At 42.4% G+C, this 72,089-nt stretch overlaps 1 protein-coding gene and 1 pseudogene across 3 annotated transcripts; one reads left to right on the top strand and one right to left on the bottom strand.

Moving 5' to 3' along the window:
* Positions 1 to 17,213: 17,213 nt before the first annotated feature.
* Positions 17,214 to 43,940, bottom strand: CNR1 (cannabinoid receptor 1). 3 transcript variants are annotated; one of them, XM_075554788.1, is made up of 2 exons: positions 43,648 to 43,940; positions 17,214 to 23,135 (listed from the first exon to the last, which is right to left on the bottom strand). In XM_075554788.1, exon 2 carries the CDS (start codon positions 23,070 to 23,072, stop codon positions 21,654 to 21,656), a length of 1,419 nt encoding a protein of 472 aa, XP_075410903.1. In that variant the 5' UTR covers positions 23,073 to 23,135; positions 43,648 to 43,940; the 3' UTR covers positions 17,214 to 21,653. The 3 variants fall into 3 exon arrangements, with proteins under 3 accessions (XP_075410903.1, XP_075410902.1, XP_075410901.1); XM_075554787.1 differs by having other exon boundaries at positions 43,704 to 43,940; XM_075554786.1 differs by lacking the exon at positions 43,648 to 43,940 and adding an exon at positions 42,933 to 43,526.
* An 8-nt stretch (positions 43,941 to 43,948) lies between these two features.
* LOC142452413 (large ribosomal subunit protein uL4 pseudogene) lies at positions 43,949 to 61,047 on the top strand (annotated as a pseudogene).
* The last annotated feature ends 11,042 nt before the right edge of the window (positions 61,048 to 72,089 follow it).

The raw sequence follows: 72,089 nt of genomic DNA, 5'->3' as shown, positions 1-72,089 counted from the left end.
TGCCCTTGCTCTGCATGAAGACCAAAACCAAGGGTTCTGATTCCAAGTGTGTTTCTTCTATTCCCTGATTAAAAGCTTGCACAATTCAGTCAGAATTTTTTTGTTGGTTTATGGATTTCTATTCAACAGACAGCTGTGGTTTCAAACCTGTCACCCATGGTGGGAAACCAGCCCCAAACCCCATGAAGGCTATACATTAATTGATAGTGGAGAAGTGACCTCTGCCATCATGCATTTATGACCGCGTGCTTTGGAATGGTCAGGAGGGTTCTTGTTCAAAGTGATTATTCTTATCAAGTCCCATGAGCTCTGAAGTCATTTGTAGAGGTGTTAGGATAGAGAAGTTGGCACGAGGTGTCCTAGTATGAAGCAGTATTTGTTCTCTGCATTTTTGTATCCAATGGGACTAATGCTAAGAGAGAAGTGGGGGTAGGTCATTGACCCCACTGATGAGGGCAATGGGTGGTTGACAGAAGATAAACTGTAATTTCTCCCATTAGAAATTAATTCTGAGAGAGGTGGTGGTGGTGGTAAAGGGGATTTGATATCAAAGAGCTCAAGAAGGAAGAAAATGTTTGAAACTGATTGCAGTAGCAACTGTACAATACTGCTGGGTATAATTGAACTCTGGAATGGTCGGATATCTGGGTTATCTCCTAATAAAATGGTTTGCGGGAAAATTAATTAATTCTGATTGGCAGGTTTCTTTATTAGATGGCAAACACCCTGCTGGCACATGAAATATATATCATTTATATGTCAGTGTAAATTCTTTTTAGTAACAGCTTTCATTGTAAATAGTGATGGAACAAGTAGCATTTGTATGCTCCTGTTTCAACAATGCATCCTGGACTGTTACGACAGTGTACAGAATACATCTTCCCAGTGGTATGACACTCACCTTTGTGATCCCTTTAGTGGAAAGGAGCCCTGGTGGCGCAGTGGTTACAAGTGGGCTGTGATCCTCCAGGTCAGCAGTTCAAAACCACCAGCCACTCTGCAAGAGAAAGATGCGACTTTCTACTCCTGTCAAGAGTTATAGTCTTGGAAATCCACAGGGACAATTCTACCCTCTCCTATAGGGTGGCCGTGAGTTGGCATTGACTCGATGTCAGTGAGCTGGGAAGGCATGTGTTGAACAGTTATGTGCCCCGCTGCTATTTGAGAGGTTGGTAGTTTAAACCCACCAGAGACTGTAGGAAGAAAGAGCTGGCCATTGGTTTCCATAAAGTCTAGGAAACTCTATGGGACAGGTCTGCTTTGTTACACGGGGTCCCTATGAGTCAGAAACAACTGAGCAGCACCTAACACCAACAGTAAGGGACTTCTGAGGGGGAGACTTCGGCTCCCTGGTAGTTGGAAGCATAGACCTGGAGTCCCATTCTGACAGGCCACCGACGGAGTCCAGGACACCACTGTGGGCTTTGTCCTCAGGTCCAATGCATCACCTGCCCCGCTCCCTCCCCAAACCCTTCTTTGGACCATTGCACCAAAGAGTCTGCTTTGTGTTGTCTTTGACCTCTCTGTGCCTTGCTTTCTTCAACCCAGAAATAATGACTCTGTCTCCTCACAACGCTTAAAAGAATCAAGTGCGCTGTGCTCTGCAAACCCTCCAGAGAAGGAGCCGGCCCCTATGGGGACCGAGGGGTGTTCTCACTGCTGTAGTGGACAGAGAAAGAAAGCAAAACCCCAGAAGCGGCTGCTGTCTAGTCAGTCTTACATATGGCCAAGTCCTGTTCTGACGCAGGGTCACCAAGAGCCGGAATGGACTGGTCTCTGCAGTTTGTGGGGAACCAGCCCGAGGAAGTTGATCGTGACGTAGACCTTTCTGGGGAGCACAGGGAGAGGTTCCAAGAGGCTCCGGGAGGCAAGGAGCCGAGTCTGCCTGGCTCCTAGTGGGTGGGGAGCAAATCATGGCTAAATTGAAGTCAAGGCCCTCTGGCTTACTTTGGCCTTGTTTACAGTCTTCTCCTGGTTATTTAGGAGATAATTAGGCAGGCTGCAGAAAGCCTCCACTCTGGTCCCGAATGCCTGCCCTCAGATTTCTGTCCACAGACAGGGGGTTGAGAGAAGGCACCAGGCTGAAGTCAGCCCCCTCCCACTTGTCAGCGTCAACAGCAAATTTGGAAGAGGACAGAATGTCTCGTAGTGGATTGCTGAGGCATTTGGGGAGTTCGTTCCTAATGGATTTCATTACCCACTTTGTGTCCATCTGTTATGATGATTGAGAGACGTGTTGGCACCATGGCTTCACACTTGGCTGCTCACCAAAAGGTCAGCAGCTCAAGGCCACCCGCAGCTCAGGGGGAAAAGAGACCTGGAGAGCGGCTCCCATAGAGATGACCCCCTGGGACGGGACCTTCTCAGACCATTCTGCTCTGTCACAGCAGGTCATGAAGAGTTGGAACGGACTCAATGGCAGACAAGGACCGTGATGGCCATTGCAAATTGTGGAGCTCTGCTTGTAACCCTAATACAACGTCAAATTTGCAGAGGGGCCCGATGCCCCGCAGACCCGAGCATACCCATCCATCGGCTCACAGAACCTAAGTTACAGAACACAGGAATGTGTGAGAAATGCCTGTGTGGGGCTCGAGAACCCTCTTCCCAGAGAACAAACAGATCTACTTCTGACAAGTTCTTGTAAACTGGATATAGAAACACTTAGTTACATTTTAAATCCACCAGAGGGATTGACAGCTCACAGCACATCCTGCTAGGAGCTCGTTTTGCAGGTGTAAAGTATTTTCGGGAGGGAATAATTCCCTCCCTGTTTATCTTTTTGTGTGTGTGGTGAATTTGCATTTTAATACATCAGGTTATCTTAAAACACCTGTATCGCTAATTCTGCTGAGATGCCTGTCATTGAATAATGGTGGGCTCGTTCTCTTTAGGGGACATTAAAATCGGCCCGGCTGTTTCTAATTTCAAAGCTGAGAAGTACTTCTTGTCAATGGGACTGAAAGTTTTCGAGGGGCCACACCTGATCAGGTTCCTGCACTTCTGGAACACACACTGTTCTTATAGAGTCCAAAAGCAAGTGGGCCGATCCAGGCAGTCAGCTTCAGCATTTACACTTTGTATAATGTTAAAACGTGTGTATCTTTAGGTAAGAAAGGCCTGTTTGTTTTCTTACATTTCTAAATCTAATATCTTTTCAAATACTTCAGTCATTTCCTTAAAGATGTTTCATTTAGATCCAAAGCACTGGAATGAGTTTATTTTCATCTTTTTTTAACGTTTCATACTATGGATGCTGCATTTTTACGCTCCCACCTCAGATAATTGGTTTGACTTGGTCAGCTTTTGTCCAGAGTTCCAGAGTTCCAGCACCAACCTAGAATGCCACAAAAAACAGGCCAGTTAAAAAAAATGTTTATGAAACACAGTAAATCTGTTCTGCCTATTGTTCGGGTTTCTATTGGCCTACTGCCTGACATCCATTAGGTGCACTGTGACTATTTTAGCCCTGAACACGAGGGAAAGAGCTTGCTTTCTGATGGGGTTGAAGCACTTACTGCCAGAGAGGGTAATAATGAAAACAGTGACACTGTCCCTGGATTCATTCTCTGGATCCAAGAGAAGTCATCTTTTAGCTAATGATTATTTCCCCCAAACATGCTTAGTAGTCGTTAGCAGCAGACTTCAAAGCTTTGGGTTGTCCTTCAACCTTAAGAATGCTAAGCATACACCTGCATAGGTTAGCAACCTAAACAACGAGATTGAGGAGGAGCAACCGCAAATGAACACCAATGGAAATCGATTCCCTGGTAAGCACTACATTTTAACCCTGGTATCACTGAGGGTCCTGGTGCCATAATGGGATATGAGTTGGGCTATTGACCTCAAGGTAAGAGAAAAATGAAGTTTTCTGCTTCCATGGAGATGTACTGCTTCAGAAACCCAAAGAGGCAGTTCTACCCTATCCTATCTGGTCACTGTGTGTTCAAATCAATTTGATGGCATTGGAGTTATGTGTTTCTGTTCTTGGGAAATACAAACACTGTGTTTGTGCTTGTGCTTGAGGTTTAAATCCATGTAGAAACACCTCGATCGAAAGGTCTGATCATTGACTTTTGAAAAAAGAAGCTATTGAAAACCCTCTGGTGCACTGTCAGCAAGTTGGTGATCATGTTTTAGTTTGTGCTGTGTTTTTGGTTGTTCTTTTGTTTCTGCTTGTTTCTAGCGAGAACCACAAAAGGTAGTCTGCTCATATGCTTACTAAGCTGCAAAGAGCTTTCTTTGCAGACATCTCATGAGGCCACCCTGTTTTCATAATCAGCTTCTAAGAATCAATATTTCTTTTCCTCTTTGCTGGGACATAATGTGATTAGAACAAAGAACTCTTATGTTTGGGGACTATCAGAATTGTTGCTAAACAAAGTACCATCCCATAGGCCTCACCTCGCCTCCTTCCCTTCCACTTGGAGGTAGGCTGGAAAGTGGGGTTTGACTACACTAAACCAGAGGGGGGCCCGTGTTCTAGGAGAAGCAGCTTCACATGGGTACCCATCTTTGGAGGACTGTTAGGGAGGGACAACGTATGCCAAGATCCTATTTGAACCATGCTTTCTGTTAGGACCACATGTTCCATTACAATCAGTTCTCTGGAAAGGCAGTCCCAGGGAGGCAGTGGCACTTTGTAATAAGTGTTGCCCACTATGAACCCTTCCAAAGGATGCATGGATCCTTTTATTCAGGCAACAATGCTAAAATGCACATGGGGCTTCCCGTTGTTAAGAAGCGAGGGTATTTGCTCAGTTTCCCACTCTAATTCTTCAGTCAGAGGAAAGGGATTAACGTGAAAATATTCACATTGGATGATTTGCTAAATTAATTGCTCATAGTCTCCCAGATTAGGGAAGACTGGGATTGAGCCAGACAAGCAATAAGAGGTTACTGAACAGTTGAAAGGGGTTTTCTTCTTTCCTGAAATAATCAGAAGACACGAATGAAGAGCAAGGTGGAAGAATCCTTGTGAGGTTTATAAGCGCAAGAAACAGCTTCTGTACTTGACGCGACCGCACCCATGACAAAAACCCTCCGCCTAGAAAGTCACAAATTTTCTATGTAAATTTTGTAATAAACTCGTTAGAAAAGCTATGGCAAATACTTGGAATATGAAATTAATTTGGAAAAGGGTTAATGCCAACATATTTTAAAGCTTGGTTCCTCTCCTCCAAGCGTAATTCAAACACGTCTTCAGTTCTTTCTTTCCTTTGGCAACTCAAACTCCTCCTTGAAAACCAGTCTCTGTTCTTTGATGTGGAGGAAATCATTGCAATTGGGTCAGCGGTAGGGTTGGGTGGTTTTGGACAGTTTAAAAAGATTCTCCCTCTCGGTCTTTATCTACTTGCTCCCTAAAGGATTTGTGTCCCTTCAGGCAAACCAGGTGGCAGCAGCAGCAGCAGCAATAATCTTATTTACAAAGGGGGCAGAAGGGCAGGGGGTTAGAGGCCCCAAGAGCCAGTGTTCAATACGGTCCCTGTCATCCTAAGATCTGAGGGTTAGCCCCAGCGCAGGTGAATAATGACTAGAGGCTCCTGTGACTGATGACTCTCTGTTTGGATAGCTAATTGATGTCCCTTCAGTTTCTAGTGAATAATGCCCTTTCTAGTAGTGACAGTAATGTCATCATGAAGGAAAGTAAGTGACCAGCTAATGAGGAAACAGCATCTAGAAACCCCACCCCCATCCTGGGTGTGCTGCTGGGCCAATCGGGAAGCGCTGCTTAAACACACATATAGGAAGCTTTATACAAACCGCATTGCATTGACAGAATGGGAGGTTTAACCCTGGCCTTTTTAATGACAATTTCGACTGTACTCAGGCTTCTGTAAAGTGCAGTGTACATGCATCAAAAAGTGTATGTCTCCTTACCTGGACATCCAGATGCCTGCTCATCCTCATCCTCCTCACTCTCCACTAAGTACCATCTCAGTCATATGAAACTTTATATCATTCCCTGAATATCCCAGGTTCACTTAGCCATCCCACTTGATTCTCCCCATTCTTATCCCTACCATATCTTTTATCTTCCATTTTCCCTTTTCTCTTGTGCTGGCTAACTTCTACCTGGTCTTCAATACTCAGTTCAGGTACCACCTCTTCGTCCTTAATGAGGTGACCTTTGCCCAGACCAGTTTTCCTTATCCACCTCTGGTGTGGTAGTTAAATAATCTGGTGTCAATTTGGGAATTGAGAGGATTAAGAGTGAAGGGGTGGAGTCTAGTCTAGTCACTTGGATGGATCATAGCCAATGAGGCCTCTGTGTGGGTGTGGCTTTCTCCTGAGAATTCTGGGAAATCTGTTTTTACCTCCTCGGAGGCGAGAGATACTCTCTGCTCATTTCCCTAGGAGTCATTGCAGCTGACAAGACACATGGAACTACTCTAGTGCTCTCACCTGGAGAAGCCACATGGCCCTACCCTGATGCAACCAGAGCTCTGACGTCGGAGAAGCCATGTAGAGACCCCAGCGCTGAGATGCTTACAGCACCATTGGATCCAAAGACTTTCTACCTCACTGTGATCTTCCTGCATTCAGCATCATTGCATGTGTTTCATGAGTCTGAAGAGGACTTTACAGATTGGTATCAGACATATGGGCTAATATTGGACTTATGGGCTTGGACTGGCCAGGGTTGGGATCCTTTCTTAATGTACAATTACCCTTTATGTAAAACTCTCTTACATACATATGTGTTTCTATGGATTTGTTTCTCTAGTCTACCCAGACTAACACATCTGGCTTGCAGTGATCACAATACAATGAGATTATTAACAAACAATACAGTGCTTGTTTATATGCTCACATGATTTGCCATGTTTCTCAAATTGAACTGAGCAAATATATCCTACAGTTTGCTAAGTGGAAATTGATGTGTAGATGGCTTAGTGTTTAGGTAAACAAGTCTGAACTCTCACATCTATTAGCTGTATAACCTTGGACACAAAGATGCATCTCATAATATGTGCAACAGACACAAACTATTACTCAAAAAATTGTTATTGGTAGGTGCTGTTGAGTTCATTCCAACTCATATCGATCCTATGTACATCAGAATGAAACACCACCTGGTCTTGCACCCCCTCACCTCATAATTGTTATGTTTGAGTCCATTGCAGCCACTGTGTCAATCAATCCATCCATCTTGTTGATCGCCTTCCTCTTTTTTACTGCCCCTCCATGTTTCCAAGTATGCTGTCCTTCAAGTCTCACCATCATTACCTCTAAGAAGCATTCTGGTTGTACTTCTTCCAAGATAGATTTGTTTATTCTTCTGAAGTCAATACTTTTCACCAATACCATAGGTCAAATGCATCAATTTTTCTCTTCCTTATTCAATTTCCAACTTTTACATGTATATGAAACCATTGAACACATCACGGATTAGGCTAAGTGTACGTTAGTGCTCAAAGTGACATCTTAGTTTTTCAACACTTTAAAGAGGTCTTATGCAGTAGATCTACAATGTATGCATCATTTGATCTCTTGAATCCTGCTTCCCTGAGCATTGATTGTGGATCCATGTTACATATTGGTCCAGTTGTGAGGATTTTTGTTTTCTTTACACTGAGTTGTAATCCACGCTGAAGGCTGAATCTTCATCAGCAAGTGCTTCAAGTCCTCCTCACTTTCAGCAAGTAAGGTTGTGCATCTGCATACTGCAAATTGTTAATATGTCTTCCTCCCATCCTGATTCCACATTCTTTTTCATATAATTCAGCTTCTATGATTATTTGCTCAGCATTCATATTGAGTAAACATGGTAACCTTTCCTGATTTTAAAGCAGGAATTATTCCTCTGTCCTGTTCACAAAACTGCCTCTTGATCCATGTATGGGTTCCACATGAGTGTCATTTGGTGTTCTGGAATCCCCAAGGCAAGTCATAATTTGTTATGATCCACTTATTTGAATGTGTTTTCAAAGTCAATAAAACAAAAGTAAACATCTTTCTGGTATTTTCTGTTTTCAGCCAAGATCCATCTGACGTCAACAATGATATCCCTCACTCTTTGTCCTCTTCTGAATCCAGCCTGAACCAAAATGTTACTTACAGGTGATATCAATGATAGTGTTCTATAATTTGTTCATTCTGCTATGTCACGTTTCTTTGAAATGAGGACAAATATGGATCTCTTCCAATCAGTTGACCAAGTAGCTGGCTTCCAAGTTTCTTGGCATAGCCCAGTGAGTGTTTCCAATACCTCATCAGCTTGCTGAAACATTTAAATTGGTATTCCATCAATTCCTGGAGACTTATTTTTGGCTAATGCTTTTTTGAGCGCCTTCATTACCATTGGTTCTTTCTCTTAGACTACCTCCTGGACTAGAGGAATGTGACGAGTTCTTCTTGGTACAGTGATTCTCGTGCTCTTGACATCTTCTTTCGATGCTTCTTGTATCATGCAATGTTTACAGGTTTTTTCAATATTGAAACTTAAGGTTTGGATCTTTTTCTTGCATTCTTTCACTTTAAGACATGCTGAGCATGTTCTTTACTTTTGGTTTTCTAACTCTAGGTCTTTGCACATTTCATTATAAAACTTTACTTTGTCTTCCCCTCGAACTGCCCTTTGAAATTTTCTGTTCAGCTTTTGGATTTAGTCTTTTCTTCCATTTGCCTGAGCTACTCTATAGTTAGGAGAAAGTTTCAGAGTCTCTTCTGACATTTACTTGGATCATTTCTTACTTTGAGTCTTTTTAATGACCTTTTGCTTCCTTCATGTATGATATTCTTGAATCCACAGTTCATAAGGTCCTCTATCATCAGTGTTTAGTGCATCAAATCTGTTCTTGAGATGTTCTCAAAATTCAGGCAAAATAATCTCAAGGTTGTGATTTGGCTCTTATGGACTTATTTTCATGTTGTTCGGCTTCAACCTGAATGTACATATAAGCAATTGATAGTTTGTTCCTGGCCTGGCTTAGATGGCGATATTTAGTTTTTTCATCATCTCTTCCCACATATATAGTCTATTTGATTTCTGTATATTCAATCTGGAGAAGTCTATGTGTATTGCCACTCTTTGTGTTGTCGGAAAATATTATTTGTGATAAGTCATCGGTCTTGCAAAATCTGATCATGTGAACTCCAGCTTCTTTCATAAATTTAGAATTAGCAATTTCGCTGACATACAATGAGCATATCTCACATTTCTATAGTTCAAACACATTCTTCGGAGTTGTGCAACCATCACGACAGTCAATTCCAGCACACTTCTTCCTTGTCCTTGCTAGCTCCTCAATTTGTGCCAGCCTCCCCTCTCCCATGTCCCTTTAAATCTTTTTATCCAGTTGTTGTTTCTATCAGTGTATCTAATCTTGGTTTTATATCAAGAAAAATCATTTAAAAGTCAAGGTAGACCAGACCAAATCCTGGGATACATATAGTAGCCAACTAAAAAGGATTGGGAGCGGGGGTAGAAAAAAAACAAAGAAATACGTAGGGGGGGAACAGGGCACTAACCCATCCAAGGGAAGGGCATTGTTTATATCTCCACAGGGAAAGAAGGACCAGGTGTAAATGCAATATACTAGCATGAAGCAGGGCACCAGTGGAGAGGTCAGAGGGGCTGGCCCCAATCCAAACAATGTGGACAGCTGCCCCTCCCCCCAGAAGAATTTACTTCAGAGGACAGCACTGGAGCTACAGCTGGGGGAGAGGGACATGTCTGATCAGAGCACAGGGGAGCAAATGAAGGGAGAGGATGAGAGAGTGGAGCACATTCTGGCTCACCAATCCTTGAGGACGATATCCTTGCTCAGAGCAGCCAATGCACAGAGAGTACCATATGACCGGCACCACTGTTAGACACGACATTCCTCACTGACCCATAACCCTACTGGAGACACAGTGTGGGACTTGCGCCTGATCTGGCCCTACCACACCGAGGCAAAACACTAAGGGTATGCAACTGAACAGCAAGGGGAACAGAGCAAGGAAGTCCCAAGGGTGTACCAAAAATAGACTTTGGGTCCAGGGTGTGGCACCCCATCAGACTCGACTGGAAAATGCTCCTAAAAGTCAACAAACAGACCTTGAATTATTTACAGGCTTTTCTTTTTTTGTCATTAGTTTTATTTTGTTGTCTTGTTGCTTTGTTTTGCTCTGTCTTCTTTTTGTGCATATTAATATCTCTGCAGGTCAATCTAGATAAGAGAGGCTGGATAAACCATCTGGAGGAGAAAACAATGGGACCAATGATTCCGGGGGTGGAGGGGGGCACATAGGAGATAGGGAAGTGGGATAAAGGAAGAGGTGTTAACAAACCCAGGGACAAGGAAACAACAAGTGATCCAAAATTGGTGGTGAGGAGGGTGTAAGAGGGCTGGTAGGGCTTGATCAAGGGTAATGTAACTGAGAAGAATTACTGAAACCCAAATGAAGGCTAAGCAAGATAGTGGTACAAGAGGAAAGTAAAGGAAATAGAGGAAATAACTAGGAGGTTAAGGGCATCTATAGACGTCTAAATACAGGTATGTACATAAGTAAATATATTTATAAATGATGGGGAAATAAATCTATGTGCATATATTTATAGGTTTAGTATTAAAGTAGCAGATGGTCATTGGGCCTCCACTCAATTACTCCCTTAATTTAAGAACACTTCCATGATGCTCCCCTTCCAGACATGATCGCTGAAGACAAATGGGGCATAAGCAAATGTGGTGAAGAAAGATAATGGTATCTGGCTATCAAAAGATATAGCATCTGGGGTCTTCAAGACTCAAAGGTAAACAAGCGGCCATCTAGCTTAGGAGCAACAAAGCCCACATGGAAGATCGCCAGCCTGTGTGATCACGAGGTGTAGAAGTGATCAGGTGTCAGGCATCAAAAAACAAAAGATCATATCATTGTGAATTAGCAGAAGTGTGGAGTGGAGAACTAAAGCCCATCTGTAGGCAACTGGACATCCCTTACAGAAGGGTTATGGGGAGGAGAAGAGCCATTCAGGGTGCAGTGCAATAATGACAAAACATACAACTTTTATCTCGTTCTTTAATGCTTCCTCACTCCCCACCCCCACCCCCCACTATCATGATCCCAATTCTACCTAACAAATCCGGATAGATCAGAAGATGTACACTGGTACAGATAGAAACTGGAAACACAGGGAATCCAGGACAGATAAACTCTTCAGAACCAGTGATGAGAGTGGTGATACTGGGAGGGTGGGGTACAAAGGGGAACTGATTACAAGGATCTACATATAACCCCCTCCCTTGGAGATGTCAGAGTAACACATGACAAAATAATAATTTATAAATTATCAAGGGTTCTTTGGTGGGGGTAAGGAAGGAGGGGGAAATGAGGAGCTGATATCAAGGGCTCAAGTAGAAAGCAAATGTTTTGTGAATGATGAGGGCAACAAATGTACAAATGTGCTTGACACAATATGAGCCCCCAATAAATTAATTAAAAAATAAGTCAAAGTAGAATATAAACACACAGCTCAACAACAATAGCACAGTGAAAAACCTCGATAGATAGTAAGCCAAAAATATCAAAAGCCAGAGCAAGTATATGTTAAGAGGGAGGTCATTGACATGTGGTCCCATTTTTTTACCTCACTATAATAATAGGAATCCACCCTGCAACAACATACTCTGTGTTGGTATGATAATGAGAATTTCCCATCTAGAGTCCATCCTTAGAAGGGGTTCACCTGTGGCTTCATCCAAATAGGGACCCTGCAAATCCAACTCTTGCTCTTTCCTACTTGTTCCCAACTTTTGTATCTAAGGGCCAGTAACTATCAATTCATTTGATTGCATGCTTGATCAATTTCAGACTGAAGATATTGGTGAAATTCTTTTATTTCTGTATCACTAGCTTTAGTTGTTGGCCCAGAAATTTCAGGAATAGTTGCATTGACTGGGTTTCCTTACATAGGAGTAGACGTTATCCTGTCACAGATCACACTGTGCTTCAAGATTGAGCTTGAAATGGACTATTCTTAACAATGACTGCAGCACCATTCCTCTTGATTGCATCATTTTTGACAGAGTAAGCCAGAAGAGTTTCTGAATCAAAGCGGCCAATACCAGTGCATTTCAGCTAACTAATGTCCCCAAAATTGATCTTGATGTATCCCATTTCTGTTTTTTCAACTTCTAATTTTCCTAGATTCAGACATTCCAAGTTCCAATGATTAATAGATGTTTGCAGCTGTTTCTTCTCAGGCTGAATTGCGCCTCCTTAGAAAATGAAGGTCCACCAGCATTCCTCTCGCACACTTGAGTCCACTTGCATCATTGTAAACGACTGTGCTTCGAGAAGACAGCGCTTCCTCAGTCATACTTTGAGTGCCATCCTACCTGAGGGACCCATGTTCAGGCACCATCCCTGACGATGCTCTACTTCTTTTCATTGGTTTTCAGTAGCTGGCACTCTTTGGATGCAACTTGTAGGCTTTTCAGTGGCTAATTCCTCTGAAATGGACAGCCTACTCCTTCTTCCTAGCCTGTTCTTAGTCTGGAAGCTTTGCTGAAACTTGCTTATTTTGGGTGGCCCTGCTGGTACTTGAAATACTAATGGCATAGCTTCCTGCATCACAGCAACACACCAGCCGCCACAGTATGTATGACAAACAGAGACAAGTGGTGGTAGGACAAGTAAATGCTTACTGACTTGCCTGTTGAAAATTAGTACCTTACATTTCATTGACTGGTTGTTTGTTTGTTTAATCCCCTTAGATACCTTGTGCTACTTACAAGTTGCAAGTGTTGTGGCAACAGTTGTATAGGAAGTGGCCAAAGGACTGGAAAAAATGGTTGTGCATGGGATCAGAAATATACTTGTAACATCCAATCAGGAGATAGAATATATCAAATTTCCCCTCAGCCGCTATTTCACTTACTCAAGGTGAGTAATGATTCATAACAGGCAAATTATTTATTTTGACACCTAGAACACATTTGATAAAGCTTTAGAATTGCTTCTGGCTGGAGGATGACTGAAAGAAAACACTACCTGTGCTGCCAGCTAGTGTGTATGATGAGCGGATTGAGTTTAGAGCCCTAGGATTGGGTCTGAGCTCTACAGAGGCTTACTGAACACATTACCAGCTCTCCGTGAGAACTTGAATCAGATGTTGGACCTTTTCTAACCTACCTATGAGAAGATGTACTGTAAACCCTTAGAACTTTGAGTATTGTTTGTTCTATGTCCCGTCCTGCGGGAACTTCAGCGTGGATCCTGGAGGAGAGAGTGGGAATTGGGGGGACAAGAGACACGGAGAATGGAGACAAGACAATATCCTGATCAAGTTTCGTTTATTGAACAAAGGGTTACAGCTTATATGGGCTAGCAATGGGGGAAACACCGTCGCACATGCAAATTAGGCTACTTTAGCAACAGGCCAATCAGGGAGTTCAGGGGAGCACGCCCTGCCCATGAGTCGGTAAAGGCTTACAGTCTTCAACCAGGTACGCAGAGTGGCATGTTCATGCAAATCAAGCACGGGCGAGGACAATCTTTTACCCAATCAAGGGGAAGCAGGCCACAGGTGCTTGATCTAAAGAACATCACACCTTGTTTGCTCACGCTTTACAGCTGCAGTGCTCTGTCACATAGGCTGGGGTAGAAGAATACCCAGAGCTCAGGCTAATGAATTCCAAGTAATGGCCGGGCCTCATGGCTCCGGACAGTTCTAGGCATAGAGATGGTCTTCATCTTTGTTGTTTCCAAGCACATGGAAATGTGTTTTTGAATGATGAATGAATCATTGGAGGCAATGTGGTTTAAATGAAAATAACATGGGTTTTGGAGTTGGGAAGGCCTAGCCATGTAGTATGTACTTTGTTGAGCTCTTTCCCCTTAATATGTGAAATAATGTGCACACAAATGCAGATACACTATATATATATATATATATATATATATATAGTGCTTCAAAGGGTTCATGAAAAGGATTCCATTGCTTTTCTTTTTTTAAAAATCATTTTATTAGGGGCTCATACAACTCTTTTTACAATCCGTACATGCATCATTTGTGTCTAGCACATTCATACATATGTTGCCATCATCATTCTCAAAACACCTGCTTTCTACTTGAGTCCTTGGTATCAGCTCCTCATTTTCCTCTCCCTCCCCCTGAACCCTTGATAATTTATAAATAATTATTATTTTATCATATCTTACACCATCCAACGTTTCTTCACCCAGTTCTCCACTGTCCGTCCTCCAGGGAGGAGGTTATATGTAGACCTTGTCATCTCCCTCACCCTCCCTCCATCTTCCGTTATGGCCACTCTCATCACTGTTCCTGAGGGGCTCATCTGTCCTGGATTCCCCGCATTTCCAGTTCCCATCCGTGCCAGTGTACATCTCCCGGTGTAGCTGGTTATATAAGATAGGATTGGGATCATGATGGGGGGGGGGAAGTATTCAAGAACTAGAGGAAATTTGTATGCCTCATCATTGCTACACTACAGTCTGACTGGTTCATCACCTCCCCACAGCCCTTCTCCAAGGGGATGTCCAATTTCCCCCAGACGAGCCCTGGGTCCCCACTCTACACTCCCCCTCACTCACAATGCTATGATTTTTTTTTTTTTTGTCTTTGGTGCCTGATACCTGATCCCTTCGATGCCTTGTCATCTCACAGGCTGATGTGTATTTTCCATGTGGACTTTTTTGTTTTTCAGATAGATGGCCCCTTGTTTATCTTCCAGCCTAGGGACCCCAGATTCTATATATTTTGACAACTGGGCACCATCAGCTTTCTTCACCACACTTGCCCATGCACCCGCTTTGTCTTCAGCATTCATGTCGGGGTAGGCTGGTGTGCTTCTTCCTTGTGGGCTTTATTATTTCTTAGCTAGATGGCCACCCGATTGTCTTCAAGCCTTTAAGACCCCTGATGCTATATCATTTGATAGCCAGGCACCATCAGCTTTGTTCGCAACTTTTGCTTATGCACCACGTTGTCCTCAGTGATCTAGTCAGGACAGGGCGGTGTGCTTCTTCCATGTGGGTTTTGTTGTCTCTCAGCTAGATGGCTGCTTGTTTATCTTCAGGTCTTTAAGACTTCAGGTGCTCTATATCTTTTAGTAGCTGGGCATGATCTGCTTTCTTCACCACATTTGCTTGTGCATCTATTGTCTTCAGTGACTTCAGGTGCTATATCTTTTGGCAGCTGGGCACCATCAGCTTTCTTCACACATATGCCTGTGCATCCATTGTCTTCAGTGACTTCAGGTGCTATATCTTTTGGTAGCCATCCATTGCCTTTTATTTCCCTTTTCCCCTAAACTCTTTGAAGCTTCCTCAGATGTATTAATATTCATCAAAGTGCCGATGTATCATAGATCTAAGGTGCCCATGTATAGTGCTGGTATGATGCCTGGCACACAGTTGACACAATAAAATGCAGCTTCTGTACTCCTGAGCATGCGCTAAAGGACTCCTGAGGGCATTAACTCAATAGCTAAGGTGAAATACATGGTTTGACCATGACTTCATTCCAGTACTGATGTAGCCCTTCACACTTTGAGAAATGATTCACAGCACTTTAGATCATCTGACAGTCCTCATACTTTCAGAGGTGGCACTGTCTGTACAGATGAGAAATCGGAATCAGAAGTTGGGCTTGTGCAAGGGCAAACACTAGAAAGATGAGACCCAGAGCTACATCCTGGGTCTTATCTTCCCTCATCCAATGTTCTCTCCAGCGCCATCATTGGCTGCTGCTTCTGCCTGTCACCTGGGATATTTTGGACATTTATCATGTTCCTGGTGTTCGCTAAAATGATTTCGTACTGGATTAGGAACACTTGGAACATTGTCAAATGGATTAGGCTTACCCAAAGATATAACTAATTCTATTATAATCGTTAATATAAACAACTAAGTGCTGTATTTACTTCAGTATTTAAGGGGAGAATGAATTCATTTTCTATGCAAATATTTGAGTGTCCATGTTCAAAAAACAAACAAGGTGCTGCCGTAGTGACTGAAGATTCCTGTGTCTCACGTTTCTCTAATTTCAAATGTGCAGATTCCACACTTTCATGATTCATTCCACTTATGAACCCTTTCCTGTTATTTTCTCTTCCTTTGGATATGGGGCCGGAACTACAGACTCCTTCCTTAACTTGGACACCGCTAGACTGACTAGAAACAAGAGCTCAGCCTACACTTCCGAGGTGATTAGAGACCCACCCAGGCCATGATGTTCTTTAGGTAGCCAGGTACATCCATCGCAAACATTACTCACCAGCATTCCGGAGACAAGGAGCTAAGAGGCCCCAGTTTATTACTCACTTTCTATTTCCTAACAGGCAGCTAAGGCCTTCACAGTCATCAACGTCAACTTGGGGAAAGTAAGCACAGAATGGTAGAGGGTGAGTGCGTGATTCTCCATTGGGAGTAATCCTTGTGAGGTTGTGGGATATTTCAATTGGCTTTTTGTTTCTATTTTATCCTATGTGTATAGTTCAGTATGGGTGGAAATACATATCATTGACTGGAGATGAGTGTTTGTAATTTTTAAGATGCTATAATGAGAATATTAAAATGCCCTTTTCCCATTAAGTCCCAGTTTAAAATGTAAGGCTAAGGATATATGCCATTTGTATTTTGTAAGAAGCATTCAGTTCTTGCAGCTAGCCAGAGTATTTACTAAACAGGGAAGCATCATACATTTTGATTATAGTTATAAGAAACAAATAATCTATTTGAAAATACACCATCATTTAAAAAACTTAAAAGCTTTCATAACTGATTGCAAATATAATTTGTCTCAGCAAGCAACGTGCAAATTTAATTATAGTGCTTTTTGCTTCATCATTATAAAATTTTTGAAGTATTCAAATAAAAATTATACATTTACATAAACTATGTCAAAAATCAATGACCATTTATGATTTAAGTGTATATAAGTTTTACTAAGTAAGATAAGCCCAAATTTAATTTATAGACTCTGAGTAGTATATTTGCTTTAATTTAATGTAAAACTATTAAACTCTTTAATAACATGCTATGGCATGCTCTTTCTTCCTTTAATGCGTAAATGATGGTTTTTGCATATTTTTCTTACTTAACAATGAATGTATCAATCCAATAAGTCCATGTCTCTAAAAAGTCTGTTTTATTTAAACAAATTGTTTAAAAACTCTTTTTAATAATGAAATCCTCACTGTGTTAATATTGGACTATGAAATAAAGAATCCAAAGGCTTAGGTTCTTCATGATCATCTAAAATTTTTATTTAATTCCAGGTAACTTTGGACACTAGACATGATGGGGAGTGTTCTCTTTGAATAAATAACAGTTTAATTACATCATTGAAATAAAATATAGTGTGGGCTTAATACATTGCAAATATTACAGAAGTACTACCTTGCTATAGTAATTTAATGACTGAAGCTACATTTAATAACAATCTTACCAGTACTTGTGTACACAGTATTATACAGATTACTAACAAAGATATCGCAGCAGTTGCAAGGATGTTACCAGCTCAACAAACATCTAACAATACAATATTCTTCTAAGAGGAAAAGTAATCATGTTAGATTTACAGACAATAAAGAAGTATGTTTTCCACTTGAAACATTGGAAATAAGAATCCCGATAATTGGTACGTTGATTCCTATTATTACAAGGAAAGGTTTCCTTTCTTGAGGGCTCTGATCTCCAGCAGGCCTAGTATTCTAAGTTCCAGGAAGATAGGTAGATAGCTTTCAGGATGCCACAGCAATGAAAAGAAATTCTCCTATCTGAAAATTACTGATTTGTAAGCCACCTCTCAAATGTCTCACTTCTTAAAAAACAAACAAACCTATTTACATACATTCAGCCCAAATCAGTAGATAAAATGTTTTGTCTATATTACAATAGGCATTGTCAACATTTCATCAGAAGGCCGGTGCAAGACAATTGTTAGTAGCCATTGCCCAGCAGTTAGGAGACCTTAAAATATCATACAAATATACAGTTAGATTTTGAGAAATCTTATTTTGTGTGTGATATCGGTGGTGTCTTTCACAGGTGTGGAACGGCCGAAACTAATGAACAGGACAGTAACCAGATGCTGCTCGTGCAGGCCCCCGTTCTCATCTGGTGGCCGGACCCATTCCCTGCAGAGGTGTTGGGCTAGCAAAGGTGTTCTTCTCACTGCCGCAAACTCACAGGAGCACTTGGCAATCTTCTGAAGAGACTTATCTGTTGCTTCTCGAAGATCCATTTTTCTTTTACATATACTTCATATGTAATGAAAAATGAAAGGTCTGGGAGAACTGCCTTCCTTGTTCGCGTAGGACTGAAGGGTTCATTACTTTGAAGTAACTGGGGATTTGGCCCTTTCTGGAGACGTATGTGATGGTAAAATGCATGGTCAAGACAAATATCTTATCCTCAAAAGAAGGTGGGTATGGTAACTATAATGTTGGTCCTTATAAAGCTTACTGAAATTTAAATTATATTTAAATGAATGGATCTAATTAAAGGTCTAATTAATGAACGATACTAATGAATGGTAATTCTAATGAGTTTATTCATTAGGGACAACATTTTAGTCACTTGGGTTAGGAAATGATATTAAAAATGTCAAAGTGAATGTTTTTAAAATGAAGATGGTATAACACAGAGATGATGGTATTTCAGATATTTCTTAGAATATCAATAAGCACCAAGTTTAGTGCTATCAGCCCCTTTGTCCCTTAATGTATTAGATATAATTTACATCATGAAAGCACAACACACTATAAAATCTACATTACATACATACAAAAACAGTCCCAAAAATGAATCTTGAAACTTTTCTACCTAGAACAAAATGTTTATCTCCACCAGTCCTTCTTAGCTGTGAAAAAAGACACACACACACACACACACACACACACACAAACCTTTTTGCCCCATAAGTGCCTGGTGGGCTCCCAGATGTGTGGGTGAATCCTTAGCGAGCTTCAGGACAAAAGACTGGCAATTCTTAAATGGAAACAAGACCCTGGTGAGGTTGTTTTTTTGTTTTGTTTTTGCAAATAAGTTTCTATCCTAGAAAACTTTCTAGTCCTCTAACATCCTGAGATCAGCCCTGGTGGTACAGTGGTTGAAGCGCTCAGCTGCTAAGGAGGTCAGCAGTCAATTCAAATCGACCATCTGCCCTGCAGCCAAAATGATGGGGCTACCTGCTTCCACGATTATCGTCTTGGAAACCCTTCGGGGAAGTTCTTTCCTGTCTTACAGGGTTGCTAGGAGCTGGCAACCACTGGATGGCAGTGAGGCTTGGTAGCATTCTGAGCCCTCCTCAGCATCTCGCAGAGAGGGAAAAAAGAGGAGTCATCAGGTGAAGTCTGCTCTCTAGAAATGGACAGGTGAAAGGCATTCCAGCTCGGGCCAGAGACCACTCAACCTTAGGCCATAACTTGCAAGAAGAGGCATTCTCTAACTAGAGACCCCAACACCACATGGCGACTTCTCTTCATGCTCGGCAGGTCTTGGGGTGCAGTAGCAGTCACAATTTATCCCAACAAAGAATGTGTGGTGTGTAACAGCTGTCGGGGTTAAGTGACTTGCTAAGATGTATTAATCAGTCCTTCCTTCCTGAAAACGGGGCTGGAATTCTGAGCACCACTGGCACCATTGAAAAGTCGGAGGCTGGGCCTAAAGAGAAAGGTGCATTCATAGTTACTCTTTAGCAGCTCTTCCTACCCATGAGCAGAGGGAAGTCCACAGACTTAGCCAAGGCAAGTCAGGGGCTCAGCTGCCAGTCAGAGCACCCGGTGAAGCACGGGAGCAGTCGTTCATCAACTAGGTCCCAGCCGCCCAACCGCCAGTGTCAGCCCTTCTTGCCGTTCACTGCCTCATCCACTGCCCAAGCCAGCCTCCTTCGCCACATGGCTCTGGCCTAGTCTTACTGTCACATGCTGCATTCTGACTGCTCAAGATCTACCCAGCTGCCATTGAGACTGCTCTCACTCAGGATGGCCTCCGGGCGTTGGAGCAGAACTGCGCTCCACGCGGTTTCCAAGGGTTGATTTTATTAGAGGTGCATCACCACGCTTTTCTTCTGTGGCACCCCTGGGTGTCCTGGAACCCCCAACCTTTTGGTTAGAAGCTAAGCCTTCACCACTGGCAACATCCAGGAATTCCTCACTATCTATTGTTTCACTTGAGCAAGGGCCCCACTACTTTCCATGCACAATCGATAGGTTTTATAGTTTGTCATTCTTTTTTCTTTCTTTTTAAGAACCCCCTGCATCTGTAATGAATTACATCATGCTTAAGAGCCAGAACACTTCCATTTCCCAGCGTTCACACTTAGATGCAACCCGTCACTGGAAAGTTTGTCATTGATGACTCGCTGCTACACCCTCCTTTTAACACCTAAAGATCAAGTTAGCAATACTTAACCCAATCTCTTCGAGGAGAGAGGGGACTTGGCTTCCAAACAGTCAGTATTTTTATCACCAAGATTTCTGGAAGAACTCAATTTTGGAAACTGAATTCATGTGCAAGAGCGCAGCAAGTGATACAGTTTACACTTGGTCACAGTTTTCTCACTTTATGACATTACTGTAACAGTTAGAGAAGAGAAACACACACACACACACGCACATTTATATTCACACACAGCATAATTTTTTGGATCCAGACAATACTTCTCCTCCACTTACAAAAATAAAACAAAGACTGTTGTCTGGCCACCCAGGCATAAGATCCACATTTACCTGGAATGTAAGAACACAATACTCTGCAAGTAAACAGCAACTGCACAGTGAGAACAATATACATTAAGATTGACACATGCTGTCTTAAGAGGTCCAGTACAAGCTAAAGACTAAGGAAAGTCAGAGATATCAGCCAAGAAAGTCAGCGTGCCTTCTTTCTTCCAATCTGATTTTAATCCATTACCAAGAGAAAGGGTATCGTCCAGAAGTTAAGTGTCTTCTTGTGACAATTTTAAATGTCAATGAATTGAGCAGAAAAGTTGGTTGAGTATAGTCTTCAAAGTCCTAGGTCAACAGAAAAAAATAAACCTTTATGGGAATTTCTATGTCAAATTTAACAGCCATTTGACCATATACTAAGTAAGGTCTCTAAAGATACTGTGTAGGGAATGAAAAAGAGGGATTGGCATACATCCACTGGTTTTTTTCCCCATTGTTTTTCAGTTTAGCTGAACTAGACAGATATAAATACCACATCGTAAACATGGAGACACCTCTCCTAGAACACAGCACATGTTACAAAATAGCTCTACTTCAGTACGGGGTAACTGTGGCAAAAAAATGGACACCTGTGATACTGTGGACAATTACATTCACATTATCTTGAGACTGAAGGTTACAGTGGCATTATTCAACTGATGGCATCTCCTGTGGGCACTCAGACTTCAAACTGCATAGCCAAAGGTGTTCCTCCGTCGGCAGATTCCGAAAGACCTGTCAGCCGTTGAAGCAGCCTTGTCGGTCGCCTCACCGTACACCCTTGGGGAACTTCCTTTGAGCGTGGGAATTGTCGAAAGTCAGGGAATCCATAAGTGAACATGGGCGCCATCACCGTGTCACTGAGCATGGTAAACTTAAAAATATAACCGATGAGACGACAGACTCCTCTAGGTTTTGAGGAAAAAACAAAACGAAACAAAAACAACCCACGGGTTTCACTTCCTGGGCTGCCAGCGAAGCGCCGGCTCACAGAGCCTCGGCGGACGTGTCTGTAGACACAGACATGGTCACCTTGGCGATCTTGACCGTGCTCTTGATGCAGCTCTCTGCGGCTCTGTGAACACTGGCCGCGTTGCTGGCGTGCTTGTGCAGGCAGTCCGAGTCCCCCATGCTGTTATCCAGAGGCTGTGCGGTGCCTTCGCATGACGGGAACATGCTCCGGAAAGCGTGTCTCAGGTCCTTGCTCCTCAGAGCGTAGATGATGGGGTTCACGGTCGAGTTCAGCAGGCAGAGCATACTGCAGAAGGCAAACACCGTCTTAATGAGCTTGTTCATCTTGCCGAAGACATCGTACACCATGATCGCAAGCAGAGGGCCCCAGCAGATGATTAAAACCACCAGGATCAGGACCAGGGTCTTGGCGAGCCGAATGTCCATGCGGGCTTGGTCCGGCCGAGTCACCTGGACCTTGCCGTCCTCAGATGTGTGGATGATGATGCTCTTCTGGGTGCCGCGCTGGATCATTCGGACCGCGTGGCTGTGGGCCTTCCAGAGGATGTACATGTAGGCGTACACGATGAAGAGCAGCAGCACGCTGGTGACCCCGATCCAGAACATCAGGTAGGTTTCGTCGATGAGTGGGAAAATGTCCGAGCAAACGGACTGCAGTTTCTTGCAGTTCCAGCCTAGGAGGGGCAGCACGGCGATCACAATGGCGATGGTCCACATCAGGCAAAACGCCACCACGGCCTTGGGCCGAGTGACGATCCTCTTATAGGCCAGGGGCCTGTGGATGGAGATGTACCTGTCGATGGCCGTCAGAAACAGGCTGCCCACGGAGGCGGTGAAGGAGGCCGTGACTCCGCCTAATTTGAACAGAAACACGTTGGGGCTATCTTTGCGGTGGAACACGTGGAAGTCCACGAAGCTGTAGACGAAAATAACGCTGCCCAGGAGGTCCGCCACCGCCAGGCTGCCGATGAAGTGGTAGGACGGCCTGCAGCGGAGGCTGCGGGAGTGCAGGATGACGCAGAGAACCAGCAGGTTCTCCAGAACAGTGAAGGTGCCCAGCGTGAGGGACAGCACAGCAATGGCCAGCTGCTGGCTGGGGTTCAGGATCATGAAGCACTCCATGTCCATGAAGTTCTCCCCACACTGGATGTTCTCCTCGTTCTCCTTGTAGGATGAGAGCGATTTGTTGTAAAATTCGGTAATGTTCACCTGGTCTGCTGGGACCAACTGGGAGTTGTCGCCCGCAGTCATCTTCTCTTGGAAGGGACTTCCCCGGAAGGAAGTTAAGGGGAATTTCTGCGGGAAGTAGCCTAGTTTGGAGGCCATGTCGCCTTTGATGTCTTCGTACTGAATGTCATTGGAGCCCACGTAGAGGAGGTCTGTCGTGATGGTGCGGAAGGTGGTATCTGCGAGCCCATCCAGGACCGACTTCATCCCCTCCGTCTTCGATTAGGCCGATCTCAAGATGACGTGGTGAGGGGCCCTCAGGTGGGAACCCTAACGGGAAGGAAAGCACATACGCGGAATCATGAGAAAACCAGGAGGATGTAAGCAGACCACGTAAGCCAGGAGCATATTACACACACTCCTGGAAGCGACCATTGTGCCACCTCACTCCTTTCTGTGAACAGAGGACCAGTTCTCGGAGGTTCAGCAAACAAAACGGGTCAGTCACTTGGAAGACAAGCCAACCATCATTCATTTCTTAAAAGTTAGAAGCATTACTTGGTGTCTATAACAATAAAAATGATTACCAAAATCAGTATTTCGCCGATGTGGCAGCATACCAGAAACACGTTCCTTACAACACCTGTGTCCTCTGGCGTTATGCCACCACGAGCGCGTGCTCGGACCTCGGAGCCTGACGGGCAAGCCCAACCCGAACTCCCTCATGAACTGCCCTGTGCGCCGCTGAGGCTAAATCTTTATGGAAGTTCAACGCCTTCTCGTTCTCCCACAGAGCAGCTGCTGCTTTTGAACTGGGGTTAGCAGCCAGACAAATAGCCCCCAGGCCGTCAGGGCTGACAGAGGAAGGTCAAGGAGTGTTTCTCAGGAGTTGCATGCATTTGATGGTGGTTTGAGAAGTGCTAACCCCCGGCTTCTACTGCTATGAGCACGCCACAGAGCGGCTCCATGCTGGTGGGTGGGGAGACTCTACTTCTCCCACATCTCCACTCTGGAAGACTTCTCACCTGTCACGTAGATGAAACTAGATGTGTAAGACAATGAGCACGACAATGTCACATGAGAAATTGGATTGTGTTGTCTAAGTGTCAAATGTCAAGAGGAAGGAAGAGACTGTGCAGAGCTACATAAGCCACGGTGGACAGATCTGGATTTGAGTCCTGACTCTACCAGGCAAGCTTCTTTAAGGAGGAGACTGGAACATAGCTGACACCAGTCAAGAAAAATTTCCCAGGGCACGAACTTGCACTGAAGTTTCTGGGAGACTTGGAAAGAAGGACTGCCCAATTAGCAGGGAACAGGAGACAGGGTGGATGGTGCTTATGGCTTTCCCTGGATACAGCCTTTCAAACAAGTATGACAGGATGAACATGCAAAGTTTAGGGGATGTTCAATACTACACTAAGGAATTTGGTAGATTTTATGATTTTAAATGTGAGTTAAAATGTGATTATTAAGCTCTTGATTTAAAAATTTTAATTACTGACCACTATATGTGGTAGTTACATAATTTCATGTCAACTTATAGGCATGGCCTTCTCATGAGAATTCTGGGAGTTTCCTCTCTTCCTCCCTGGAGGTGGGAAAGACTTGATGTTTTGCCTTCCTGTTGACAAGCCACATGGAGCCACGCTAATGGCAGCCAGGGCCCTAGAGATGCTTCCACCACCACTGGATCCACAAGACTTTCCATCCACAGGTCTGTGATCTTCCTGCATTCAGCGTCACTGCATGTGTTGTGTTAGTCTAAAAAGGAATTTATGGACTAATATCAGACATCTGGGCTAATATCAGACCTAGGGCTTTGATCTGGACTGGGCTGGGATGTTTTCTTACTATACAATTTATCTTTGATATGAAGTTTCCTCGTATACATATATGTGTCTCTTGATTTGTTTCTCCAGTAAACCCAGACCAATGCACCATAATAATCAGTTAGGATGCAGAAATAGGAGAACAAAGCCTAACATCTAAACCAGTTGCCCAGTGCTTCCTTGATTTAACATTTCTCTAGAGTCCCTAGCTTCAGCCTGCCTCCCACAGTTAACTCTCAAGTATCCTTGGGTTTGCTTTCCATCAATCTGTCTGTCTGTTACATCCGTTCTCACAGCCCCATCTTTTCCAGAATCTATCCTATCTGCCCCACAATGAAGTAATTCCTGATGAGTCAACTCTGTTCCTTACAAATTTGTTTGTTAGAAAATAGCAACAGCAACCAGCGGAGTTACGTTCAAATGGATGACTTCCACCCACAGTCAAAGGGACACAGAGACAAGTAGATGTGTGAGAGAGAGCTATTCTGCACAGAGCTTCAGTGTATCTTCAAACATACCAATTTGCCACTCAGTCTGATCAATTAAAGACATAACTTACCCAACCCACAGAAGATGACTGGCTGCTCTCAGATCAGACAATCCGACTTGCCCACCTGCCTCCTTTCCTTCTGCCCTCCCTCTGCCTGAAATACCCATTTCCAAACTTTCTGCCTAATAGATTCATCTTTCAAGACCTAGTCCCAGTGTTACTTCCATTCCTGTGACACCGCCCCTCCTCCCACGTTCAGCCCTCTTTTAAAGGCCTCATCAAATCATATAATAATGAGTACAGGAATGATTATCTTTTATTCTATGATTTACAAGCCTGAGAATAGGACAGCCAAAGAGAGAGGGAGCCGAGGGAAGACTGGCTCCCTTAGAGTTCTGAAATGTTCACAGAAACCTAATAAAGTGGCAGTCGAATTTCATTAGCTGGTTCATTAAAACAGTTATTTAATACTATTTACTTGCCTTTGCCTAAAATTAGAGGAAAGAAAGGTAATTATCTCAATGGGTATGTATTTGACCTAAAAACCAAAGCTTGAATCTATATTTTCAAGTAACTACTGGGAGTCATTCTGTGATCTCTATTCCATAAGTCATTGTCCCCTCTAGCTAACCAGTCTTCTGCCTCGGAGACACAAAATATTTCTTGTGGCTCATTCCAGAGATATCCATGCATATTTAAACAAATACATATGCACTGTTGTTGTCAGGTAGTGTTAAATCAGTTTTGCTCATAGAGACTTTATGTGCAACAGAACGAAACGCTGTCCCGTCCTGCACCAGCCTCACAATCATTGTTATGCTTGAGCTCATTGTTGTAACCACTTTGTCAATCCATTTGGCTTGCCACATCTTCCTCCTTTCCACTGCCCTTCTGCATTACCATGAGGTCCTTTTCCAGGGCCTCGTCGCTCCACACAACATGTCCAAAGTGGAAGATGAAAGAAACCTTACTGCCCTCGCTTCTGAGGAGTATTCTGGCTGTACTTTTTCCAAGAGAGATTGTTTTGCTCTTCAAATACAATGAAGATAATAACATACAAAGACATACATACAAAGACATCCTTCAACATTGAACAGCTACCTTAAGGATCTGTTGGATCAATATGACCAGCATCAATATGGTCAATATGACGAGTACCCTACTGACCGAGATTTTTGGCTATTATAAATACCCTGAAATAATCTACCTTCCAGGACAGCATTTCTCACACTGCTTACAGTATTGCAGTAACGTAACTTACCTTAAACCCTTCTTTCTTGGCTTCTACAATCACTAAGTCTTGCTGATTGTCCCCTTTTGTGAACTTTTAGAGTGATCCTGTGCAGATGGCAATTGGAGCCATTTACATGTATGGATTTATTTATTCACACCGTAGTCCTATGAGATGGATGCTCCAATTATTCCCATTTTACAAATTGAAGGCATTGAAAGGGTGGTTTTCCATTTACACATAGCTGGTAAGTGAGCGCGTTAGGGGGTCTCTCTCTAAAGCTGCGTCCTATCCAATGCAAAGGAAATGCAAGCCACATATGCAATGTAAAGCTTTTCAGAAGCCAGGTAAAAAGACAAAAGGAAAAGGTGAGATAAATTGAATACTGTGATTTCCCTAGCGCAATATATGTATATATTTGATCACTTCAAACGTGGTACTTGGGGGTGATAAGGATGACAAAAATGCCTGCATAGAATTGCTTTGAAAATTAAGTAAAAGAATGCGTGTAAGACACTTAGCATGGTACCCAGCACAAAAGTGAGTCTTCAATAAATATTAATTTTAATCATTCTTAAGGCCTGATTACTCGTCACCATATACTCTTCATGATGATTCAATATAATTTATTATGCTACTCAGATCAGATGTTGCTTCTTCAATTTTGTCTCAGCACGTCAGACCGAAGCAAATAAAATATACAGACATAGGAGAGGGAGAGGAAACTTTACATGAGTGTTCATTATATTCAGTTCCATGAGAGACTCATTAAATTATTATGACAATTTCGTCATGTGTTTACTTTAAAACCCATTTTACAGATCAAGAAATGGAGGTCATTAGATGTTAAGTAAATTGCATAGACTAGGCTGTGTTTGCAGCTAAATCCATGCCCGTCAAATTCCAGGGTCCTTGCTTTGGAGCTTTACACATTCTTTGTAAGGACTAAAAATCACTAGGGTCGAACTATTTGCATCTTTATTATATTCAAGACTTCTAGCCTCTTAACAAAATAGTAATTACGACTACCGCCTACTTAGTCACTAGTCCCTGTCCCAGCCCGTCTAGGTAAATCTGCCTACTGGCATGGTCCCAAGGATTAAAATTTTAGTATTTGGAAAAGCTGCAAAGCTTCTTCAGTGAAGACAAAGTATCAGACTGAGTAATGCAAAAACATGTGTTCCTGTGATTTACTCTATATTAAGATCACCACATATGTGATCATAATTTTCCCTTTTAACGTGACCAAGCATTTTCATCAAAACAAACTAGCTTGTTAAAATCTGACCCAGGTATGATGTGGTTATGAGTTGTAGAGTAATATCAATCTGACATAGGCCAATTTTAATTAGAGACTATAGATTAAAATACATGCATTGTGAAAAATTCAAGGACTTTGGTAATGTCAAAACATCACTGTGTATAAGTTATTGTAAGTTAATGGGATCAAGGCAGGAAAGCTGTTTTCTGCATTTTTATAAACTTTCCCTTTATTTCTATATTTGGGTTATTACAGTCACTTTTACCTTATTATTGTTTTTCACTTGATCTTGGCCAAAAGGCCGAGAAGCGATGTTATTACTGTTTTTCACTTGATCTTAGCCAAAAGGCTGAGAAGCGATGTTATTATTGTTTTTCATTGAGAGTTTTCTTTGAGAGTTTATTAGTAACATAGTTTAAGCATTGGGGGATGCAGCTTCCATTTATTTGCTTTTGTTTGTTATGGGAAAATCATAATTGGAAATGTCTAGCAAGATGTGCAGATACACCTGTTAAAGAAGCAGTTGGCTTTTATTATAGTTAGAGAAGTGCAGTGAAATTTCAAAAGCATGTTCCTAGAGTTCCACTTTAAAAAATATAACCAACATACTCAAGTAGTCTAAGGTACAAATCATGTCTTTTAAACAACAGTAATTTTAAAAATCTGTGAGCTTTTTTTTTTTTTAAGAAAACCCTTCAATTCTGAAATTTTGTCATTTGCTATTTTGTCATTTTTTTATATGCACATTTACTTCCCTCTTCCAATCATCTCATCGACTAGCATCCCAGGGTACCATCAAGGGAATTTGATGGACACAGGAGCAACTAAACACCCGTCGTCATAGAACTGACTGTGACACACCGTAACCCAGGTATGTCGGAGCAGAACTGTGCATCATTGGTTTTCCAATAGATGCCTTTTCAGCCTCTCTTTGAAGATGCCGCTGGCTTGATTCAAATCGCCAGTCTATTGGTTAGCAGTTGAACCATTTGCCAAGACCCCAATAGCAGCAACGTAAGGTTTTAGGAAACGTTGAGTCCATGCCTTTGTGTCTATAACCACTATGGCTGTAAATCACCCATGGACTGGCTAGACAGAGTATAGAGTAAGCTATCAAAATAAGGCTTCAAATAGAATTGGAGCTATTTCTAAATCAGTATAATTAAATAGCATGCTATTTTAGTTTGATTGCCCCATTAGAGAACACTATCTTTAGCTTAGAAAGACATTTCAACGATCTATATATTTATCACTGTGGCGCCTAGAGTTCAATATTCATGGGACGTTCTTGTCTGGGGAGCCCCTCTGGGGGATATGCAGTAGACCAGCATTTACATGATGTTGGATGTCCCATCCCGAAAGGCAGAAAGCCTACTGAAGGCATCAGTAGGGTTGGTGCTCCAGAATAGAGTTGCAGACTGTGCAGGCCCCTACGCTCCTGCTCAATTATTCTAAATGTATGCATTTTTAAAGGAAGCAATACCAAGCTTGCTGTGCCTAAATTGATAGGAGGGGCTCTAAGCCTTTGTTGATTCCCACTGTTGTCCCTCCTCTGTTGGCTCTGTTGTTCTGCTAGAAGGACCTCATTGAAGAGCCTTGTAAAGGATGGTGATGTCATTGGTTGTATTTGTTATTTTCCCTCAATTGGAAGCAAATCTAGTTTCGACTAATTTGATGAACAAAACAATGACAACAACAAAAAAACTGAACTATACGTTGCTACTATAGTTTTCTAAAGTTAGTAGGCAAATTTTTAATTGACTCTGAAAACCATATAAAGTTTCAATTGTCTTCAGCATACCTGGCAGATACCACAGGGCAGAATCAGAAGTGATGCTCCACTACAGCTGAGTGAGAAATTGAGTCATTTCTGATTCTCAATTAATCATTATGATTTAGGCAGTTTTTAAGTAGTTTCACCAATTTCCCCATCTTTTCTATAGCAAAGTAAAATAAAGTATCGACTTAATTATCCCAGTAATTCAGGGAAAATACTTCATCTTTCTTCCTTGTATTAATGTCACCTCCGTTTCCTGTATATATAAGAAACTTCTATGATACTAGTAATAGTTGGTTGGCTTTAAAAGGTTTAGCTTTTCATATCTTTTGTAGCACAGAATAAAAGTTACCAAATGCACCCTTTTTTCTGGTTTATTCTGGTAGATTTTTTCATTAAAATATATCAATATGAACTAAATAACATTAAGACACTTATAAAGTTAAGCTGCTGTTCAAGTTCAATTTGAAGTGTTCCTAATGACAATGATATAATGTGAAAACGTTTGTCAAAACTCAAAGATTTCTTGGCTTAAGAAAACACCTTTATAAACTACACTGACTGGGGTACTTACCATCAGGTGAAGATGCTGTCATGAAGGAAAACCTAATCCTTTATGATATGTTCCATTTACCATTTAATTTTGTTCTGCTGTTTAGAGGCTTCCGACTACTAAGTGCCCTTGCCCTGCTGAGAGAGAGAACTTTGCTTCATAGGCTGGAAAGTACAGTAAGTAAGCATGATTGAAACAGCCTTGCCCTAAGTTCGAATCTACAGTGTTCACTTCAGTAGACGTCACGAGCCTTATGCATAAAACTTCTTAAGAGTGACTGTGTTGCATATGCTTTAGTCGCTACAAAGAGGGAGTGGAATCGGTTACAGATCTCAAAGGCAATAGCTGAAAGTGTGCTACGTGTTGTTCAACGTGTGCAGCATTCGTCCCACACTTTCTTCTCCCCTTGTCCATCACCAAAAGGGCATTTTCCTTCTTTGATCCTCTGAGCATACAAATTAAGTCCTGCTAAAGTCTTCTCTTGCCTGTCTCAAATCTCACCCAGTTTAGGCAAATGCCCAATAGAGACAATCCCAATTCCTAAATATTTTCATTGAGAAGTGTTTGAATTTTTGGTTTGTGCCAGGGATTGCGTGAAATTCTATTATGCTCCCTATTGTAGACTTGAGAAAAATGAGGCATAGAGAGGTCAATGCTTTGTCCAAGGTCAACCAGAGGGAACAAAATGGGACTTCAACCCGGGCTGGCAAAACTCAAAGTCCTTTCGCTTAAGTCGAAGGGCTGGCCAATCTTTCCGTTTTGAGGGAGAAAACAAAATTAACTGCCATAGAATCGATGTCGGCTCATAGTGACTCCCTGTGGGTTTCCAAAACTCTATTTACAGGAGTTAGAAAGCCAGTCTTTCTCTGGCAGCGCAACTGGTAGTTTCAAACTGCCAACCATGAGGAGTGCTGGCGGTGCTTTGTGAAAATAAGGGAATAAATAATACATGGCAATTTTACTCAACGAGCGACTGAAACCTGGAGGAATTACTGACAGCAGAATCTTGCCTTCAGCATCTGCAAATCACTCTAGCCCTGAGCTCTTCACGGGCAGCAGTGTGGCCAGTGACTTACAGCCTGAAGTCCTCTTTGTTTGTTTGTTGGGTTGTCAAATGAGCTGCGGTGGCACTGCTAGCTGCAGGGTTAGCTGTTCAAAACTACTAGCCATTCCACGGGGGAACGATGAGGCTATCTGCTCCTATAACATTTTACAGCCTCGGAAATCCTACATAAGATCACCGTGAGTCAGAATCAGCTAAAGGGTAGTGAGTTTGTTTGTCTACTTAGGTTGACAAATAATGAGGAGCTCTAGTAGTGCAGTGGGAAAGGGACTTAGCTGTCAACCAAAAGGTCAGCGATTCAAACCTGCCGGTCACCTCAAGGGGGAAAGATGAGGCAGTCTGCTTCATAAGATGACAGTCTGGTAAACTCTATGGGGCAGTTCTATTCTGTAATACAGAATCTCTCTGCATCAGAACCAACTTGATGGCTGTGGGTTTGGACTGACGAATAATGAAACTACATCATCGTTACCACTACGCTTTAAATTAGTAAAGGTTTGTCCCCTCGCCTTGCCTACATTAGTCACAAGGACCAGCAATCTGTTTGTGTTGGTGATAATGACATTTTCCATAAGACTAGTGAGGAACAAAAGAAAGCTCCTTCTTTAGGTAACAATGGGGATGAAAGCTATAAACATCCATTTCCTGTGTAGAGAAATTCAAGTTCACTTTAAATAACTCAATTTTCCAAATGACCAGTGTGCTTCTCCCGCACCCCGCCCGCCAGAAGAGTGTCTGCACACAGTTCCGAACTTCTTGACGAGACTTGGAAGTCAACAGAAAAAAATACTATACACCCCTTTAGAGTTCTGTGATAGTTAAGGTTTTGTGTCAATTTGGTTGGGGCAAGACTCAATAGTTTGGCAAGTAAGAGTTCTTAATTCCCTACAATGAGATCTAACACAATGTAATCACTTACATAAAGACATCTGCTATGATAAACCATAAATTGAAAGAAAGTTGGAGCATGATCTGCTTCCAATATAAGTGGACAGTGGGAAAGCTTGCTTTGCTTTGAGCTGGTTGTGGATTCTGCATCTGGCTTGTTAACCTCTGCTTCTTTGGACTTCAGCCAATGACCTGTCATGTCGCCGGCTGCTGACCTTGGACTCATTAAACGTTGGGGCCAGAAGCCTGACCTGCTGATGTTGGATTCATTTGTCTTCAGCCACGAGTCTATCATCTTCCTGTTGATGTTGAGTTTAACAGCCCCTGCAGCTAAGCAAGTCAGGAGAAGCGTTCAGTCTAACTTCTGACCCACGGACTTGGAACTTGCACAGTCTTAGGATTTGCCACCTTCTATGAGTCATTTTCTTGACACGCTTTCTCTCTTAATTTAAGCTTATACATATATAAACTCCATCGGTTTTACTTTCTAGCAAATCCAGCTTAAGACAGGCTCTGACAAGTGATCGTGTGTTAGAGATTTCTGGTACTACATGGCTGGTGGGTATAAAGTTATATCAACCCTCGGACGCTTCATTTAACACATTTGTGTCGAGCACATACTCTCTGCCTCGTGCTATACACATTATATTCCAGCCCATTAGCCTTTACCTTTCCGGCGATGCTGCTGGCTATCAGACTTGCTTTCAACTCGTAGCAGACATAGTCTGCTCCACAGGCTTTCTAAGCTATCCTTTTTCACAGGAGCCATTTCGCCAAGTCTCTTTCCCAGAGGGCTGAGTGTGCTTGAAGTGTCAAGAGTTCTGTGAGCAGCTGAGCCATGGGGTGACCAGGGTTCTCTTTCGGTGATGTATTACCCACAAGGAGGCAAATAAAATGATTCTCCATTCGCCTCTCTCCCACCCTTTCAGGTGACAGAACGGAATCGGTTATGAAAACATATAATAGCAGAGTGATGTTTAAACAAGGAAAAGTACATCCCCTTTAGATATATGCTTTGCGGTCTTCTCCCAAGGGACATAGGTGCTTCCGACCTTGAATGCCTTGAGGACAGGAACTCACCTTCAAGGGCAGTGGTCCTCCACCTTGCTGATGCCGCGCCCCTTTCATACAGTTCCGCACGGTGTGGTGACCCCAACCATACAATTATTTTTGTTGCTACTTCATCACTGTCACTTTGCTACTGTTATGAATTGGTCAACCCCTGTAAAAGGGTCATTTGACCCCTAAAGGGGTCGCGACCCACAGGTTGAGAACCAGTGTTCTATGGGCTTGTGTGTCCTCTGCCTGACTCCAGACCCAGAGCTGGTACTCAATACGTGTTTACTAAATGAATGTTGGTGTGTGTATGCAGCATGGCTGGTCTAACTTAACAAAATGACTTGTAAATGTGGGTTACTTTCCTTTACATAGCTCATTTGTATGAATCTTGATCCATACAAACCTCCATCTGGGGGGAAAAAGGCTAGATGTAAAAAAATTATATAAACAGCATCAAGATTATTGACTGTAGGATCTCTTATCCATTATAATATGGGAGTCATAGTAATTAGACAAGTGGAATTTATGGAAAAAGACCAGATATTTAGTTTTTATTCCAATTCTTGTTCAGCCTGGGTGTGTACCATAACTCAACCTGCTTAGTGACATATCAATGACATTTAAAAATCTCTTTGTGACGTGCACAGCTGTTAAGGAATTCCAATTACAGACTGTTGATAGACCTTTAAAGCGACTGTATGAAAACGTTATTATAGTGGACATTTTCTTTCCCCTAAATGCACTGATCTTTTTGAAATGAGTTTCTCCACACGCAAGAGTATTTTCCAAACAGCCTGTCAAGAGAAGTCATGTGAATATTCAACCACTAGGTGGAGTGGCTTCTGTAACCCCAGGAATCAATTCGTTAGTCTACTCCGTGGACATAGTTCTTGCTTTGACTGGGCAATTTCTCCTCCTGCTACAACATTTGAGGTATTTGACAACTCAGTTAATTAAAAAATCAATAAGGAAATATGTTAAGGAAAAGACAAAAGTTATTACTACAGCTTACCAAAACTAAATTTCTAATTGCATTTCTGGGGCAAAGAATGAAAAATAAAAATTAATTATGAGTATTTGCAATTCTGTCTCAAGAACGTGAGAATGAGTAGAGGAACGTATGTCTATGAAAACAAATGATATGTTTATGCCAAGATGGCTAAAGATGCTGAAAGATAGTAGAGAGGTGTCAGGAGCCCCAACCAACGCTCATAGCAAACTCAACTCATTTCTATTTTATGAAACAGTTGGCTTTGTATGTTTCAAATACAAAATCACCAACACAGGTCATAACTCTCTGATGAAAAAGAATGGAAAATAGTTTTCTATTATTATGGGAGCTAAAATGGAATATTTCACAGGAGAAGTGAGTATTTGTCCAAGTACTTCCTACAAATTGAAGACATGATAGCTTCCTGAATAATTTAATTTCTTCCCTAGCATGCTTTCACTGGAAAAAAATTTAAAATAAGGTGTCCATCATTGTGTAAATCCAGGTGTCCCTCCAAACATTATCTTTAAAACTGTATAAAACAGATAAATAAAACTAGGTCCTATGTATCACGTACTTTAGCTGACATGTTAAATATAAATTTTTCAGAGTATACTAACAAAGAAAGATATATACAGAAAAATGTGTTTTCATGATGCAAATAACTATAGACATATAAAACTTAAAGAATTAGAATTCAGAAGAAATGCACAATATACTTTGGAAGTGTAGTTTTGATGAAGAAGTTAGCATGCAAATTGGATGCACCTACTGAATGTTTATGCCATGGAAACGCAGGTAACTCTATTGTATTCAATATTCAAGGTCAAGCCATTAGAAGGATGCTCTGATGCATTTCTGAGACTGAACTGTGGAGCTGAAAGGCTTTGGGGAAAAATGCATGGTGAAGATTTGGGAAATCAGTTAGGTGGTGGTGGGCTGGAAATTGTAGTGTGCATCTTCAAGAGCAGCGAGAGAAGTCACACAGTGGTTTTAAAGTTCGTGCAGGTTCACCCCATGGGCAGTGGTGGCTCTCAAAACATGGTCTTTGAGCCAGCAGCTTCAGTATTACCTGAGAATTCACGGACAATGCAAATTCTTGAGCTCCATCTGAGATCTTTGGGTCAGAAACTCTAGAGTTGGGTGTAACTGTTTTCTCACAGTTTCCAGGTGACTCTCATGCATTCTAATGTAGAATGCTGCTACAGATTACTGAGGTCCACAAAAGGACTAAATGTGGGGTGTTAGGGAAAGAGAAGACATCGAGTTCAGCTGAAGAAGTCAGGTTAGGAAGGAAGAAAGAATATTCTATGAGCTGTGGTTAGCAGCCAGAGCCTATACATGCAGCGCAAAACTGCTCCCCAGGCTTTCTAAGTTGTAACTGTTGGGAAGCAGAACTCCAGGTCTATCTTCTGAGGTGTCTCTGGGTGGGTTCCAGCCACCAAGAGTGGTCCAGCACCTCACAGTTCTGCGACCCCGGGATGCTACACTGTGAGGGTAGGTTTGTAAACCATTGAAATGGATTGGAAAAGGAGCCTGCTCTTGAGCATGTAGGCCCTACTGGAGATATTCAAGACCAAAGTAGCTATAGTTGGCTGGAATAGAACACTGCAGTCCAGCCTGGAAACAAGCATAAGGAGCAGGGCATCTCTCATAGGTTTTCGGTCTACGATTCTAAGCCTCTCTGAACTTTTCCTGAAAACGTACTGTTACGTTGTCCGGCAAAGAAAAGCCTCCAACACAATACGTACGGACACAGGACTCAGCTATAAAAAAAGATCCTTAATTTTACTCACGTCTATGCAAAGCTGCACGGGCCAGCTAGCCATTTCTTTCCACACCATGATGGCACTGTGGGTTAGACACTAGCCTGCTAATGAAAGGTTGGTGGATCAAGTCCACCAGCAGCTCTGCAGGAAGAAGGCGAGTCTGTCTGTCTGCTCCCATAAAGACTTACAGTGATTGGAACCTACATAGGGCCACTATGAGTGAGAACTGACTTAATGACGGTGGCTGAAGGAACTCTTGATTACGTACCCTAACAGAGCAGGAAAATTCAAAAGGAATGAACATTCCAGTTTATTTTCTCCTACTTGCAAGTGTTTGCTTCTGGATCTTCTTTCCCCTCAAACCATAAAATAATGTATCACAGGCGATTAACCCAGGAAAGAACTAAAATGGAAAATTTGCAATAGGCCCAAATAATTCAGCTCTTCTGTTAATTATCTTATGGAATTGCCCAAGTGACTATGGCATTTACTTATACTGTTTAAAGCTGGTCAGCATCTTTCAAAAATACTAAAAGTTATAAGTATGGAAATGTGTCCTTAAAGCATTTAAATGTATGACTCTGGGCGACTGTTCCCTAATTATTTCATCAATAAAAATGGACCATGGATTACTCATTACTCATAATTAGTTTCCTTAGTCGAGGACTAAAATCATTCAAAGGGCTCCTTTGCTTTCTTTTTTGCTTGCCAGAAGTTAGATGTCATTTCCCAAAAGAGTTCTATATTGTCCAAAATCAATTTCCCCACATATGAAAAGACACAAAATTCTTTGGACAATCTTTTACCTGCTTTGGTTATGTGTTAAACAATCTTGTATTCCTTTTACTTCACATATATACTGCTTCCTCACCACAACTTGTACAAAAGTTAGACACACTGTACAAATTCTAGTAGCAATCAGGCTGAAATGAGTGGAAACTCGGGTCCACGTACCCAGCCACACTGCAATGAGCGCAAATACTCAGCTCAGAGTGACATTAAATTAGGCCAGTTTATAAACAATGCATTTAGTTTTATAAAGAACAAATAAAGTTGATTTAGTTTTAAATGTAATTGAATTAAAAGCAAATAGCAATGATGGCATAAAACCCAAATATTTTAGGCAGATTGATGTTGGTGTACCTGTTAAGCATCTTCCGTGATCTCTTGACCAGTTGCAAGCAGTGCTATAAACTCGTTAGCACAGATTTCCATATGTAAGGTAGAAATTTGCTGTTTTAAAGTCAGTGCTGCCCTGGAGCTCTTTAGAGTATTGACTGTTCTTTGAAGCCTGCAGTGCAGCTGATCTAAATCAGTGGCATTTGCAATTGCCTCCTATGCATGGGAAAGTGGGACACTGGGTAGGAACCCTAAGAAGAATTGGTGCATTTGAATGCTGGTGCTGGAGAAGAATCTGAAAAGTCTCATTAACTGCGAACAGGACACACCAATCTGTCTGGAGGAAGCACGGCGAGAGTGTTCCTTAGAGACAGGAATGAGGAGGTGTCATCTTACATACTTTGGACATGTAAGGAGAGGCCAGTTCCTAGGAAGGACATCATGTTTGGTACATTCGGTGGGCAGCAACAAAGAGGAAGTCCTGCAAGGAGATGGGCTGACCCCGTGGCTGCAGCGATGGCTGCACGGACGCACAGAAACCATGGGCAGGAGGTCCTTCTTGAGGCCCAGGGCCCCATGCTTTGGTTGGAGCTCACTCCATGGCACCTAGCAACTCACAACAGCAACATACTAGAATATACCACCAATGAAGGCACAAAACTTCTTATTGCAACTCAATTAGCAGAGCTAGTATTGATGGCGATTTTCCTCTCTAAAGATGTGGTCTAAAGAGTCTAGGAGTCAATGAAGGGAGAGGGACACCTTCCCTTGCGAACATGAACTTTGAAAAAAATGCAACATTATTATATTTCAATTACATTTAAATATATTACTAACTTGTGCAGGGAGGCCTGGTGGTGGAGTGCTTATGTGTTGGGCTGCTAACCTGAAGGTCAGTAGTTTGAAACCAGTGGCTGCTCCATGAGGCAGAGACTAGGCTTTTTATTCCCATAAGGAGTTTGGATTTTGGAAATCCACAGGGGCAGTTCCACCCTGTCCTACTGGGTCACTATGAGTCAGAAACGGCTCGATGGCTGTGAGTCATTTTGTTTTTACTAACATGTACAGTTTGTGAATGTAGTTGTCAGTGTATCAAGCTACCACAACAGATTGCATTGCAAATCTATGGTTTCTTGGTTTATTTTAAACCCCAAACCACCAAGATGCTGCGTTGTCCATTTTAAGAAAGTGGTTATCATTTTAAGTTCCAAAGTTAAGAAAAATAATGAAATGAAATCTGCTACTTTGAGTTTATGATAATAACAAGGACTCACCTTTAAAGAGACTTTTAGTGATAATCAAATCTCCATTCAACTAACCCAAACTCTGAACAATTAGGAATTTTAAAGGATGGGAAAATTCAGACATTAGACACTAAAATATTATACTCTTAGGGAAAAAGTATTTGCCATTTGTGTCAGGAGAAAAGGAAGCTTAAATCCCTTTTGCAAAATGTACAAAATCTGTTAGAAAACTTATTCTAAAACACAGAATACCCAACAGTAGAGAACAATGGACTGAAGAGAGTTAGCTAATACACAAAGATCTCCAGCACACATACTCCAAACAAAAGAAGTAAACAAATAGGGGAGAACTCTGAACACGTCCTGAAAGCACAGGTGTGAAAATTTCTCCAGATGGGGCTCGAAGAGAACGATTGGTATTTCCCCCAACAATTGCTATGTCAGGCTCTACCGGGCCCACTGGCTCAGGTTTGATGACTAAACAATTCTTCCCTCAAAAACCCATCTAAACTCAAGTTTGAACCTCAATATTTCTCTGAACAGTTAGTATTGCCTTTAGAATAATTAGAGACTTGCTTGCCACAATCTACCCAAATGACTTTTTTTTAACTAAAAAGAATTCTAAAATGAGTACTTAACAATCTATGTGGCAAACATATGGAAAGCAGCCATGCAAACTACAGCAGGAATATTATTGTACACGCAATTCTCCTGAAAAACTATTGTAAGGAACCTGTATGTCAACATGAGGCACCCTCTTTAGTGAAGAACTATGACCCAGGAAAGCGCTTAGTAAATGTTTTATGGTACGAATTAGACGTGATCACACTGCTTACTTTATGCAATGGCTCTGACCTATTACTACTGATATGTCACCTACATACTTATAATCTAGGTGAGTGAGTTTGAGGCAGAAGGTCATCAAATCATATAAATTTTAGCAAGAAAGACAATGAGGAAACACTACAATGTTTTCCTTCTTCTTGATCAATTTCTTATAGTCTTAACTTACTGGTGATTGCATTATAAATTGTAATCAATAGAAAATATAACTATGTTAACATGCACTTTGGGATACATTAAAAACTTGGATGTTTCCTTCCAATTGGTGTGGACCCTGTGGTGAAAATTTTGTTCAACCCAACACTATTGATCATAAAACTATCATTGAATATGCTTACACCTATCCTGACATCTTTATAAGACACATAGAATTCATGAGACTGGAAAGAATTTCCACCTGTCCCAGAAAACAAGACCAGCCTTATTTTGATCCAAAGTTGGTACTTCCCTTTCCCTTGAAGCACAGCTGCTGATTTAAACATTGACATTTCCACAAACTTGTGGCATTTATTTAAAATCAGAATTGCTGGTTCCAACTTATAAAGGCAACATAGCTATGCGTTTTTGTGATGATATACTTCTATGAAGAAGTTTGTTTATGTGTATGTATGTATGAACATGTTTATATAGTCACCTAAAATTATGCAGTACATAATTTTATGTCTTCTGAATGACATTCCTTGTTCCTCTTGTTCTAGAGAATATTTTGGAGAACTCCAAATCGATTTGAATTATAAAGTTAATCATATCTAATCTAAGAATATTATAGATAAGTGAATTAAATTGTTATGAAGGCATTAAATAGCAATCCAGTGGCAAAGTGTTGAATCCCCCACTGCTCACAAAACAGCATCCATGCGGTTATAGTAACACAAGGTTAATGATTTTATAGAAACAAATTCAATAGGTACAAATTAGGAAAGAGATGGGGATTCAGAGGGGAAAATGTGGTTAAATTTTTGTTAATAGAAAGTCCACAGATTGGTTTATCTGAACTGATTTCTTCTTATTCTTTAACTTCTTTACCCATCTCCGGTCACTAAGAGAAACATCCACAGAGTTTGCAATCTCTGGAAACCTTGATATGCAGAATGTAAACCTCGGCCTCTACAGTTTTGCAAGCAATGTTGGGTCCAGGTTGTTTCTGAGTCAAAACAGACTTATAAATAATTTAAACCCGAAGGCTGGTTTCACTCTAACTATTTGTCAGCTCAATTAGAAAATGATGAATACAAAAATAGAAGAAACAGACTTACACTGGTGGAGACATGGCATCCTTTCTAGCAGGGAATGAAAGCTCTCATCTGTGTGCTTTATGCAACTGAGCTGACATAATTACCCCCAGCGTAACAGGCAGCAACCTGAAGGACACGCTCCATCTCACTAACCAAATTCAAAAAGCAGTAACCAAATCTCATTCGACTAATCATGTGCTGTTAGGTATTTCCAAATTCTATTTCTTACTCTTTTATGCTTTTGTTTTTGTTTTTGCAGTATTCCTGGATAGCTAATTATGGGAAATAATCCCTTTCTCTATTAGGCCAACTGTTTTCTGCAAAGAAACATTTGGTAAGCCTGGTGAACTATAAACTGCGATTACAAGTTCCATTTCATAATAGTTTATTCTTACCCAGCCAAGTATCCCCATGCTAATTCCATGCACCAATAGGCAAGGCAACCAAGGAGCCTGTCTACATTGCCTGGTGGTTAATGTTCGTTCTGAGTCAAAGCAAAGACGAATGGCATTCGATTGTTTTGAGAGTGTTTTCCAGGCTTCGCCTTAGTAATTAATAAGCTGACACTGCATACTAAATACTTATCAACACAATCAATGGGGCTGCTTCTTTCTTGAGAAAATAGGTAAACCAACTCAAGGAGTTCTCCTTTGGAATAGACTGCTATGTGCCACAAAGCTACTGGTCCTTTTGGAGAATATCATTTCCAGCAGCTTCATCTGGGTAACATTTAACAATTTCACTACTTTAACATTTTGAAATGCCAAAAAGAACACACTGATCCTGCAGCTAGGCTTATTAGAGAAGAGCAATCTCACAGGCGAGACAGAGAGGAACACAGTCCCTGGGGAAAGGGTAACAGAAAAAGACAAAAAAACGTGGATAGCAAACAAACCCAAGCACAAGTCCAATGTTAAGACCTCATTTTCCCCAGAAATTATGACTTTCTACACCAACCTCAAAATATCAGCGAGGGCTTATTGCAGGAGTCTACCACAGTGTTCCCCCACATATGACATACTGATGCAATGCAAAGGTGAGGGTATGGATACAGCCACTTTACCCTCCTAACCACACATATGCGCACATAGCACTTTTGTCGTAGAGAGGTTGAAACTGGGCATGTCCACCCTGTGCCATTGTTTCATCTCCAGAGACAGGAACACAATGAGCCCTCTCCCCACCGACACCTGACACCTGTCTCATCTAAGAGTTCTCTTCCCCTGACGTGGGAGGCATCTTTGAAACAAAGAGTTCATTTACAGTAAGTTCTCCTGATGACCTAAAATGGATTAGTTTTTAAAACCACATCCAACATTAAGCCTCTTGCCCAGCCTCTTGCCCAGCCTCTTGCTACAATGCTGCTAAATAACTGCCTGTAGTGTGTTAAGCATTCTGGGGGTGTGTGGATTCTGTTCGTGTGTGGATATTGTCAGGAAATCATTAATCTCACTTAAGAAACTGTGTATATGCCTCTTATTTTGATCAAATTGCTCTTAGCTGAGTTAGAGAGGGGGGAGGGGGAAGAGGACCAAGAAAAGAGAGAGAGAGACAGAGAGAAAATCAATCCGTATATCTTCCCTGGAAAACTGTCAGTAGGGTGGGATTAGAAAAGCAACACTTTAAATCAGAGAAAGCCCTGTGGGAACCTTAAACATTGGTTGGTCTGAGCATCTCAATAGTGTGCAGAGAGCTTGCTGTCAGTGGTGGCACCACGGATACTAGATGTCCACTGAGTTCCTGCCAGGAGACTGCCTTGTCTCCATTGTTCAAAAGATATTCACTTGCAATACAAATGAGAAGTTATGAAACCAATAAAGATCTCTTTCAACACCTTTAAACCCAGAAGACCCATTCTGATCTTTTCTTGGGTTCAATACTGAAGAGGCTTAATCTACCACGCAAGCAACAACAAAGGCAAGAATGCCAGTGATTTGAAGGGAAAAGATGGGAAGCAAAACGGTTAATAGGTTACTCAATATTTTTGCTTTCCTCCTCGGTCACTTTAAAAGCTTTGAGAGATAAACAATCTCTTAGGATGACAAACATGCATGTTGCTTTTAAACTTCCGAATGGTCAAAGGACAGTCTCACGTCTAGCGCAGCAAACACATTTGCATTCGGGAGGTGATCCGTTTATGCCTGATAGCCTTAGCAACAGAACAAGTCTTTTTAAAAAATAAACTTTACTCATCTAATCGTTAAGTTCTAATGGCTAGTTTTGAATTGAATGGCCCCATCAACGTTCAAATCTAGGTATTAGTTAAATGCACATTCGTTATTCTTCAAAGAAAAGTTACATACATATTGATTCATATATGCACACACATACACACATATATGAAGTTTATTATTTGGCATGCATTTTCTTCTATGACAGGTAGTATTTTACTTTGATCAGTTCCACGGTTTGGTGCATAGACAATGTGTTTCTATGCGAAGACTTAGTTGCTGGTAAGGTTCAGAGGCAGTAAGCATCAACTCAAGCGCCTCGTTTCCAAACACACATATTACACATTCTCTCCAAACAGACATCAGTGCACACCGAGAGCCAGGTGCGCACACATTCAAGAAATAGTAAATGGTCGAAATCTTCAGAAGTGACCATTAACAGGCTGGGGCCATACCGTTAAGTAAACATCGACGCACGATTCGCTCCCACGGAATAACAACTCAAGGAAGGACACTTTGGGGCCACACTGGTCAGTCCCGGAGAGGGCGGGAGGCGGAAGGGGGGAAAAGTATCCTTCAACGCAACTCCGTCAGGTCTTACCCTTCACATCCCCTAGTCCTCGGGGGAGACGCTCCCTCGGCACCTGTCGCCCAGAGCAGGGGCTGGCTCTCCGTTAGGACGAAACGCGTCCCAGACCCCAGCGGGCAGCGGAGGCGCCCCGCCCGGGCCAGGGGCAGGCACTGGCGCCGGGGGAGCCCAGCAGAGGCGGAGGCGGCAAAGAAGTGGGGAAGGAAGGGGTGGCAGCAAGAGTGGCGGGCGGGAGGGCGGCGCCAGCGCCTGGGCGCGGGCGAGGCCGGGTGGGTGGAGCGGGGTGTGCCTCCGTCGGTCGGTTGGTCGGTCGGTCGGTCAGTAAGTCAGTCGCTGCGCGCCGCCGGCGCGGCCACGTCCCCTGCCTGCAGCGCCCGGCGCCACGGCGACGGGGGACTGGCGCCCCCCTCGCGCTGGCCGCCGCTGAGCCTCGCCCCGGCACGGGGCTCCTGGCTGGGTATGGTCGCCCGCCGCGCCGGGCCCGCCGAGGGGCTGCCAATCTCCGCTCGCCCGGGCGCCTGCCGCCGCGCCCTGCTCGCGCTCCGTCTCTGCCTGGCTCGCGCTCGGGTCCCATTTATGAAGCGCGGTCCCATCACGTGTTAATGAGCCTTTGTCCTGCCCTGGCAGCGGCGGCGGCACAGACCCCGCCGAGGGAGCGGCGCGGGGAGGGACCGAGCGCGCGGCACGGTGCCCGCGGCTCCAAACTTTGCGGGCGCGGGGGGCTCACCGCGACGCCAGCCCCGGGGCCAGAGGGGACCAGGCTCTCCAGTCGGCGTCACCTACTTCTCTTCCGCCTCCTCCGCTGTCCTCCCCGGGGGGTAAGGGGGGGCTCCCTCGGTCACGACCCGGCTGTCCTCCCAGATGCCCTCACACCCCGGCGGGGTCAAGAAGGGGCGCGTGCCAATGCCGCCCCCAACTTCTGGGGCCATTAATCACGCGCGCCGTGCCCGCGCGCGGCTCCGACGTCCGGCGCGGGGGTCACTTCTGGGGCTGCGGGCGCAGCCCGAAAGGCGGAGGGGGGGGTAGGGATGGCCCCGCGGCGGGCGGCCCCGGGGGCGCGGCCTCCAGGCCCAGCGCCTCCGCCCGACAGGCGCCCAAGGCGGGCGGGCAGTGGCGGCGCCCGGCCCAGGAGGTGGGCGCAACCCGGGGAGCCCACCCCGCAGCTCCGGGGCCTTGAGATACCTGGCGGCGGGCGCGCGGCCACCTGTCCTCCGCCCTCGAGGCACTGCCCGGCTGGGCGCTCGGCCACTTCGCCCGCCCCCGCAGCCCCCGCCCTGGGCGCCTGGCGCAGACCCCCCTGCGCACCTCGCCCTCCCAGCCTCGGCTGCCAACAGTTGGCTCCGGAGGCGGCGGGCGACAAGTCGCCCAGCCCAGTAGGGCGCGCCCCCTCTCCACCAGCCCGGGGGGTCCCTACCCTCGCACCTTTCCGCGGGAAGATGTCCCCTGCCGGGGCCGGACCAGGGGCGCGCGGGGCTTGAGGGCGGCGCTGCAGGCGCCTGGGGATCCGCGGTGCGCAAGGCGGCCGCGGCAGGAATTAGGGGACATGCTCGTTAATTGGTTCCACGATCAGCCACCGTCTGCCGCCCGTGTGCTCGGATCAAACCTTAATTGGTCTTTACATTTATCATGGTGAATTGCGAACCTACAAACAAGCCCCAGCGGCTGTTTCGGCCTAGCAGGCGCCCCCGCCCCCCCAGGGATGGGGGGCGGTTGTTGTTATTTAGACATCTTTATTGCTGGTAAACTGGGCAGGTTGGGAGAGGACCACATGGTTTCCACCTGATGGAGTCGCGGTAACTCTGGCCTCCAGGGCCCAGCTGAGGGCACTTGGTCGGGCTCCAGACTCTCCTCCCCCGTGGTGCATTTTGCCCTGAATCCGGCTATGTGGGCCCACCCTAGCCCTGCGCCCCTCGCCCCTCGCCCCTGGCCCCTCGGTACCCACCCTCACTCTCCAGTCCAGCCCACAGTGTGGACTAAAAGCGAGCTTCTGAAGAAGGGAGGAAAATTGGTGGGGAGGAAGCGGGTGGTTAAAGGCCTGGAGGAGGGAGTGCGGCAAGAACCTTTTGAGAATATTAGACCAAATCTTAGAAAGACTTTCTGGCAACGTTTCGAACTGGTTCGTTCCGGTTCGACCTCCTGCTTAGAATTTGTCTTTTTGCCTCAGATACACAGAATCATAATCTGCATTTTAACCATGTAGACTCCGTCCCAAAATATCTGGAGAAGGAGTACAAATTCTCAGCAGAAAGCTGAATTTGAATGAGCCACTTCGAAGCTCTGTGTCCTGCAGAGCAAGCCATGTCTCCCATTTCCCCAGCAAGGAAACTGTCATCTGATGAGTCAGTCCCCAGTGGAACTGATCCAGCTTCTACTAGGTAGGTGGATGGAGTCTGTTAGAAGTAAAGGTGTGAGGGACGTCAATAGAGGAGTGGCCCATAGGTGCAGAGATGTGGGTTTTCTATTGGACATGAAGCTGCTGCTTGGGGACGCTCGTCACGAGGAAGGGACGCCTCTTCGGCCCGGCTCCCCTCCCTACAGACACCAGCTCCGTCTAGACGTCTAAAGGAAGGGGTGGAGCTTGGACATAGGTTGTGTTTCAGGGGTCTTCATTGTCAGATTTTACACTTAGCTTACGTGATGGCAGGACAGAATGCTCTGCAAAGTTATGCCCTCTTTGTGACCTCCCAGACTCTGATTTCCCAAGTGGCAGGGCGGCTTGACATGAAATACCTCCATCACAGAACCACGGGTTTAGACGTTGGCTGGTAATGAAAAGGAAGGGGGTTGGCAGCTCCAGATCCTGCTCTGCGATGAGGACATCTTTCAGAGAGCAGCAAGGCCGGGGATCGATCGTCAGGGTGCTGTCACCCTCTCCTGTGGCAAGGCAGTCTGTGAGAACACCAGCATATCCTGGGGTACTCTCTGACAGTGCACCAACCCGTGCCCGGTCTACAACTCCTTGGTGCTTTCTGAATCTGGAACCCATGATAGGCCCTGGAAAACTTCCATCTCAACTTACTATACCAACTGTAGGGTCCTCCCCCTACCCCCCATCAATATGAGCAATCTAATTATCTGGAGCGTTTCTAAGTCATCACAAATTTCTTTTAATAGTTGAGATTATTATTATTTTACACTGAATTCTCTGAAATTCCATTCAGAAACCTGAGATCCCACTTTATGAGAGTTTGTTTGTTGAGTGACTGGCTAAAGCGGCCTGTGTGTGGACCCAGACAATCATTAAGAATCTAGTAATCAAGAAATCACCCCAACAGCCGTAGCTGGCTAGCCTGTTATTCTGTTGTTGTTTGCGTGGTGGGGGTGGTGGTGGTGGTGTCAGGAGCTGAAGCCCGACAGCTGGTGAATTGTACGACTTTCCAGTTATACCGCAAGGATAATGTTCAGTAATGGAGTCAAAATTTGACTTGTGACCTGGCATTTTATCACCACATTGTTGAGACTGAATGAGTTATTATGTTGTTTGGGAAATGCGGCTCTGCGGGGCCTGCGTGTACATCTTTACATATTCCAGTCTGTCCTGGGCTCATCAGACTGTTAGACTGACTGATCTCGCCGCTGTGCTTTCCCCTCAAAGCTGGTAAATGGACAGAGCCAGAGACACAGACAGTGCGAGGGCAAGACCTTCTTCGGTACCTCTGAGTGCACATTTTGCAAGGACCGCCTGTCTAGAGGAGGAAATGGCTTTGTTGCCACATGTGGCTGGTCATCACTGCTCTCCTGAGAGAAACAGCAAGAATGACAAACGCAAGCTGTCAGCATACCTATTAGGGACATTAAGTTGAGGGCACATAAATATAGCACAAGACATTGTATGGTCCTGGGGCACCACAAGCCTAAGTTGGCTCTGAACCCATGGCCTTCTGGGTAAAGACCTTGACCGCCCTTCAGCAGACTCTGCTAGACCCAGCAGAGCTATGGGCTAGGCTGCTTGTTTTCCAGTTCTTTGCCCTTTTAAGATTCGCACTGGGCTGTGATGAGCCAATTGACTGCCGTTCTGTGTAATTTAGATTATTCACTCAGGGAAGTGTGGCAGATGAGAACACAGTTCAGGCTGCATATTTCAACTTCAAAGAAATATCTCAATTTCTTCCTGCCAGAGAGTCAATAGTGACCCTGGGCAAAGAGCGTTGGAGAAGCAGGTCCTGCCTCGGTGAGAAAACTGTCCATCTGGAAGGAGCTGTACTTCAAGCCTCCTTTCCCTTGTCTTGGTCGATTGTGTCCGGCTCCACAAAGAACGAGAATGAAGGTTTCCTGGTTTGGGAACTGGTGAAGAAAACCTCACTCTCTCAGAATTGTGGAGGTTCGGCCCAGGCGTGGCTCTGGTGTTCCCTCTGGTATTTACGGTATGATGGGCACAGAGCTGGAGTGCTCACCCATGGAAGACATTTTCAGAATGATTTTATGACTCCGAGATTTCATGCTAATCTGGGGCATTGATTTAGAGGTTTAATGGTGGTAATTGGCTCTAGCTTAAAGCGTTAAAAGATTTGTGTTTTCAGTGGCTCTGCCTGGCTAGAGGAGAATTTGCTTCATCACTGAGAGTCTAGAGGGTAAGTGTCAGTAAGCGTGTGGCCCAGGCTAGGGCGCTGTCATCCGGGATTGGAGGTCTGAAATGCTTACTCCTGAGCTGCTCCAACAAAGGATGCAGGCGACCTTCCAGCGGCTCTTCTGTGCCACGTGACAGGCCTGTGATGGGAAATGAGATTCTGTTTCACTCCCACATCAGAAATGAAACTTCATCAAAAGTGCTCTAGGTGGAGAAGCTAGTTGCCAGGGTGGAGAATGAATGAGTGAGAAAGGGTGGGCTTCTTCGACTTTGGGAGGTTGGCATTGTATTCATCTTCTAGGCACAAAGGAAATCACTGCGGCTCCTCAATGATCTTTCCCTATAACGAAACACACCCTAATTAAGGGCCTTTTCTCTCCCCCCTTCACCTTCTCACCTTATTTCATTAAGCCCCACTCTCTAACGTCCCAGCTGAGCAGCGGCAGGGATGGCTGAGAAATGACAGCAAGGCATTTTTCCTTTGTCCGTATGTTTTGTTTTGTTTTTCATCACCAAGCAGAGGATCAGTAATGAGGAGATGGATCATCCTTTCATTTCCAGCCATATGAGGAGTATTCTAACAGATAATAAACAAGCACGTAGTGCAAAGACAGGGAGTAAGAAAACAGGTTAATAAGGCTTTTGTTTCCCTTAATTAAACATTTGCCAAATCATCACACGCTATCATTTAAACAGGCTTCAGAACATTGCACGTCTAAACATTCCATTTAAAAAAAACCAAGGCAAACAGTGGTATTATCATATCAAAATACAGCAAGTAATAGAAACTTAATAGTAAAAGACATAGCTCTTAAATAGTCACTTGAGCTTTCTTCTGAGTAAACTCTTCCAAGTGTTCTTCCTGGTTTGTTTTAGCGTGAAGTAGAAACTTTAAAAAAAGAAGAAGTGACAATCCATTTTGGGTTATGAGGCTTAAAAGAAATAATCTGCATAAAGCCCCCTTCTTGGTGTGTGGCGCTGAGGCCTTCAATTAGCGATAGCTGTGTTCTTCTGTACACACTCTTGCGGTTCTGGAGCTGCATCCGTACTGAATATGGGAAAGACCATGGTTTGGCTGGAGGCTTTTTAATTTTCAAATCAGAGGGCGGGCAGCTGCTTTGTAAACAAAGTGCTCACATTTTGAAGGTTTCTTGGGGCTCAGCTGTGACTTCTTAGCTGTCTGTCCCCATCTAAACAGATGCTGTAGATCATCTGCTTTGTACTGTGGTCTGGATAGACTGGTACCTTGAGAAGGCCGCATTATCTACTCCCCGCAGTTCCCTAGCTTGTCCTCGAAATGCACCTGCCAGTAAAAATGAGAATTGGCAAAAACCAATGGGGTGTATGATTGGTCCGTGAGTCTGTAATCTTGTCGGTTGTATCCAAAACATGTTACAGATTCAGGGTCAGTTTGGGCCTCACTGTTTCAACAGCGCTGAAGGATGGAAATGGTCATATTGTTTTCTATTTCTATGCCTAAAGAACTGTTGATGTAAGCAGTGTGTCTGAGATTTGGGAGCAGAGCATCTAGGGTTCTAGATTTTCACCCCCAACTCTAGAACTCATGGTCCAAGCCATCACCGTTTGTTTCTAGGCCTCATTTTTACATCTGGGAGATGGGACTCACGTGAGCAGGCCTACTGCATGTGCAAACTTTTTGAGAAAATCTAATAGTAGAGGTAGGAACACTTTTGAAAAGTTTCAAGAAAGGTTTAAGAGAAACATTTTTCTTAATTTCAATAATTTGCTTGTGTTAATGATTCCTTGATTATTTCCTATTAGAGAGACCATTTTAATTATCTTACGCATTTCAAGAAGTAGAATGAATTGTGAATCCTCGAGCTTTAAAGGCATCAGAATTTTATTGTGGTCCAAATAAAAGGACATGGCATGCTGATAAAAGTGTTATCAAGGATACACATTAGCTAGGGTGTGATGATGGATGATGTGTATTATGAAAGGAATTCTGGTTTATGACATGATCATATGTCTCTCTAGGGTGGCAAATGAACTGTTCCACCTGTAATTAGTTCTAGTCCCTAATACAAACTATTGCCCCCAGGGATTATTTTTCAACTCAAAGCAGCACATCACTGCCATCAAGTCGACTCATAATGGCCATCGATGGGTTTCTGAGGCTTTGGAAATCTGTATGGGGACAGATAGCCTCACCTTTCTTCTGGGGAACAGCTGGGAGGCGTGACCCTCAGTTTTTGTGATTAGCAGGCCCAACATAGATTTCTTATGCAGAAAAATCTATAAAATGTGTGATGTATCATTCTCTTTAAAGCGTTTATTTTCTTCAAAACATTAAACATTCCTCAAAGCATTAAAGCTTGCATAAGTCTCATTCTTTGTATAGTAGCCATTGAGTAAACTAAGAGCAACTGTTTTTCTATCTAGTAGATGGTTCTCAGGCCAGGAGAACAGCAATGAACATAGAAATTCCATGCAAGAAGTTACATTCAAAGTTAATAATAATTTACCAATTATGAACTCATGTATCAGCTCAGTCAAAACTCTAGCCAAAACCAGCCATGTGAATATTTTGTATTGTCGAGGTTATTAAAGAAAAATGGTAGGAATTGATCCACTGGTAAAGGCCAACCTCGCTGGTGTCACTTTTAAATACTTTGCAGTTCTCTGTTTTTAATCATAATCTGTTATGAGAAGAATCCTAATGTCAAGGCCACTTCTCTAGTACTTGAAAATATTTTCTTTCACCTTTCAGTTCTATCTTCACTTAATAGAGGCAGGGAAGATAGAAGAAAGAAAAAAGGAGCAGGAGGAAAGAAGAAAAGTTTTAAAGAACATTTATATATTTTCCCACTACCCCACTGCTATTGATTTAATTCTGACTCACAGCAGCCTTATAGGACAGAGTAGAAGGGCCCCTCTGGGTTTCTGAGACTAAATTTGTACATTAGTCTCATCTTTCTCCTTCTGGGCAGCTTAGCCTAAATCTCCAGCTTGAGGTTAGCAGCCCAATGCCTAACTGACAGCATCACCAGGGCTTCTGCCTAGAGCTTTCAGAGGCCCTTAAACACTGAACATGAGAAACTTGAGCTGGTGTGTGAAACTCGTGACCTGACACAGCCTAATAGGAGGTGATAATGGTGCTCAGCTTTCACAGGGTAGTCCCAAGAGTCGAACTCTGGAGAACTCCTCCCACATTCTGTGTTGGCAGGTCCCTGATTAATTTCTGGTCTGTTCTAAAAGACCTTGAGGAGACGGATGAATCTACAAATATTCCTGAAAGAGCATACCAAGACAACGGGTGGATTCTTAAATTTGATTCGACTGAAAAATGATTCAAAGATGATCCAAGGTCAAGGCAACATCTGTTAGTGTTGGCACGGTAATGGGTGGAGACGATTGTGCTCCATTATTGGACTTCTTGAAGCAGGTCACGAATTTGTCAGCCCTTTATTAATAGTTTTGAATAAAAATGTTATCTAAAACTTACTACCTCAATGAGCATGGTGACATGCTCATTGTAAAAGAAAAACTATACCATAGAAAGTAAACAAAATCCTTGCATTCGTTTCTAGGGCTGCTGTTACAAAATAATCACAAATTGAATAACTTATAAGAACAGAGATTTATTTCCTCACAGTTCTGTTATTGCTGTTGTTGGGTGACATTGAGACATATGACAAGTCCATGTGACAAAATAGAGCTGCCTCGTACAGAATTTTCTTTGCTGCAATCTTTACAGAAGCAGAATGCTGACCCTTCTCTTGTGGAGACACTGGATAGGTTCAAACTACTAACCTTTTGGTTAGCAGTCAAGTGCTTCACAGTTGCACCCCTGAGCTCCTCTTACAGTTTGGAGGCTGGGAAATTAAAGTATCAGCAGGAACATATTCTTTCAGAAGTTTGGGGAAGATTCCTTCTTATCTCTCCTGGTTTCTGGTAACCTTGCATATTCCTTGCCTGGCAGTTACAGCATAACTTCATTGACCCAAGACCACTTTCTGTCTATGTTTCTCTTCTCTGTTATCAAACACCACTCAGATTGTATTAAAAGCCACCCTACTCCCGTATGGTCTCATGCAAATTGATAACATCTTTAAAGACCCTTTTCCCAAATACGATCACATTCATAAGACCAACATTTCAGACTTCAGCTTATTTTGGGCAGGGGGGCGCATACTTCATCCATAAGAGCACCCAGCCTGTATTCACATCTCCCAAATCTTTACCAGATGCATTTGCTGTTCAGTGTGCCTTACATAATTTCAGCCATTGCTTATGCATATAATTGGTTGGGTGAAGTAAAGGATAAATTCCTAAAAGTGAAATTTGGGGGCCACAGTTGTATGTATCTCAAATGTTGAAGAAAACACCCAATTGTATGGCTGAACTCTTTATCAACCCATGTAAACAAAGATCACTGCCCAGCTGGAGTCATGAGAACACCTAACCTGGCCTCACCGTAGGGCTACATTGGAGGAGGTTGGAGATGGTAGACCAATGGGCAGCTATTCCCTCATCCCTCTCTCCCACCCCAGCAGGCCTTTGGAAGTTTATGGAAGATGGAATGCTCTGTTTTCAACATGATTAGAAGCAAAGAGGTAAGGACTTGGGATTTGAGACATACTATACTATCCTAAAATTACCTGAACAGTTTCATACAAAGAAAGATTATCTTTTAATCTATATAGTTTAAACATGGGCATTCATGTTTATTATTCTGGTTCCAGATCCTCACTACATTTTACATCTATATTCAAAGTACTTTCTTGGTCATGGTTTTTAATAAACATTAAATATCCCATGATTACAGCCACTGTGTAAATTAAGATTTAGAGATTTTAGAAAATTGCAAGACTGGCATTTAAGCTATAAAACCAACACATCTCTATTGGTCTATATTTGTAACTAGTGTGTTTGCAGTATTCTATGTATGATGTAACTATATCACCACGATGCCTAGGTTTATACAGTGATATATGTGGTATAAAAGTGACTTTCCTTTTGGTCCTTTTTAATATTTTATTCAGGATATTGTATTGATTTTTAACGCTCATGCACATTAAATATTTCCCTTGAGTTAGGGGTGCACTATGCAATATTTGTTATAAAAGAGGCAGCTGTATCTTACAGGGTTGACATGCTCTCTTCTAACACATGTAGGTATTCCCCCGTTTCTTATGCAGATGTGCTGGCTCATGGGCCCCTAGCTCTCTGACTGTGGTTGCCTTGCTCAGGCTCTGGGGTCCTCCCTGAACCTCCCCAAACCCACATATGAAGAGTTATTCCTCTATTACCCAGATCATCAGAGAACACAGTCCAGCCAGGTTCTTCCCCATGCCCTCCAAGGGGACAGGGCATTTCAGGGCAGAGAGCTTCTCGCTGTTTCTAGGAGAAAGCAAACTGGTCAATGGAGTGACCTTATGGGGCAGATCTATGCAAAAAAACTAATGGAGGCCCCATGAGTTGCAATCAATTCACTTGCAACAAACGAAGCCAACAGTCATCATGAAGCTTGGCTGACAAGAAATGCAAACATGGAGATATGCAGAGGGTTGCATGGATGGGTCACCAGGTTGGTAGTGAAGAACGCTGTTGCTGCTAGAATCACGATTTTCATCTGAAGACAGCGCTATAGGTGATGCTCTTTATTGTAAAAGTGCTCAATGCTTATTGTAAAAAAATTAGGGATTCTAGGAAAGTGTGTGTAACAAAGGCAACATCATCTAGACTCATTTCCCAGAAATTAATTTTTATTTTATTCAAAATAAAACATACATACAGGAACCGAAATAACTATATTCCCTTGATAGTCTATTTTTTCCATGAAGAAATTCACATTGTATGAAAATGCTAGGATTTCATCAGAGAAAAAGCTTAAAGCTCTGATGTGGAAAGAGGCGGGCTATTTTGCAATATCTCAGAAGGGGCCCCATGGCTGTTATCAGACTCTTACTCTTCCTGATGAGAAACACTGGCTTGTTATGAATTAATCTTCTAAGAGACGCTGCCGTGTGGTGACCAAACTCACAAAAGACATGTATAGAAGTTAAAAACGACAAAGAAGGATGACAATTACAGCCACACGCTTGTGATTCTCTTGAGCAGCTCGGTTTCTCTTCATGCACAGGAAGTGAAGCTACTCTCAGGAGATCTTTGTTGGGCATCGACCCAGAGGAAGGAAGCAGGGTGGCCTTGCTAGACGCTATTCTGAAGATAAGGTGCTCTAACAAACCCAGCTCCGTCACAGGAAGCCACCACTCAGCGGAGCAGCCCTGCCGCTGCTCGGGCCATGACTCGCAGCGACACTTCTTGTTCAGGCTTTTTACAGTTTTATATTAGCTCATAACACCGTTTGTAACAGAAAAACGTTCTATGTGATAATGAGTTAATTATAACATATTTTAAAATAGTTATAAACTACTGTTGCTGCTGTTAGTTGCCATCAAGTTCCAACTCACAGCAATTCATGTGTACAGCATAGACCTGTGCACCGTGTCTACAGCCATGCCTCCTAACCTTCCTCATGCCCCGGCCCCCTCACACAGGTCCTCATGGGTGGTGACCCCCCCAACCATAAAATTGTCTTCGTTGCTACTTCATAACTGTGATTTTGCTACTGTTATGAATTGGGCGGCCCCTGTGAAAGGGTCATTTGACTCCCCCCAAAGGGGTCGCGACCCACAGGTTGAGAACGCTAGGTCCACAGGGGTTTCCAGGACTGACTTCAGAAGACTGGCAGATGACTCTTTAGAGGCCCCTCTGGGTAGATTCAAACAGCCAACCTTTTGGCTAAGAGTCAAATGCTTCCCTGTTTTCACTACCAGGGTCCAAACAATAATAAAATAAATGCTACATCTCCTCTGAAATTCCTGTCCCTGTCGGTTGCTCCTTGGTATTGTCTACCTAGAGTATATGGGAGAAAGATGAGGCTTTCTCTTCCCATAAAGAGCGACATCGCCACGTGTCGGTCAGAATGTCATACTGTGGTGGCTTGCGTGTGGCTGTGATGCTGGGAACTATGTCGCTGGTACTTGGATTTTGCCAACAGGCTCACCCAGAATGAACAGGTTTCAGCAAAGCTTCCAGACCGAGAACAGACTATGAAGAAAAAATATCAGCTGCCCACTTCAGAGGAAATATGCAAAGCATTGAAACATTGTCAGGTATTGAAGGCCTAAAAAAATCAAAGCAGAGCATGGTTGGAGATGGTGCCAGAGGATGAAACGTCGGCTCAGAAGGCACTTGGACTGTAACTGAAGAGTACCTCCGTTCTTTAAAAAAATTATAATTAAGTTGCAGTTAATACATATATCATCATTCCATAGTTCAATCATGTCAAGCAGAATTGTACAATTGCTTCCACAATCAGTTTCCAAACATTCTTTTTCTTCCTGGACTCCTTGACTTTGCCTCCCTTTTAACTCATCATCATCCTTGTACATACACACACACACACACACACACACACACACACACATACACATCAAAACCCTTTATTCTATTTGCTGTCCCTATAAGTTCACCAATGCTGGATTTCATTTACCGAGAAACAGAAAAACATATAACAACTTCAAGAGGGTGATCCCGATGACAGAGCACCTCTGAAATACACACTACCATGAACAAACTGTAGCCCAATTAAAAAAATCTGAGAACAACAAAGACTGGAGAGGACGTGGTGAAATTGGAATTCTTATCCACTGCTGGTGGGCTTGTGAATATGTACAGCCACTGTCGAAGGCAATATGTTGTTCTCGGGTTGTTTAATTTGGCTGCAGTTACCAGTGTTAGCTGGTCACTCATGGTTGTTTTCACTTGTATTTCCTGGATGGCTAGCGAGTGGGAACATTTTCCCGTGGGTTTATTAACCATTCAAGGGTCATCCTTTGTGAATTGTCTGTTCAGGTCTTTTCTGACCTCAGAAGGTTTTAGTTTTTTTTCTTGTTGGAGGCTGTAAAATACTGTATGTTTTAAGTAATTCATATTTTTGTATGTTATATAGCTGCTAAACATCTTTTCCCAGTCTATGAGCTTTCTTTTATTACTCTTTTTTCTAATCATTTTATTAGGGCCTCATACAACTCTTACCACAATCCATACATACATCAATTGTGTAAAGCACATTTGTACATTCATCGCCCTCATCATTTTCAAAACATTTGCTCTCCACTTAAGCCCCTGGCATCAGCTCCTCATTTCACCCCCTCCTTCCCTGCTCCCCCCTACCTCATGAACCCTTGATAAGGTATAAATTATTATTTTGTCATATCTTACACTGTCCGGCGTCTCCCTTCTCCCACTTTTCTGTTGTCCATCCCCCAGGGAAGAGGTCACATGTGGATCCTTATAATCAGTTTCCCTCTTTCCACCCTCCCAGTATTGCCACTCTCACCACTGGTCCTGAAGGGATCATCCACACTGCATTCCTTAAATTTTCAGTTCCTCTCTGTACCAGTGTACATCCTCTGGTCTAGCCAGATTTGTAAGGTAGAATTGGGATCATGATAGTAGGGTAGGAGGAAGCATTTAGGAACGAGAGGAAAGTTGTATTTTTCATCCTTGCTTTATCACACCCCGACTGGCTCATCTCCTTCCTGCAACCCTTCTGTAAGGAGATGTCCAGTTGCCCACAAATGAGCCTTGGGTCCCCACTTAGCACTCCCCCTCATTCACAATGATATGATATTTTGTTCTGATGATGCCTGATACCTGATCCTTTCGGCACCTTGTGTTCATGCAGGCTGGTGTGCTTCTTCCATGTTGGCTTTGTTGCTTCTGAGCTAGAAGGCTGCTTGTTTGCCTTCAAGCCTTTAAGACCCCACCTGCTACATCTTTTGATAGCCAGGCACCATCAGCTTTCTTCACATTTGCTTATGCACCTGCTTTGTCTTCAGCAATCGTGTTGGGAGGTGAGCATCATAGAATGCCAATGTATTAGAAAAAAAGTATTCTTGCATTGAGGGAGGGCTTGAGTGGAGGCCCAATGTCCATTTGTTACCTTAATACTAAGTCTATACATATATGCACATAGATCTATTTCCACATCCTCATACATAAATATATTTACATATGTACATGCTTTATTTAGATCTCTATAAATGCCCTTTGCCTCCTAGCTCTTTCTTCTATTTCCTTTTACTTTCCTCTTGTCCTACTATCATGTTCAGCCTTCATTTTGGTTTCAGTAATTCCTCTTGGTTACATTACCCTTGGTCACACCCTACCAGGCTTCCTACACTCTCCTCACAACCAATTTGGATCACTTGTTGTTCCCCTGTCCCTGGGTTTGTTAACACCACTTCCTTTTCCCTCACCTCCCCCTCTCCCATGTTCCCCTGGAACTATCAGTCCCATTGTTTTCTCCTCCAGATTGTACATTCAGCCTATCTTATTTAGATAGACCTGCGGAGATAATAACATGCACAAAACCAAGACAGAGCAAAACCAAGCAACAAAATAAAACACCAATGACAACAAGCCAATGACAAAACAAATACAACAACAAGAAAGAAAAGTTTGTAGTTAGTTCAAGGACTGTTTGTTGACCTTTAGGAGTGTTTTCTGGTCAAGTCTGTTGGGGGCAAAGTCCTGGCCCCAAAGTCTATTTTTGGTATTCCCTGGTAACTTCATTGCTCTGTTCTCCTTGCTGTTCTGTTTCACCCCCTTAGTGTTTTGCCTCGGTGTGGTGGGAACAGATTGGGTGCAATTCCCACACTGTGTCTCTAGTGTTGACCCCTGTTGGACTATGGGTCAGTGAGGAATGTCTTGTCTCATAGTGGGGCCGGCCATGTGGTCTTCTCTGTGGATTGGCTGCTCTGAGCGGGAATATTGTCCTCAAGGCATGTTGGGCCAGGATGTGCTCTAATCTCTCTTCCTCCCCCTTCATTTGCTCCAGTGTGCTCTGATCAGACATGCCTCTCTCCAGGATCTGCAGATTATGTGCTGTCCTCTGGGGTGAGGGGCAGGTGTCCACCTTGTTTTACTCTTTTAATTACGTCTTTTAATGTACACTAGTGTTTTATATATTTATTTAAGAAATTATTTTATTGGGTGCTCTTACAGCTTTGATCACAATCCATACATCTATCCATTGTGTGAAGCACCTTTGTACATATGTTGCATCATCCTTTTCAAAACATTTTCTTTCTACTTGAGCCCTTGGTATCAGATCATTTCTGCCGCCCTCCTCCTCCCTCCCTCATGAACCCTTGATAATTTATACTTCTTTTTTTCTATCATGTCTTACATGGACTGCTGTCTCCCTCCAACCACTTTTCTGTTATTCATCCTCCAGGGTGGTGGTTATATGTCAATCATTGTGATTGGTTCCCCTTTTCTTCCCCACCTTCCCCTTCCCCTCCTGGTATTGCTACTCTCATTATTGGTCCTGGGGGATTTATCTGTCCTGGATGCCCTATGTTGTGAGTTCTTATCTGTACCTGTGACATGCTCTGGTCTAGGCAGATTTGTAAGGTAAAATTGGGGTCATGACATTGGAGGGTGGTGGGGGGGGCATTAAAGAACTAAAGGAAAGTTATATGTTTCATCAGTGCTATATTGCACCCCGACTGGCTCATCTCTTCCTGTGACCCTTCTATAAAGGGATGTCCAAATTTTTTACAGATGGGCATTGGGTATTCGCATTGATATGATTTTTGTTCTGGGTCTTTGATGTCTGATACCTGATCCCATTGACACTTTATGATCACACAGGTTGATGTACTTCCATGTGGGCTTTGTTGCTTCTCAGCTAGATGGCTGCTTGTTTATCTTCAAGCCTTTAAGACCCCAGATGCTATATCTTTTGATAGTTATAGGTGAGGGAAAGGAGGGGGGTGCCAACAAACCCAAGGAAAAGGGAACAACAAGTGATTTAAACTCGATGGCAAGGAGGGCATAGGATGCTTGGTGCAGCTTGATCAAGGGCAATGTACCTGAGAGGAATTACCAAAACCTGATGAAGCCTGAACATGATAATGGGAAAAGAGAAAAATAAAAGGAAATAGAGGAAAGAACTAGGAAGCAAAGGCATGTGTATATGTAAATCTATTTATATATAATGATAGGGATATAGATCTGTGTACATATATTTCTATGTTAAATATTAAGTCAGCAGACAGATAATGTGCCTTTATTCAAGTACTCCCTCAATTCAAGAACACTTTGTTCTAATAACCTGGCATTCTGTGATGGTCACCTTCCCTGAAATGATCGCTGAAGACAAAATGGGCGCATAAGCAAATGTGGTGAAGAGTGTTTTATTTTTAGTAGGTTCCACTCATCTATTTTGTCTTCCACAGAGTGTGTTTCCTTTTTATCTCGGATAGCCTGCTTAGTCCATGCACTAGGACATCTATATTTGTCCCAATTTTCTCACTGATAACTCTGATGAAGCTCCTTTTTAAAAGTAGAGCTGATCATGGTGACATAAATGGAATAAAGCCAGTGTGGAGCCTTCGAGATCATCAGTTGATCCTGGGCACAACTCAAGGTGGGAAGAAACAGATGCAAACATCTATGACTAATCAGAACTTGAAATGTATAAACTCACTGCCATTGAGTCTATTTTGATTCGTGGCAACCCTATAGGACAGGGTTAGAAGTGCCTCTGTGGATTCCCTATACTGTAATCGTTTATCAGAATAGAAAGCCCCAACTTTCTTTCTAGGAGCTGGCTGGGGTTTTGAACTGTTGACCTCTGTTTATCAGTTCAGTGCATAACTGTTATACCATTAGAGCTCCTCATACAAAGTATGAATCTATGAAAATTGGAAGTGGTCAAAATATAATGGAACACTTAAAAAAGATAGAGAGGAAGAGAAAAAGTAATTTTGAAATGGATTTGGAGTCTTTAATGACAAACAAGCTCATCACAAACAAAACAAATAAAAAATTAAATGGACTGCATATTGATATCTTTGATATCATATCACATTGATATCGATATAACATTAGTTAGCTGAATTGGACTGGTACTTGCCATTTCAAATCAGAAAAATCACATAGTTTACTATGTAGGAAATGAAACAAGATTAAATAGAATTGCTTTCATCGACAAAATTGATATATCAAGGTCTATCTTGTTGTTTGTAATAGGATTATATCTATCCGCCTTCAAGGATAGCCAATCAATACAACCAGTATTCAAATTTGTGCACCCACCTTGAAATTTAGTAATGAAGTAATTGAAGGAAGCTGATCAAACATGCAATCAGATGAATTGATAATTATTGGTGATTGGAATGCAAATATTAGAAGTATAGAGGAAGCAACAATAGTTAGAAAATAAAGTGTTCAAATAGAAATAAAGCTATAGACCACAGCATAGAATTTTGCAAGACCAAAGACTGCTTCATAGAAAATACTTTTTTACCCCAGTAACACAAAGCAGTGAATACACACATGAACTTCTCCAGATGGAATACATAGAAATCAAATTGACTACATCTATACATCAATATAAGCAGGTAAAATCAGGCCACTGGTTGACTGTGGGGCAGATCATCAATTACTTATATGTATGTTTAGGTTGAAACTGAAGAAAAATGAAACAAGTTCACAAGAGTCTATCCCACATGAATTTCAAGAACATGTTTGACAAATTGAACACTAATGACAGAAGATCTGATGAGCTGTGGGAGGACATGGAGACCATCATTCATGAAGAAACAAATGTCGTTAAAAAGACAGAAAAGGTGTCTCTGCCTTGCCCGCCCTCGTCATGTCTAAAGGTCATCGTATTAAGGAAGTTCCTGAACTTCCTTCGGTGGTTGAAGACAAAGTAGAAAGCTACAAGAAGACCAAAGAGGCAGTTTTGCTTCTTAAGAAACTTAAGGCCTGGAATGATATCAAGGTTGATGTCTCTCAGAGAATGAGAGCGGGCAAGGGCAAAATGAGGAACCTTCGGCGGATCCAGCGCATGGGACCAAGCATTATCTTCAACGAAGACAATGGTATCATCAAGGCCTTCAGGAACATCCCTGGAATTACTCTGCTCAATGTCTACTCTGCTCAATGTCAGCAAACTGAACGTTTTGAAACTTGCTCCTGGTGGGCATGTGAGGCGTTTCTGCATTTGGACTGAAGGTGCCTTTCGCAAGTTGGATGAGCTCTATGGCACTTGGAGGAAAGCCGCCTCCCTGAAGAGCAGCTGTAACCTCCCCATGCACAAGATGACCGACACAGACCTTAGCAGAATCTTGAAAAGCCCTGAGATTCAAAGAACCCCCCCCCCCAGCACCACGCAAGAAGATTCATCGCAGAGTCCTGAAGAAGAACCCACTGAGAAACCGGAGAATTATGTTGAAGCTTAATCCATATGCAAAGACCATGCGCAGGAACACCGTTCTCCGGCAAGCCCGCAACCACAAGCTCAGGGTGACTAAGGCGGAAGCAGCATTAGAGGTCAAATCAGATGAGAAGGGAGCTCCCAGCAAGAAGCCCCTGGTGGGGAAGAAAGGAGGCAAGGAAGCAGCCATGGTGAAGAAGCCGAAAAAGCCTGTGGCAGGAAAGAAGGCTGCAGCTAGCAAGAAGCCCGCTGCTGAGAAGAAGCAGCCGGCAGAAAAGAAGCCAGCAGCATAAACACTTCCATGTGATGCCCTGGGAAGTTGTCTTTGGACAGCTTATTCTGAATAAAGACCTGCTGGAAACAGCAGTGGGAGATAATAAAAAAAAGACAGAAAAGAAGGAAAAATCAAAGTAGTGCCACAAGAGACTCTGAAACTTGCTGTTAATCACAGAGAAGCTAAGGAAAATGGGATGGGGGAGTGTGGAGTTATGAAGCCAAAGAGCTGAACAAAAATTTCAAAGGACAGTTTAAGAAGGCAAAGTAATTACAATGAAATGTGTAAAGCCCTAGAGTTTGAAAAAACAAAATGGAATAACACTCTCAGTATGTCTTACACTGGAAGAACTCATGAAAAATTCAAGCTTTAAGTCGTTATATTGAAAGAACCTATAGACAAAACATTGAATGATACAGGAAGCATAAAAAGAAGGTGGAAAGAATACATAGAATCACTGTCCAAAAACGAACAAACACAACCTAACTGGCTGACATGCCACCAAGTCAGGAAATCTCATGCGAGCAAGAAGCCGTGGTACTCAAGGAAGAAGTCTAACACCTGCACTGAAAGCCATCGCCCCAAACAAAGCCCAGGAATGATAAAAAAAAACAACTGCAAGGTTTCAACAAGCTAATGAAGGAGTAGAGGCACTCATTCATCCATGACAGAAAATTTGGAAGACAATTGACTGGAAGAGATCCATATTTGTACATATTGCAGTGCAGAGAAAAAATGCTCAGCCTATAGAATAACATCCTTGATATCACATGCAAGGACAATTCTGCTGAAGATCATCCAATCACAGTTGGAGCAGCACGTTGACAGGGAGCTGAGAAAGGTTCAGGCCAGATTCAGAAGAGGATGTGGGAAAAGGGACATCATTGCTCATGTCAGATAGACTTGGCTCAAAGCAGAGAACTCCAGAAAGACTTACCTGTGCTTTATTGATCATGCCAAGGAACTTGAGTATGTTATGAGTGGATCATAAAATACGGATAATCTTCAGAAGAACAGGAACTCCAGAACATTTTGCAGAGCTCCTGCAGAACTTGTGTGGGGATCAGGAGGCAGTTGTGCAGACAGAACAAGGGAGTACTGAAGGTTTAAAACCAAGAAAAGAAATTGATTTGGGGCTCACACTTAACTCTATCCTCAATCTAAGAACATGGCATTGCTTGATACTCGCTCTCATGAAGAGATAACTGAAGATATGGGTGCTGACGTAAAGTGAAGAAACTAGATGGCGTCTGGGGTCTAAAAAGTTTGTCTTCAAACAAGCAGCTATCTAAGTAAAGTGTCAATAAGTCCACATGGAAGAAGCACACCAGTCTGTGAGATTCAAGGAAGGTAAATAATATAATTCAAATCCAAAGGAAGAAATGGTATCAAAGCTTAAATCGTGAACACCTGTTTTACAGAAGGCTGTGGATGACACTGGAAGCCCAGATCCATTTCCAGGATCCACACGTACAGCAAGCCTCCAATGAATTCCCTCTGGTCACAATCGAGGGATGTGCGTAGCCTTGTGTCACATAGGACTGTAGAGACATTCATTGTAGATGCCGCCAAGTTAAAATGGAACATCTCTTTATCTCGATTTTCACCTCTTTAAGGGTTACATCATTATTTTTTCAAATGAAAGGGAAAGAGTGAGTTAACCATCCAGTGATTTTCCTCTGAGCATACACCAGGTATATGAATAGACTTGCTATCATATAGAGTACACTGGAAAGTGGGCTATGGTAGATGTAGTTAGGCTAAAATTTAACATCTTATCATTTGATCTCCCTTTTGACCCATTTTAAAGTTGTTCTGGTTTCTAATATTTTCAGCTTTCTATTCAACTGGGGGTTTTCTTTCTTTTATTGTGTTCTTGTTAGCTTTTTTGATTCTTTGTTTTTGTATGGTGTTCAGTATATGAAATCCAGGATGGGTGAATCTATAGAGACAATCACTGGATTAGTGGTTTCTTGGGAGCCCAGCAAGGGAAGCTGGGAGGATGGGGAGCTAATTATAAGAAGTATAAGAAAGAAGAAAATCTTCTAAAATTGATTGTACAACTCTTCTTGAATTGTATGATATGTGGATTATGTCCCAATAAACTGTTATAAAAGAAAATAAAATCCAGAATGGTGTGTGTCAGGATTGCATCCTCTCACTATACTTATTTAGTCTGTACACTGAGCAAATCATCAGAGAAGCTGGATTATATGAAGAAGAGTTTAGCATCAGGATTAAAGGAAGGTGTGTGTGCTAGCTCTACAATCTCATGTCAATTTGGGATTTGAGAGGATTACAAGTGAAGGGGTGGAGTCTAGTTTGTCAATCGGATCATAGCCAATGAGTCCTCTGTGTGGTCATGGCCTTCTCCTGAGAATTCTGGGAATTCCTGGTATTTCCTCTGTGGAGGCGGGAAACACATCTCTCTCTCTGCTCAGTCCCTGTGAGAAATCCTCGCTGACAAAAATCTCTCCCTCAGCTCACTCCCTGAGATGATGCTGTACTGACAAGTCACATGACACTATGCCCAGGGAGCTGGAGAAGCCACATTGACCTACCCTGATACAACCAGACCTGTGGAGCCAGAGAAGCCACATAGAGACCCCTTCCAGTGCTGAGATGCTTACACCACCACTGGATCCCAAAACTTCCTACCGCTGACCTGTGATCTTCCTGTGTTTGGCATCATTGCATGTGTTTTGGGAATCTGTTTTGGGACTTTATAGATTACTATCGGACATATGGGCTAATATCGGGCTTATGGACTTGATCTGGACTGGGATGTTTTCTCAATATTCAATTGCTCTTGTATATAAACCCCTTTCTTTTAGTCATATGCGTATTTATTTGTTTCTCTAGTTTACCCGGACTAACACAGTGTGCTAGGCTGGGTTAAATAGAGATATCCAGTGACATTCATATATGTGTAAGAAAGAGCTTCATATCAAGAATTATATATCAGAAAAACATCCCAGCCCCATCCAAGTCAAGTCATAAGCATGATACTAATGCAGTAAGTCTCTTCTCAGACTCACACAGTGACATGATTAAGAAGTCAATAATAGCACAGACTGGTGGGTGCCAAGTTGTGGATCCAATGGCAGTGGACACATCTCCAGGGCTCTGGCAGCCACCAGGGTCAGCCAGCAGGAAGGGGAAGGCAGAGTGGGGGGGGGGGGAGGACTCCCAGGGCCCTCCTTATGAGAAGGCTATGCTCACAAGGAGTCACCATCACACTGTGACCTGATTGACAGCTAACCTCCACCCCTAAACATTTATGTATCTTAAAGTTGACATGAAATTATGTAACTGCCACAAAAAGCTTATTAACAACTTGCAATATGCAGGTGACAAAATCTCGCGAGCTGAAAGTGAGGAAGACATGAAGCACTTGCTAATGAAGATCAACAATTGTATCCTACAGGATGGATTACAGCTCAATGTCAAGAAGACCTAAATCCTCAGAACTGGACCAATGGGTAACATTGTGATAAATGCAGAAAAGATTGAAGTTGCCAAGTATCTGTCTTGCTTGGATCCATAATCAATGTTCATGGAAGCAATAGTCAAGAGATCAAAAAACAGATTACATTGGGTAAATTTGATGTGCATAAGACCATTTAGAGTATTGAAAAGCAAGGATTAAGGGGTGGCTGACCCAAGCCATGCTATTTCCAATCACCTCATATACATGTCAAAGTAAGACATTGATTAAGGGTGACCCAAGGAAAATCGATGCATATGGTGTTGGCAAAGAATATTGAAAGTACTAAGGACTGTCAAAAAGACAAAACAAATCTATCCTTTTGTGGAAACATGCCTAGAGTGTCCTTAGAGATAAGAATGGGAAGACTTTGTCTTACATGCTTTGAACATGTTGTCAGGACAGACCAGTCCCAAGACATCATGCTTGGTAAAGTAAAGAGGCAGTGAAAAAAAGGGAGGCCCTCAGTGAGATGGATGGACACAGTGGCTGCACCAATGGGCTCAGGCACAGGAACAATTGTGAAGATGGTGCAGGACCAGGCAGTGCTTCATCTTGCGGCGTATAGGTTGGCTACGGGTCAGAACTGACTCGATGGCACCTCACAACAACAACAACAAATAATTTCCATCTCCGAAACCCACAGGGGCAGTTCTACTCTCTCCTATAGGACTGCTATGGGTTGGCAGTGAAGTTTTTGTTTTTTAGCATATAGTTTGTCTTGTAAGAGAGAAAGTAGGAGCAAGAGGGAAGAGTGAGCTATTATTTTCAGTTATAAGGTTATTGGTTGCATGTGTTGCAAATATCTCCTCCTATTTTATGTCTTGGTTTTTCAATTTATTTATGGTCTTAATGAATATTCATTCTAATAATTTTCCTTCTTGCCTATTTTTCAGCCTTTTCTTTCCAATATAAATACTACAATCCAGTTTCCCCATGCAATTTATTGAGCTTTTTTAATGGAATTGCATAGAATCCATAAATTAATTAAGGTAGAATTAAGTTCTTTATTAGACTGAGTCTTCCTCTCTGTCAACATGTTGCATCGATCCATTGAATTAGATCACCTTCAGTATATTCACTGCTTTATAAAGGTCACCAGAAAGGTCTTGCTCATCACTTGGTAGATTTATTTCCACATGTTCTCTGCCTTTCATTGCTACTGTATCTCTTTTAAAAAGAATAATAGTTTCTGCAGTTTGCAGACGAAAATTGATTTTATTGAATATTGATAAGAATATCGATTTCATATTAATAAGAATATTGATTTCATATTCATTCACTTAGTTAAATCTTTTGTTGTTTGATGAATCTGCTCAAAATAAATCTTTGGAATATTCTTTTAAAAACAGTTTTATTGGCATATATATCACATATTATACAATTCAGTAAAGGTATCACATTAATAAGATCTGTAAAATCATCCCCATCATCAACTCTAGAACACCTACTTTTTTCTTGTACCCTTGTCATCAGCTCCCCGCCTCTTTCCAACCCTCCTTGCCCCTCAAGAAACCATCAATGCAGTCACCGTCTCCATAGCTCTGCTCACCCTATATTCCATATACAGAAAAACAAGAAACAAAACAAACACATTGCACTCATATATGTAGAAAACAAAATCCAGAAAAACTAGAAACAAAACAAATACATTGCACTCTGCATGACAGCAAGTCTTTCCATATCCCTGGGCTGTGCTCACAGGAGAGTCACTGGAGGCTTCATCCCTGTGGGGAATGGAAATGGACTTTGGAATTCCACCGTCCTCTGCGGCCTTCTACCAACGGGGTGCTTTCCATGTACGCTCTGATACCATTCCCTCCGTGGATTTTATCATTCATGATCCTTGGATCACACAGGCTGAGGTGCTTCTTCCATGTGGGCCCAGTTGGCACCACACTCAAATGCCTGTTTGTTCAGAGATCTGCCTTCAGGGCCCCAGATGGCATTCTTTCCAATAGTCGGACACCATCGAGTTTCTTTGCCATATTTTGCTATCGCACCCATATCTTTAGTGAGCTCTTCATTCAGTTTAATAATTTGTGTGTAGTTTCTTTTATATTTTCTAGGTAGACGATCATATCATCAACAAATAAGGGTAGATTTGTTGTTTTTTCCCCAGTCATTCTGTTTTCTTCTTCTTTTTGATTCCTGTTTTAGCATACTGTCTAAGATTTGCATTAAGCATTGAATAGAAATGATGATAATAGACATCCTTGCTGGTTAGTTTGCATAGTTTTCTTTGCTATTGTTGGTGTAGGTTCAGTGGAGACAATTGTGACCCATAGAGACCGTGTGTACAACAGGGTAAACCACTGCCCAGTCTGATGCCATCCTCACAGTCTTTCCTGTGTTTTAGTCCATTGGTATAGCCACTGTCTCTGTCTATCTCATGGAGACCCTTTCTCGTTTCCACTGATCTTCCACTGGTCTTTTAACAAGTATGATGTCCTTCTCCAGGGATTGTCTATCCTGATAGCATGTCCAAAGTAAGCTTGAAGAAATAGTTAAGGAGCATTCTGGCTGTTCCAGTATAAAAGGAAAATATTAAAATGTGTTTATTCTGGAAATTCGTGGTATGTTCAATACTACTCACCAGCACCATAATCCAAAAAAAACTATTCTTCAGTTCCTTATTCACTTTCCGTTTGCACAAGCATATGATGTAATTGAAAATCCCATGGTTTGGGTTGGTGCATTTTAGAGCTCAAAGTGGCAACGCTGCTCTCTGACACTAATAAGTGTTGTACAGCAGATTTGTCCAATGCAGCATGTTGTTGGATTTCTCCACGACTACTTCTGTGCGCATCAATAGTGGATCCAGTAAAAATGAAATCCTTGCTAATTTCACTATTTTCTTCATTTACTAAGATGTTGTGAGGATTTTTGTCTTCTTTATTTTTTATATCTTTTTGTTTATAGCTTCCGTCGATACTTTGTATTGGGTTCTAGTGTACAAAACATTTTTGTGTTTAATTTTATCAAATGTCCATTATCTAGCAATTGAAAGAGCCATGTGGCTTTTCTTCTTTGATCTGATAATATGATGAATTCCATTTATGTACTTTCTAACATTGAATACCCCTTACATTCTTAACTAAATCATAATGCTTCATTTTCATGCTCCAACTGAGCTCATTTGCTAACATTTTCTTTAGAATTTTTCATCTATGTTTGTAATTTTCTATGTAATTCATCTATGTCTCTAATTTTCCTTTCTTTTTTGCAGGGAGATAATGGTTTTTTTAATCTTTTATTGGGGCTTATGCAACTTGTATCACAAAACATACATACATCAATTGAGTAAAGCACACTTATATATTCGTTACCTTCATCATTCTCAAAATTCACCTTCCACTTGGGTTCCTGGAATCAGCTCGTTTTCCTTTTTCCCCCTCTCCCTCCCCTCCCACTCCCCCCTCCCTCATAAACCCTTAGTAATTTATAATTTATTATTTTATTTTATCTTATCTTACTGCCCGGCGTCTCCCTTCACCCACTTTCCTGCTGCCCATCCCCCAGAGAGGAGGTTATATGTAGATCCCTGAGATCGGTGCCCCTTTCTAACTTCCCCTTCTCTCCCGGTATCACCACTCTCACTGTTGGTCCTGAGAGGTTCATCTGTCCTTGATTCCCTGTGTTTCCAGTTCCCATCTGTACCACTGTGTATCCTCTGGTCTAACCAGGTTTGCAAGGTAAAATTGGGATCATGATAGTTGGGGGGGAGGAAGTGTTTAAGAACTAGAGGAAGGTTGTGAGTTTCATTTTTGCTACACTGAACCCTGAGTGATTCATCTCCTCCCCACTATCTCTCTGGAAGGGATGTCCAGTTGTCTACAGATGTCCGATGATATGATTATCTAGCTCGGAAGCAACAAAGCCCACAGAGGAGAAGCACACAAGCCTAAGTGAACACGAGGTGTTGAAGGGATCAGGTAGCAGACACCAAAGAACAAAAACCATCAGTGTGTGATCGCCGTCCCCACATAAACGCTGAAGACGAATGTGTGCTTAAGTAAGTGTGGTGAAGAAGGCTGATGATGCCCGGATATTGAAAGATATCGCGTCTGGGGACTTAACAGCTTGAAAGTAAAACAAGTGGCCATCTAGCCCAGAAGCAACAAAGCCCACATGGAAGCAGCACACCAATATGTGTGATCATGAAGGACCTGAGGGAACCAGGTTTCAAGAAAAACAGGCAGGGAAAAATAATTTTCCTTTCTTATAACATTATTGTGCTTTGTTATCAATATTTACTAGCTTTATAGGATGAATTGAGAATTATTTCCTCTTTTCTTATAATATAAAGGTTTTTGTAAGATTGAAATAATCATGTCTTTGAAAGTTTCTTAAATTGTCTATAAAACCATCTGAACTTGGTGTTTTCTTTGTGGGAAGATTTAAAACTACTGATTCAATTTCTTTAATGACATTAGGCATTTTTGGCTTTCTATTTCCTCTCGATTTGGGTTGGTTAAGACATTTTTACAAGGATTGTCAATATCATCCAAATTTTCAAGTGTATTGGCATGACTTTTATTCTCTTACTCTCTGATATACAGCTGTAGTAAATTTGCTCTCTTGTTTCTAATAATACTTATTTTTTGCCCTATTTTCCCCCTTGATTTTCTTTGCCAGAGGTTTGATCTGAGAGCTATTTTAAACCCCCAAGGCAGACCTGTTGCTGTCCGATCAATTGCAGCCGATAGTGACCCTACCAACACAGCAGACTTGCTTCCCGTGGTTTCTGCGGTCGCACTCTTTCTGAAAGCACACAGCCAAAGCTTGCTCGTGCAGACTACTGGTGGCTGTCGTTCGTGGCTGAGTACTCAACCACCATGTCACCAGGGCTCCTGTGAGGAGCATGAATTTTTAGAAATTCTACAAAGAATAACCATGAACAAATTTACTAAGATAAGCCTAAGCGCAGTTATATTTTTAATCCACGAATTTTCAACAGGTCCCCAAATTATTATCATATAGCACACTTAACACTGTAAACACAGAAACCTTTCATACTTTTGTTTGTTTTTTCAACGTTGGGTTTTCATCTTTCTTCTTCTGTCTCTCTTCTTTTTTCTTTTTTGGCATAAAAATATATATCACTGAGTAAAATAATGTTTAGATTTTTTTAAACTATAAAAGGAAATGTGGTGGGATAATCTAAGGTATAAAATGAAGATTCACAGTGTTTCTTCAACCTCTTTGCCACACACCCAGTACTAACTTCTATAAACAGTCACTATTTTCATGTCCTATCTTTAAAGGTCTTTTATGGATGTAGATATGCACTCTCATTTTCACATGGTGTTGATCATGCTACGCACATGATTCTATGCCATGCTTTTTCACCTAATAATATATTTTAGATATTTTCCCACATCCATCAGCAATTGTAGTTTTATATTACGTATGTGTTTATCTTTTCTAGTCATTGATTTCTGCTCTTACTTTTTAAGGAAAATTTATATAATTAATGATTTGGATATGACAATATAGTGGTCATGGATACATTGATAGCCTAGCTATAGAACATCAATCCAGGAACAATAAGAATTTCGGACTGTTATGTGATACATCCTCAAACAATAACAATTACTCTTATTTATATTTGACATTTCATATTTAAATTGTACCAAACCAAAAATAAAAACAAAAACCGAAATAAAAAACCGGATGCTTTCGTGTTGCTGTTTTTAATAAACCATGTTAAGGGGGCTCTTATAGCTTCACAATCCATTCGTCAATTGGATCAAGCACTTTTGTACATTTGTTACCATCATTATTTCCAAAACATTTTCTTTCTACTTGAGCCCTTGGTATCAGTTCCTCTTTTTTTCCTCCCTTCCCCCACTCCCACCCTCATTAACCCTTGATAAATTATAAATTATTATTATTTTCATATCTTACACCATCTGTTGTCTCCCTGCATGTTAATGTTGACCCAAAGTGACCCGCTATGGGTTTCTGAGACTATAACTGTTTATGGGAGTAGAATGCCCAGTTATTCTCCCACAGAACTGCTGGTGGTTTCCAATTGATAGCCATGTGGACTGCAGTCCAGCATGTAACCGTTACACCACTAGGGTACAGTTCTGTACATTTAGAATGTGTATCCCATAGTAAAAATGAGCACTATCTCTGTGATTCTAAGCATTTCCTCCTTTCCCCTATAGAACGCATGTATCATACAATTAAATAACTAAGTATATAAAGGGAGCTGTGCACTCATGACTCAAATTTCATTCATTCACTTATTTAATGGTATTAGCTCCCTACTTCCCCGCAACCTCCCCTATCATAACCCCAAATAGCTATTCACCTAGTTAATGTCACAATAGATTTAGTCTCCCTCCTCATTTTCATATAAAGAAAATCGTTTGAGTAAAAAGGGGGAGGGATAAACAATACTAACACACACACAAAGCAACTACAACAGAATAAAGCCCAGGAGAATACTGATCTGGAAATAATAGCACTTAATAAAAACTAGAAACGTTGAAAATGATTTAAAAGAAAAAACTAATGGAACATATTAAAGTTTATTCTAACTATAGCTGCAGTTAAAAGAAATGTACAAAGATCTAGAACCAAATTCCAAAGGAAGAACACTGTCGCATATGTTAAACTGAGTGAACTCAAGAACAAAATATGCTACCGAGCCCCAAGTAGCAGTACTGATAGATTCTATGGGCAAAATATTGAATGACGCAGGTAGCATCAAAAGAAGATGGAAAATATATTTTTTATTTTATAAAGAACTAGTCCACATGCAAGCAGTACAGGTGGTAGCATATGAACAAGAATCAATGGAATTGGAGGGAGAAATACAGCACACACTGAAAGCTCTAGCCAAAACAATAGCTTCACTGCCCCCTCTACTTTACGAAACATAAAGTCCTTCTTCAAGGACTAGTCTCTCTCCTGACAACTGTCCAAAGCACATGAGAAAAGGTCTGTCATCTTTGCCTGTAAGGAGCTGATTGTACTTCTTCCGAGACAGCCTGTTAGTCTTGTTAGCAGTCCATGGTACTTACAGTGCTTTTTACGAGCACTATAATTCAAACACATCAGCTCTTCCTATTCAATGTCAAACTTTCCCATTCATATGAGGTCATTGACAATACCATGCCTTGGGCCAGGTAGATCTTAGTTTTTAAAGTAATGCCCTTGCCTTTCAATACTCTAAAGAAGTCTTTGAGGCTTGGGAGTTGACTTTGAGGCCAGGAAGGGGCAGTGGAGGAGTGATGTTGGTGGGTGGAAGTCGTGACCGTGACCACACCTGCCTCCTGAAACTAACTCACTGTAACAGGCAGAGAATCTCACTCAACAGGCTTTTGAGAGAAGACTGAGTGAATACATTCATTGCTTGCAACCTGCCATTGGTTTATGGATAATGGGGTCTCTTAAAACTCTTATCACAATCCATACATACATCCATTGTGTCAAGCACATTTGTACATATGTTGCCATCATCATTTTCAAAACATTTTCTTTCTGCTTGAGCCCTTGGTATCAACTCACCTCCCTCCCCCCATGATCCCTTGATAATTTATAAAATTATTTTTTTTCAT

Source organism: Tenrec ecaudatus, chromosome 7 (assembly GCF_050624435.1).
Source record: "Tenrec ecaudatus isolate mTenEca1 chromosome 7, mTenEca1.hap1, whole genome shotgun sequence".
In the NCBI taxonomy this organism is placed as follows: Eukaryota; Metazoa; Chordata; class Mammalia; order Afrosoricida; family Tenrecidae; genus Tenrec; species Tenrec ecaudatus.
Note: the sequence above shows the minus strand (reverse complement) of the source record. Positions and strands in the feature narration are given on the sequence as shown.

Bases quoted from the DNA above. Each gene is read 5' to 3' on its own strand.
- CNR1 (XM_075554788.1), bottom strand. From the start codon at position 23,072: ATGAAGTCGGTCCTGGATGGGCTCGCAGATACCACCTTCCGCACCATC.